At 46.3% G+C, this 70,798-nt stretch overlaps 2 protein-coding genes and 1 pseudogene across 2 annotated transcripts; 1 reads left to right on the top strand and 2 right to left on the bottom strand.

Moving 5' to 3' along the window:
- Positions 1-481: 481 nt before the first annotated feature.
- UBE2A (ubiquitin conjugating enzyme E2 A) lies at positions 482-9,814 on the bottom strand. Its single transcript, XM_032391430.1, has 6 exons — positions 9,563-9,814; positions 9,330-9,410; positions 8,905-8,930; positions 3,417-3,506; positions 2,338-2,426; positions 482-2,049 (listed from the first exon to the last, which is right to left on the bottom strand). The coding sequence occupies exons 1-6, from the start codon at positions 9,604-9,606 to the stop codon at positions 1,921-1,923; spliced, it is 459 nt and encodes a 152-aa protein (XP_032247321.1). The 5' UTR covers positions 9,607-9,814; the 3' UTR covers positions 482-1,920.
- A 10,214-nt stretch (positions 9,815-20,028) lies between these two features.
- Positions 20,029-40,226, top strand: CUNHXorf56 (chromosome unknown CXorf56 homolog). Its single transcript, XM_032391442.1, has 7 exons — positions 20,029-20,252; positions 22,944-23,061; positions 34,401-34,442; positions 36,664-36,802; positions 37,361-37,450; positions 38,248-38,340; positions 39,491-40,226. The coding sequence occupies exons 1-7, from the start codon at positions 20,129-20,131 to the stop codon at positions 39,551-39,553; spliced, it is 669 nt and encodes a 222-aa protein (XP_032247333.1). The 5' UTR covers positions 20,029-20,128; the 3' UTR covers positions 39,554-40,226.
- Positions 40,045-40,158, bottom strand: LOC116623926 (annotated as a pseudogene).
- Positions 40,227-70,798: the final 30,572 nt, after the last annotated feature.

A 70,798-nucleotide genomic window follows, 5' to 3' on the forward strand; every position in this document is an offset into this window, starting at 1 on the left:
CGTTCCTTTAAGTGCCATGTCTTAAAGATGAGTGTAGCACATACACCATAAAGACTTACTTTTAAAGATTTATACGAGAGAGCGCGCGCACAGAGGGAGAGGGAGAAGCAGGCTTCCCGCTGAGCAGAGAGCCCCATGTGGGGCTCGATCCCAGGACCCCAAGATCATGACCTGAGCTCCCCCAGGCACCCCATATAAAGACTTAGCTTAATTTCATTTAGCCCCTACCCCAGACGAGAGGCGAGCGTTTCTACAAAGTCACTGTTCTTGGCTCTTTAAAATGAGACCGGTTGCTCCCCAGAAGAAAGCAGTTTTGTTTAAATAAGATTGAGGCTACCTGGACTCCCACCAAACTTCACTCGGGAGTTAAAATACCATTTAATAATGGTTTGGTACTATTTGTTTTGAAGCTAGGGCTTCTCGGTTTCCGGAGGCCCTGGTAAATACCCCCCTCCCCAGCACAATTTCATTCGCTTGATTGACCATACTATGTGCTGAAGGAACTTTGTTTTATTTAACAGTTTTACATTCTTGTTAAAACGTTAAAAAAAGAACAAAGCATTAACACTTATGACAAGAAAGAAGGTCCTCTCCAACAGTATCTACTTCTCTTTTTCCTCTCCCAGCGTGTGTATTTTTCTTTTACCATGTTTATTTCAAGGGGGAAAGTGAGTAGATATGAGATTCCAATAAGTTAATACTAAAAGTTCATAGTGAGCTAAAATATAATTATACCTTGACTACAAAATTTTAAGGTTATTTTTATTTACAAGTTTTGAAAAATGTACATTTTTTTACATGGGTTACTTGTGCAAAGTTAGATTTAGAAGAGTGACAAATACACAAAAGGTGACGATGGAACATCAGACGAAACATGTACAAGCCTTGTCCCACACTGCTACTTAAAGGTACTGTCCTATCTAAAGTATAAAGAGCCAACGAGAGATCACAAACGTGACTTCGAGGTTCTTACAATACTGAAAGGGAAGACGAAACTAAAGCATGCAGCATTAACTCAGGATTTGAGTGGAAAATAGTTTGCCACAGATATGCGCCCTTCCTTGGGTTAACTAAAACTCTAAAAAAATGATGGGGGATTATAAATTTATCTAGGGTGGCACTGCTCCCTTAAAAAGATTAAAGGATCTCCCACCTTCCCTAGCTTAAAAACGAATGATTGTTTCTATTCCTCTGCTCCCACACCTCTTTAAACAGCAAAAACCCAGAAGACTTCAGTATTCTGAAACTTAGCATGGGTGAGCCCAGTGAGTATCTTGCAAGGAGAGGATGTGTCAGTTACAATTATCACTGCATTCCTTTGGCCGAGTCCTTTAACTTTTTCCTTCGTACCAGTAAAAACCGTCTTGTAATTCATTTTGGTTGGATGTTAGTATGATAGCATTTTTAGCCTCCGCTGCTCTTTCAGAATGGATGCTTATATGGATTTGTTCCCCTGTTTTCCATAGGCCATATTCCAAACATTCACTTCTAAATCCAACACAAGTGAAGGACCAGCCAGGATGAAACACTGTAGCAATCCTTTGTTAAAAATAACATCCTGGTCATCAAGCTATGCATAAGCACCACTTGTATAACGATTCACTTTAAAAGCTTAGTGTAAAGTACGGTAACACAATACTGCCCTAAAACTGGAGCTGAGACACAACAGAAAAGGGATGAAGCATTAGTAATGTTCGCACGTAACCCAGGTACAGTACATTTGATCTCGTAGAGGGTGTTTGCTGAGGTTCAAGGAGAGGGTAGAAGGGGTAGGAAAAGCTCGGCAAGGGAAGATGGAAACAGCACGACAGCTATTTTGCTTTTAATAAAGTAATGTAATGACATTGAGGAACAGGAAGGTGACAAACACATCAATATATATTTTCCTTATGACCAGCCTCTTCTTTTGCTGCACCCGGGTCAACAGTCACGCCAGCTCTGTTCTACTATCGCAGAAACACGTTTTTCATATTCCCGCTTGTTCTCCTGGTACAGCTGAGCAGCCTGGCTGTTTGCTGGACTATTGGGATTGGGTTCATCCAATAGGGACTACAGAGACAATTTGTAAAAGGTCAGTTCCTCAATGCAAAAAAAAAAAAATATATATATATATATTCAAAACACTCAACTGAATTGCCCTCAGTAATGGCTAAAGTGGATCTCTTAGCATACTAACCTAGAGTAATATTAATCTGCTAGTAGCTAGGCAAATACGTTTTCTGGGGGCTTGGGTCTTAATGACCTGCCCGTTACCTTAAGTTGGGACTTCCAGAAACAATCCAAGTGCTAACAGAAACATATCAAAGGCCACAGTTGGTCACATTAAGGAAAATTCACCTGTATGGATGTTAAAATGGAAGACACATCATAGGTTGGACTCCAGCGGTTCTGAAGTATGTCCAGACATATGCTACCGTCTGCATAGACTAAGAGCACAGAAGTAGGCATGTTAAACGGAATAAAACCATTCAGATTTTTAACATCACAGTCAAGACAAACATAGTCAAGAATACTTTGCCTGTGAGGTTTAACAAGATTCCTAAACTGCTTCTCAGTTACCTTCCTAAGAAGAATTCTAATCATTGCTAGTGAAATAGTCAAAGAATGTCAAATATAATTGGCATAAAACTAGAAGAAACTTAGTGCACTTTCTTCTGAAAAGACTGCCCTATTAACCAGGAAATCATACGCGTTTTCCAATTGGGTCCCTAGGCATCCAGACACGTGGGAAGTTTATTCCACTACATTTGCAAACTCTATCTCCTATCCGAAGTAACAAAAGATAGCTCGGAGTTCACAAGGTCTCATTTCAGCATGAAGATAAAAATATCTGATATCCCGGAAAATACTTTATTAACCTAAATAAAAAAGCAAGCTGTTCTAGGCTTACTACTAGCCAAAAAAGCAGAATGTAAGTTAGAATCACTGGGCTGCTTTTCCAATACACCGTAGCCCTCAGCCACAGAATCTCATATTCAGCAGGTCTGGAGTGGTGCCAAGGCATCTCTATTTTTAAAGTGTTCCATGGTAATTTTCTTCTGCATCTAAAGTTGAAAACTATTGTTCTAAATAAATAGTTCTAAATGTCGTGAAAATAGTCACAACACAAGACTACCCCAATCCGACATTAACAGGAAACGTCAAGAGCGTCCTTATTTCTGTATAATAAGTAAATGATAAAGATCATCAAAACCAGGAGGCTTGCAGACTCCAAGCCAAAGCAGAGTACCTTCACTGCTTCAGTTCTAGGGCTAGAGATCAAGACAGCAACAGACCATCATGAACAAGTTGTTTTCAGGAAACGGCAAGATGCCTAAACAAATACTCAGGTACTACGGACAAATACACAGGAAACGTGGAACACCTCCCATAATTAGCAGTGTAGTTTAAAATATTGCATTAAAAGTGATACTTGCCATTTGGATGAAACATCTTAGAGACAAATCTAACCGTAGGTGGTTTATTTGGATATTCTTCAGTGAATTCTATTGTAAGCTTAAATGTTCCTGTAGTTAGAAAAGAAAGGTTTAAGAAACAGATTTATCACTTTGTTCAGTAGTACTTTCTTTTTAATGCTACATGACACTTTTTCCAGTACTAAATGAAATAATGCAAAGATAGAGGGTAGAGAGGAAAGAAAGGCCAGGTGAGAGACAAGGTAAGTCATGATCTCTAGGAACTGCTCTAAAAATAGATACTGTAAGAACCACCACCCAACGGGGATTTTTTTGTTTTGCCATCATTCTCCCCCAAACTTAAATACAGTCGTCTTAAGCTCAAAAGTACTGCCTGCAGGATAACTTTAGCCACTGTCCATTTTGAAGATATCCTTAAAATGACAAGAAACTAGAGCCAAAGTTTGGCGCTCTTGCCTCAGAAGACTGAGAGACCTCAAAGGCCTATTTTAACTAGCCGCCATCCTAAACTCTCCAGTGGTTTTGACATGGGCTACAGAGAACGAGAGTACAAAGCCTCCAAAGTCAATGCTAGAAATACAAATCTATAACCAAATTATCTTTAAAAATGGAAGGGAATAAGTATAAAAGTGTTCACCAGCCCCTTTTCGTACAATAGCGACTCTATAATGAAAACACAATTGAATGTAAGCCAGAAAAAACTTTATAGTCTCTCTCACAAATCCTGAAGTATGACTCACAAGGTACTACACTATAAAATCAACTCCATTATTCACACTAATGGAGGGAATTAATGGCAGAAATAATTTAAAAATCACATTAGATTGCATTCATGTCTCCAGCAAATTTATCTTTCTAATGATGTTTGTTTCATTCAATTCTAATGAAATGAATTTATTTTCCTTGAATATGTGTCAACTCAGGTAGCAGGAGGCCCTGACATATACTAGGTTATAGACTTATTTATAAGGAATGAACAAACTGGATCTCATTCAAGAATTGTAAGATGTTCTGATTTGGGGAGATTGTTTCCTTCAAAGTATTTTTAAAATTGGGTTTAATAAATCCAAGAAAACAATTGGGCAACTGTTTATTCCTGACTGAAATCTCTTCAAGTAAACTTAAGCAATCACTGTCCGGCATAAGGTGGCGGATGTTCCACTATTACTCTGGTCCTTTTAAAAAATTTATTCTAATACTATAGACCACACTTCAGGTCGAGTACAACTTGATACTGGTTTCTTCAGAGTCGGCAATTTCCTCCATCAATAGGTTTATCACCACTTAAGAAAAAAAAGACTACATTCTATTGCTAGATCCATTACATAACAATACCAAAGTTTGTTTCCTACCAGCAAACTCACAGGAAACAATTTGCTAAGAGTTGCCCTTAGTATGATGAACGTATGTTCCAAAGTTTCGGAATACTTTATTCCCCAAACTACTGTTACTCCCTAAACTGTGTGAAAGCCAGATTTGAAGATACTGTATATTATAACTAAGGGCAAAAAGTGAAATATTTTGGAATGGACAAACACGCTACAGTCTATCAGAACCTACTTCACCTTATTACCACCTGGTCATGAATCTTCCTATTTGTGAGGAAGAAATATTGGTTCTTCCTTTTCAGTGCCACTGATATTATAATACACAGGAAAAAGCGGGAATGAGTGTTAGAGAGTTCAAAACTTTGAGCTTCCTTATGCATCTCAAGTATAAACACATTTGGCTCAAAGTTGAAATCTGATTAAATTAGAGGTAAGAGATTTATCATCACGGAATTGCTCTAAAAGTGGGCGGATTTAATAGCACACAGGTACTAGGGCCCAGGTACTTTAAATTAAGACCATCATTAAATATGATATCCAAAAGTGGTAAAGCAACACATAAGACAGGCGTTAAGTGGAAACAGTAGAGCACAGTGGGGAAGAGCACAGCCTTGCAGTCAGACCTGGGCTCAGTTCCTTGCTTTGCTACTTACTAGGAGCCACTCGACTTGACTAAACCTCAAGTTCCTCATCTGTAAAATGGAGTTAGTAATAGTACCCACCACATTACATTGTTGTGAGGTTTAAATGAGGGAAATGTGCACAGTGACACAAAGTACGTGCTCTATAAATATGGTAGCTGTAATAATTCTAAAGTTTCACACTCCTAGACCCAGCTGAAGGAGGCAAAACCCAAATATCCCAACTTGACTATCAGTAAGAAATACACAATTAATGAATTTAAATATTAAATACTACTTTCTTTCTGACCTACACCAAACACTCACAGCTGAATTCAAGTTGAGTATGTAGGTTGGTGGCTCTCGAAACCCTTGACTTGAACTTTCTGCCTAATACTCGGCCAGAAGTTCAACACTAGATACCAAGTAAGTTAATCAAGTCTTTTCAAACAGCTCATTTACTATCTTGGGAAGTGAAACAACCTGCTTATGTCTACTTGACTATAAATTAGGACTTACCCCAAATCGTATTTCAAATACGTATTTAAAAGGGGATAGTTCATACTTTTAGCCACATTATACTACTGGAACCTTTTTAATACAACCCTCAATGCAATTTCTGAGATCCAAAACAAACGTTAAGGAAATTTAAAATCCTAGAATATTATGCAATTGAGACTAGAGCTTATCCTCTGGATATTCAGAAGGTTAGGCTTTAAAATAATGGAAGACTTAAGCCTCACTATTGTACACAATCTGTACTGCTTTTGCTCATCTTCCTGAGGAGGCCAAAACATTGTAAAGAAAGTATCAATCCATCTATACAGGGGAAACTTTGTGTTCGATGGCAGAGGCGTGGCAATAAGGAGTGATATGGTTAGACTAGAGAGTGTATGTTCGCTGAAGACATTCACAAAAAAACACCTGCGTGTTTTCTGCCATTTGGCCACCAGCTTGTGACCCCGGAGGAGAAAACAAAGTACATGCACCTAAAAAAAATTTTTTTGATGACCAGAGATTCTGATTTTTAAGATAATACCCAAATACTCCTCATCATAGGATGTATTTACCTTAAGAACACCCTCAGTGGATTTTGAGTGATTAATTTTTAAAAGACTTAAAACCAAATTCTTACAAAAAGCAAATACTAGTATCTTACTGTGTATTAACAATTTTTAGATGATGTGATGGAGAATACTTTATTCCATAGTCTTTGTATTCAGCATCCATGCCAAGATATTTTGATGAGGAAGCATTGCCCCCCAGTGTTTTGTTTGGTAGTGTAAGTTCTTGAGAACATTTTCCTCTTACTTTAAGTGTGTGAAGTTAAGTCAAAATACCTTCAAGAGTTCCTTTTCTTAAGTCTTCATCTCTTTAACTGGGGTCTGGCTGTTCCAGAAATGTCCACCACAAATGATTTACAAGGAAACAGCAAAAGTAGTTTTGGGGTTGTTGATTTATATAATACATTGGAAACAGCAAAATCAATTGTGCCACTTGTCCCTAATGAGGCTTTCCTAGTAAATTCCCTAATTGAAAATAAAGGGTATTAAAAAATGGTCAAAATATTTTTTTGTAGCCACAGCCCATGTTCTAGACACCTGAGGAAGCATCCATGGATAGCAGACTGCTCAAGAGAATGAATCAGAAAAGGGTATTGTTATTTAGCTGGAGTAGTTCCTTTCAGTAATGCCAGTATGGAGATACACATCATCAAAAACAGAACCGGTGATGTCAACGGGGAAGATCCAGGTAGATAATGGATTCCTTAAGTACCTTCTCAATGCATACCACTTAAAACGAGTGAAGCACCCTTGAAATATTTAAGTAGCCAATCCTCCAGCAAAGTGATGTACTATTAATAAAGCTGTGCCCAGCATAAAGCCGTCTGAGTAAAGTCAGGAGGAAGAAAAGAAGCCAATGAAAATAAAGCCTGCCAGGGCTAAAGCAAACACAGTTAATCTGCACACAATGCTTAGGTATAAAGAACGAGCATCAATCTAGCAGAGGAAAATTAAGTCGAGCTAGCTCTTGCTATGGATCAGTTCAAACGATTTACTGCACCAAAGGAGTATGCCTTTAGAATCACTCTCTTGCTGTCATTTCTTTTTATTGGAGCACTGAAGGGCAGTGACATTTACCCAGGGGGTGGAGGCAGGGAGGAAGCTAAAAGTATTCAGGTGACTGTCCACAGTCTCCTAGGGAAATCTGAGTATTTGAGACAAATCCGAGAGCTGGCTGATACTGCCCTTCCTCACCACATCTTGCAGACTGGTAGAATCAGAGAGCAATCGGACTCGGCAATAGAAGTATATACTTAGTAGTTTGCAGAAGTGTTTTTGTTCCCACCTTCAAACTGAGCTCTGTGTATGAGTGTGTGCATGTGTGTGTGTGTGTATCAAACGCTAAATGAGTAAAGGAAGATGGTCACTGAAAAAAGTAACAAAGCTCCTTTGCTTTTTTAACTACCTCAAATATTAAAGATGTCGATCAGTAGTTCAAATACTTTTAATTGTGTCTGAAATGTATTAAGCTTTCCAAGAACGACTACACACGCATGCACACAACTGAATGTACATAAAACCGTATCGATGTCAAGTTCCTGGCTGTGATACCGTAGTACAGTCATTCAAGACATTACCAAAGGGCTGGGGGAATGCGTGAAAGGTATACAAGGTCTCTCTGTATTAGTATTATTAATTACAACCGCACATGAATCTGTAATGATCTCAAAATAGAAAGTTTAAAGAAAAACTTAAAAAGCAAGTAACGTGTTTTTAAAAGTCAAGCCTAAATCCATTAAAAATCCTGTACCTATAGGTACACAGAGTACCTTCAAGTAGGCTGGACACTTCTCAAGAGAGTACATTAAGGCTCCCCTCAATTCTGAAGCTGCTTTGAGAATACTGACCATAAAGTCTTGATAAAAGCCCACTGAAAACTCATTCAAAAATAAGAAACAAGGTTATATTCAAACTGGCCATTAAAGGTGCCATTAAAGACCATCTTAGAGCCGTGAGGCTGACAGGTATTCAACGCCAGATTGTAGAAACCAGATAGTTCTGTGCAAGGAACTCTCACACCCATCCAACACCCAACAAACACATATTAAGCACCTGCTGAACACAGTTCCTGCCCTTGTGGTAGAATTCCCAACTAGGTGGTCTCTGGGGTCTCTGAGTCTATCAGCAAGTGGTTGGGTTGATACTAAGTCAGTATCTAGACAGGCTGCTGAACTGAGCAGGATCACAGCCCAGACCTCAAAAATCCTTAACATCAGTGCTATGAGGCTCCTTCTAAAAAGTGACTGCCTTACCCAGATTTTTTTTTCTTAAAGAAGCAAGCAAGAAAAAAGGTGCAGTTCTAGTCCAGCGGACAATGGCCAGAACAACCTGCCACGTATGGGAGTTCACTCAAGCCTTTAGCAGGCAGAGGCTAGGGAGAAGCGGGTTCTTAAGTAGGAGGCACTTCCAGGACGACTGGGAACCCTTTCCCCCAGATGATCAGGCTCCTGAAAGGTGGGTAAAGAAACTCTCTTACCGTCCTCAAACGGGGTCCCTTCGGGCCTGCAACACAGAGAACAAACAGTCAGTTCCCGCTTCAGGGGCTCCCTTCCCCCTTAAGACACTGCTATCCCCAGCTCTGCCAACTCTCCCGCTGGGAAACCACCGCTTCCTGGGTCAGAAAGCCACTACAAATGGATGTTCGGGGCTCGGAAAGCCGGCGCAGGCCGCCGCGCCTAACCGCCACCACTCCCCGCTCCGCCCCCCTCAGAACCCCAAACGGTTCCCCGGGCAGCGGGAACTGAGCTAATCGAGGCACAGGCTCCGGGGAGGCGCCTAGGCCCAGCCGGACCCAAACATTCCCCCTCTCCCTCTCCGTCCTCGCCGGGGGCCGGTCCCCGACGGCAGGCTGGGCCGGCCCGAGTCCCCCACCTCTCGCCACCTCCCGGAACGCAGACTCACCCGAAAATGACCGCGTTCCAAACCATTATGTTGTTCTCGGACGGAGCCCCGCTGACTCCGGCCGGAGGATCCTCCTGCAACCTTCAGGGAAACAGACAGGGGCTCCGCAATCCGGCACTCGCGTCCGCTCCGGGCCGCCCCCCACCCCCCCGCACCGCACCCGGCCCGCCTCGGGACCCGCCCTGTGCCCCGCCTGGCAGCCCCCCGGCCTCGGCGCTCCTCCGTCGCTTTACCTCTTGAAGTCCCTCATGAGGCGCCGCCGAGCCGGGGTGGACATATCTCTAGCGGGGTCAGGGGTGGGGCATACACCGAGGTCTCGGGTCCCGGCGGAGGCTGAGGAGGCCGAGGAGGCCGAGGAGGCTGAAGGAGCCGAAGCGGCCGCCGAGGAAGCGCCCAGAGGAACGGCACTGCCCCTCCGAAGTCGAGGGTCGGTCTGGCGCCGGCTAAGCACCACCCCGGAGTAGATGGGGGCTGAACCAACCTGGAAGGAGAGGGGGGGGGGGAACACCGAACGCCGGACAGGCCGTACCAAGACGGGGGGGGGGGGGGTGGCCGGGAAAGTTGCTTAGGTCATTAAACCCCAGCGGGAGGCGGGGAGCGCCGGGCTGGTGCGGGAGTGAGAGGCATGCAGCCGGCCGAGCGGAAGCCTGGAATTCACTAGGAATTAGTGGCGGAATGGGGTCCGTCTCCACCTGCCCAGGCTCGGACGAACCCTGGGAAGCTTTTTTCTGTTTTTTCTTTCTTTCTTTTTTTTTTTTTTGAGATCAGATCACTTACGACAGTGCGCACTGTGGCTGGGGGCGGCGGGGGGGGGGAGAGAAGAAGGATGGAAGTCCCTAAGTAGAAGGGAGGAGACAGTGGGTGGAGGCAAATCTGGTTCTCGGAAAGCGGGAACTCCAGGGACCCGGGAGGCTGGGGAGGAGGGTGTGTGACTGGTTCAAATCACTGAAAATCAAAAGAATAAATCGGCTTCGGCTATGACAGGGAGCTGTGGGTCCCTCGTCTATGAGATGAACGTGCGGGATTCCGGTCCCAATGTTTAGGCCAATGATCACCCCCAAGCAGGATAAAATGGTGGTGTGTGTCCTGGGGGAGGGAATGAGAGCTTAAGGCAAGCACAATGAGGTTTTAGCTCTGGGCACTCACAATTTGGCTCTGGAACCACATTTCCCCTTGGCAGTTCAACAAGCCAAGTGGCTACTATATATTCGGAAGAGTCCAAGGTGTGAGAATATCCGACTGCGGAGAATTGCAAGGGCAGAGAGTCTGAAGTAAAAGTAACGGTAAGACGCACGTGAAAAAGCTGCAGGTTGCAGAGAAGAGTCACAGTTAGTATGTGGACCTGCAAAAGCAATAACAGTTTTAAAGAATAATTTGTAAAGGTCAACCTCAAATAACTTAGAAGGTAGGCAAAACACTCATTTTAAGAATTTTTGAAAATATGAGAAAGGTAAGTTTGGGTTAAGTCATGGAGAGTTTTGAACGTCAAGCTAATGGATTCCTTGGAAGGTGGCTGTGCATAATTAGAGTCGGGCTAGTCAGAGATGTGGGTCCCAGGAGAGCAGCTAGGAGACACTTGAAGTAGTCTAGGTGAGAAATACTGAACCAGGCAGTGACAACAAAAACGGAGGGGATGGGATGAATGGAGAGGACTCAGCAACAGATTGAACTTGGAGGCAAGAGAGAGGAAGGAGTCAACAATGACTGGAGTTCTAAGCCCCAAGATACCTGGGGCTTTGAAGGTGCCACGGACAGAACTCGGGAACAGAGCGGGGAGGGGGGCAGTTTGGGGACTTACTGAGTGCAATGACTTACTGAGTGCATGGGACTGGTGAGAAATCCGAGCAGAGATGTCCGTAAGATATCAGATGTGCAGAAATTTGTTTCTAAGGTGGGAGGTGGGAGACACTTGATGATGGTCGTGATTCTAGCTGCTGTTTAAATACAGGTACTTTCATGGGAAAGGATTTATATCTCCCATTGACACCAAGATATCAGGAGCTAAGGCAAGTCTCCCTAATAGCATCTCACTGTGACTGTGGTGGGCAGGGGGTACAAAAATAAGTTGAAAAATCTCCTTTTCCTCTCATCTAGTAACTGGCAGTCTACTAATACACATGTAAGCTACAAAAGCAAGTGCATTTGTTTTCAATTGCTACTTAACAAATCACCACAAGCTGTTGGCCAAGTTCAATGCCTTGCAGTTGTAAGGACTGAGGCCCCCATTTGCTCACTGGCTGCCAGCCAGGGGCCATTCGCAGCTCTTAGAGGTCACTCACATTCCTTGCCACGTGGCCTGCTCCATTTTCAAGCCAGCACCTGAGAACTTCTCTCCCATGAAATCCCCCTCACACTTGGAATCTTTCTTCAGGAAGAGCCCAGTTCACTTTAAGGGCTTATCTAATTAGGTCAGGCCCACCCTGGGTTACCCCCCACCCCCAATATCATCTGATCTGGGACCTTAATCACATCTGCAAAATTCCCTCACAGCAGAACCTAGATTAGCGTTTGAATAACTGGGAGAAGGTGTGTGTACATCCATGGCCAGGGATCTTTGAACTCTGCCTGCCAGAGCAGCGCCAAGAAACATAGCAGAAGCGTGTGAATCTACAAATGCGGAGGGACCGCGCAGCGGGGGAAACCCTCAGTCTGGTGGGGGTTAGAACGAGCTTCCTGGAATGGGTCTGTTTCAGTTTTGTTTCAACAGAAGTGACAACAGGAAGAGACTTCCCCGGGAGAGAAGTCAAGCAGTTTCTATGAGCGCAACAGCATGAAGGAACACGTGGAGCTCAAGAAGGTTCTGGGGATACTGGACAGACTAGCAGGGCTAATGGGGGATGATGAGACCCCTGCTTGGAAAAGTGAGGGGGACAGAAGTTGGTTAGATGCCCTCAAACACAAGGATGAGGGCTTTAGGCTTGATAGGGGGCTTTTAGAGGTTTTCCAGGTCTATTTTGCATAGGTGCTGAGAAGCTGCCTATACCGTACTGGAGAGCAGGGAAGGGGCTGGGAGGGGAGGCTCCTGCTGCTGGATAGAAATGTCTGAAACTCACTGAAGGCCAGAGATGTAGCTGGGTTTGTTGTGGGCTTGTTTATTTTCTGAAATTCCTTTGCCCTAGCTCATGAGTAGCTCTCTGTCTAATCAAGAAAGCTCGGGGACACGAACCACAGCAGTTTGGGAAGCCCCGTGGCACCAGGGGATGGGGAGGGCAGGCCCTGACTGCACGGTGGAATCCCACTGCAGAAATACTGTGCCCCCACATTCCTCACCAGAAACAGCGTTGTCATAACAAGCAGCAACACGGAAGATCGTTCTCTAGCACAGATGATTATCGGGCTAGAACATGCTAACTATAGCATAGTTGGCCAAGCATTCCTTCCATCCCCTTTTCACCTTGACATCTTTTTTTTTAAAGATTTTATTTATTTATTTATTTGACAGAGAGAGCACAAGTAGGCAGAGCAGGCAGGCAGAGGGAGAGGGAGAAGCAGACTTCCCACTGAGCAGAGAGCCGAATGCGGGGCTCGATCCCAGGACCCCAGGATCATGACCTGAGCTGAAGGCAGACGCTTAACCGCCTGAGCCACCCAGGCACCCCTCACCCTGACATCTTGAAGAAATACCCTCTTCACAGCCAAGCACCACTCTCCTTCCCAAAAGCAGGGGTCCAGAATAGAAGTTCTTTTCACTGGAAAGAAAAGTGTGTTAGCAATGCAGCTGCTGGGAAGATAAAAAGTTCCAAACCATCCCCAGGCAAGGACTTGAGAATTTTCCTAAAAGGGAGGACCGTGAGGTACGGGAATATATAACTAGGGAAACTGTGGGACTTTGTTCATGAGGCTTTCAAAATGCAGACTGGATTGTGATTTTCCTGAACTATTTTGGGTCGGGGAGAGAGAGACTGAATAAACTGTCATTTCCTGCCTTATGAGGCTGTGAGTTTGTATTTCTGTTAGCTAGAGAAGGCAAGGAATTTTATTTTCCTATGGTTCCCACTTCTATCACTAACATTTAGTACAAATGGCAACCAAGAAGCAACAGAATATAAAACCACAGGGTCTTTCCTGACTCCAATAGCCTCCGAAGACAAGTCAAGGAAATTGCTTATAGGAAACAACAGTTGTCACAATGTGTATTCTTGGCAGTAACAGTAGGAGTATGCTGTCCATCTCTAGACCCTAGGACATAAGGAGAGAGAGGGAGAGAGAGGGGAGAGGGAGAGAGCGGAGAGAGAAATAGTGAAGTCTAGAGAAACGGGGACATTAGGGCCATGAACATAGACTTTCACTACCTGCTAAGTTGCAGAGTCAAAAACAAAGGCGTGGCGTGGTAGGCTGAATCATGCACCTCTACCCCAGGACCTTCTCATCCTCATCTCTGGAATCTGTGGATACGTTACCTTATATGGCAAAAGGGACTTTGCTGATGTAGTTAAATTAAGAATCTCGAGATGGGGAGATTATCCAGGATAAACCAGTGGGCCTGATGTAATCACATGAGTCCTCGTAAGAGGGAAGAAAGTCTGAAGTCAGAGAGAAGGTCATGTGACCATGGAAGCAGAGATTGGAGCAATACAGCCACCGGCCAAGGAGCCAAGGGATGCCGGTAGCTTCTAGACGCTGCATGAGGCAAAAATGGGTTTTCCCCTGGAGCTTCTAGGAGCAACCAGCCCTGCTGACATCTTGACTTTCAGCCAGTGAGATTGATTTTGGACTTCGGATCTCCAGAACCGTAAGATAATACGTTTTCGTTTTCTTAAGCCAGTAAGTCTGTGGTCTGGTCGTGCGTTACAGCCGCAACAGAAAACGAACACATATGGTTTCAACGTTGGGTATAGGAATTCAATCAAACTGGCCACATCCACCAGCAAGCTACAACCAAATCCAGCCCACCATCTTTTCCCCTAGGGCCTGTGAGCCCAAAGTGATTTTCTGTATTTTTAAATGGTTGCAGAAATCAAAAGGAGAATATTTAATATTTCAGGACCCGTGAGGATAATACGAAATTCATATTTTCCACGCCCATAAATAAAGTTTCACTGGGACACAGCCATGCTATTTCTTTTTTTTTTTTTAAGATTTTGTTTATTTATTTGACAGAGAGAGACACAGCGAGAGAGGGAACTCAAGCAGGGGCAGAGGGAGAGCGAGAGGGAGAAGCAGGCTTCCCGCTGAACAGGGAGCCCGATGCGGGGCTCGATCCCGGGACCCTGAGATCATGACCTGAGCCGAAGGCAGACGCTTAACCAACTGAGCCACCCAGGCGCCCCCAGCCATGCTATTTCAATCATGTATTGTCTGTGGCCATTTTTGTTGGTGGGTGTACCATACATCGCAGTGACGCGGTTATAACTCGACCGCATTTTGAATGCCACGTGTATCCCCAGATTATGGCATTTCATTTTTTTTTATTAGATGTGCATACCTATCATGTAAAAAAAAAAAAAGAAAACGAAAGCGGTTTCAAATGTCATGCTTTTAAGGCACAGTGAACGTAGATTACTTGGTTATCACACTAGATGTCAAAGCACTGCGTTTATTACACAATGATCCTGTAGTGTTGCTAAAAGAATACAGTATGCAACATCACCAAAATAAGCACTCATTGCAATGTTCCTGACTCCCAGGAAAGCAGTGGTTAGAAAAACTAGAAAGTTTAAAATGGAATATCTTATCATAGCAAAATTCGTCACAAAAATTAAAAAAAAAAAATGAAAATGAGGCTGCAGCCACAATAATTTTCTGAGTGGCTCATTTGTTAGCCAAGGAAGGAAAGCCATTTACTGATGATGAGTTAATTAAATCGTGTTTGATTGCCGAAGCCAAAGAAATGTGTCCAGGGAAAATAAACTTTCCAAAGACTATTAGCCTTTCAGGGAGAATAGTGGCTCAAAGAGTTGAGGACGTTGGAAGAGACACCAACAGTCATTAAAAAAAACAGGGCAGGGGCACGTGGGTGGCGCAGTCGGTTGAGCTGACTGACTCTCAGTTTCAGCTCAGGCCCTGATCTCAGGATGGTGAGATCGAGGCCCGCGTCTGGCTCTGTGCTCAGCGCAGAGTCTACTTAAGTTTCTCTCTGCCCCTCCCTCCCTTCTCAAATAAATAAATAAATCTTTAAAAAAAAAAAAAAACAGGGAAAATGATTTCAAGTGAATTTCCGTGGCTCTCAATGAGGTGACAGATGTTACCAATACTGCTCAGTTGTTGTACTTTACTCAAAGAGCCAATGCTGAGTTGGCCTGTGTGGAATAACTCAGATGAGAATATTTTCTTTTTTTTTTTTAAAGATTTTATTTATTTGGGGCGCCTGGGTGGCCCAGTCCGTTAAGTGTCTGTCTTCGGCTCAGGTCATGATCTCAGCGTCCTGGGATTGAGCTCCACGTCTGGCTCCCTGCTCAGCGGGAAGTCTGCTTCTTCCTCTCCCTCTGCACCTCCTCCCGCTCATGCTCTCTCTCTCTCTCTCTCCCCTTCTCAAATACATAAATAAAATCTTCTAACCCTAACCCTTATTTATTTATTTGAGAGGGGAGAGAAAGAGAGAGAGAGAAATTGAGAGAGAGCACATGAGTAGGGGGAGAAGCTGACTCCCCACTGACTAGGGAGCCTGAGGTAGGACTCGATCCTAGGATTCTGGGATCATGACCTGAGCCGAAGGCAGACGCTCAACGGACCGAACCACCCAGGTGCCCCAGATGAGAATATTCTCAAAGAAGTCAAGAAAATACTAATTCAGTGCAACCTGAAGTAGACTCTGCTAAGATGTGTTACAAATACGTATGGAGCAGAACAAAGCTTAGTTGGACAATTGTACAAAGCTTGTGAGAATGTGAGTTGTTTAAATCCTCTGGTTATTCATTGTATTATTAATCTGCAGGTATTTTGCAGGAACATATTTGAGTCTATCTTGTGTATTTCAACTATTAGTGTCAACACTTCATTTACTCATGGACTAAACCGCTGTCAGTTACTTAAATTTTTGTCAGAAATAGAAGCTGAAGATTTTGACTTGCCCAACCAACAGCAGTTCAATAGCTTAGCAGTGGCAAAGTTTTTCTGAGTTAAAAAAATTTTTTTTTGAGCTTAGGGCTGAGATTGAAAGTTTTCTGAATGAGAAGAACCACCTGCAACCACTATTATTGAACGCTGGATGGTTTTTTAAATTAACTTTTGCTGTAGACTTAACGTTACTTAATGCATTTAAACTAAAATTACAAGGCAAAACACTGCTTATATGTGAAACTTACATTTCAGTAAAGTCATTTCAATGACAACTAACATTGTTTGAATTGCAAGTAATGTCATTACTTTAATCTCTTCCTGTGCTGTCAAAAATGAAAACAAAAATCAAGATTTGCATTCCCACACCAATTTGCAATGAATATCTTTTCTGGGCTCAAATTACAATTCCAGTGGTGTTTTTTGGAACTTAATGCAAAATGCAAAAGAAATTTCTATATTTAAAAATCAATTTCACTGGGGGTGCCTGGGTGGTTCAGTCAGTTAAGCGTCTGCTTTCGGCTCAGGTCATGATCCCGGGGTCCTGGGATCGAGCCCCAGAATCGGGCTCCCTGCTAGACTGGGAGCCCGCTTCTCTCTCTCTTCCACTCCCACTCCCCCTGCTTGTGCTCCCCCCACTCTCCCTCTCTGTCAAATAAATGAATAAAATCTTTTAAACAAATCAGTTTCACTGTGCATTGCAGGAGCTTCCACCTAAATTTTAATTGGAAGTGATTATTCTGTATGCAATGACATGCTAAAAGGCAAATACCAAGAGAAGAATCTAACTGAATTTCAAAAATGCCTTCTAAAAGATAAATATGCTCAATTAAAATCAGGTATTTGGTATCAGTGTTTGGCAGTACTTAGCCGTGTTAAAATTTTTTTTCAAAGATGAAATATGTAAAATCTCATTACAGGTAAGTATTAACAGATGATATTTGCAACTGATTTATTTCATGAAGACCTTTATTAACAGGTGCTGGTGGCATAGCCAGTTAAGCGTCTGACTCTTAGTTTCGGTTCAGGTCATGATCTCAGTGTCATGACATCAAGCCCTGTGCTGGGTTCCGCGCTCAGCACAGAGCCTGCTTAAGACTCTCTCTCCCTCTCCCTCTGCCCCTCCCACCTCTCTAAAAATAAATAAATAAATCTTCTAAAAGAGACTTTTATTAACAGGTGCTTTCATTTGGTTGACTCTTGAAAAAAGTTGTAAACTTGTATTACAAATGAAAAATGAGGTTCTTGAAAATTTCAGTTTGACCAGATATGAAGCAATTTAAAAACCTGTAAAGGTGTATTGAGATTGCAAATGATTCTGATGGTAGAGAACACTCACTTTGAACCCTAATTAAGTGAAATATTGTCCCCCTCCATAAAAGAATGCTATTCTTCTCATTAGCAGACCTGTATTACAAAAATATAATTACTATTATATTTTGAATTTCATCAATAAAACACTTGTGGAAATTTGTTTTCTCTCGTTATATAGGTCTACATAATTTTCTTGATTTTGCTTCTCGGCCCTCAAAGCCTAAAATATTTACTCTCTAGCCCTTTACAGAAAAAGTTTACTCACCCCTGCACCAGAGTAAGACACATGAGGGGGTGAGATTATTTATAGTTGATCATTACACAACTAGTATATAGTGCGGTGCCTAATACACAGTAGAAGATCAATAAATACTGAATAACATGAAATCATAGAGATGACATTTGAGTAAGATCTAAGGAACAAACACTGTGATTCCTTAAGATTTGAACTGATTTTTTAAAATCTGATTATATTTGACACACGATATTACATTAGTTTCAAGCGTACAACATAGTGATTCAACTACTCTATATATTATGCTATGCTCACCACAAGTGTAGCTCCCATCCTTTATCACGAAATACTAACACAATGCCATTGACTATATTCCTTATGCTGTACCTTTTATTTCCACGACTCCTTCATTCCGTAACTGGAAGTCTGTATCTCCTACTCCCCTTCACCCATTTTGCCCATTCTTCCACCCCCTTCCATCTGGCAACTGTTTGTTCTCTGTATTTAGAAGTCTGATTCTGCTTTTTCTTTGTTTTGTATTTTCAATTCCACATATAAGTGAAATCATATGGTATTTGTCTTTCTTTGTCTGACTTATTTCACTTAGCATCATATCCTCCAGGTCCATGCATGCTGTTGCAAATGACAAGATCTCCTTTTTTATGCTTGAGTCATATTCCATTGTATATATATACACCACATTTCTTGTATATTTTATTTAATTCATGTTCATTTGAGGTCTAGCAGATGGCTTTAAATTCCCCTTGGTTTACATCCTGTGTGTCTTGAACACTACACTTCCTGCAGCCAAACTGTCAATTTCTAGACACAAGCTCCTACGGCCTTCACTAAGTTCTCTGTTAAAAATCCACTATTTTGGTGTCTTCATTTGGATTTTTGAAGTTAGCCAATGTAAACTGTCTCAGTGTCCTTATTCTGGATTGCTCCAGGCTCTTGTCCTCCACAAAGAGGGTCCTGGCAGAGTTTCAGTATGTTCAGTTTCAGTATCTTCCAAAGAAAATACATAAATAACCAGTCAGCACGTGAAAAGGTGCTCAACATTAGCCACCAGGGAAAGGAAAATCAAAACCACAGTGAGATATCACTTCACACCCACCAAGATGGTTATGATCAAAAAGACAGACAAAAATAATTATTGGTGGAGGATTTGAAGAAATCAGACCACCTCCTCCATATATAGTCTGATGGGGATGTAAAATGGTAAAATTGCTTTGGAAAACACTCTTGGCAGTTCCTCAAAAGGTGAAACATAGAGTCACCATATAACCCAACAATTCCACTCCTAAGTATACAACGAAGAGAACTAAAAACATATGTTCTCACAAAAACTTGTACACTGATGTTCACAGTAGCATTAATCATTATATCCAAAAAGTGGGAAAAACCCAAATGTCCACTAACTCATGAATAAACAGAATGTGGGATAGCCATAAACAGGGTATTCAGCCATGAAAAAGAATGAAGTTCCTTTTTACGGATTCATTCCTATTTTTACCCGTTCACGCTAAAACATGGATGAACCTTGAAAACATTACGCAGAGAAGCCAGACACCAACAGCCACACGCTGTTTAATTCCTTTCATATGAAATGTCCAGAAGAGGCAAATCCCTAGGGACAGAAAGTAGATTCGTGGTTGCCAGGTGCTGGGAAGAAGAGGGGAGTGACTGCTAATTATATGGGACGATGAAAATGTTCTGGAATTAGATAGTGGTGATGGTTGCACAACTTTGTGAATATACTAAAAACCACCACATAATACACTTTTTAAGGGTGAATTTTATGTCATATGAATTATATCTCAAGTTAAAAAAGATACCTCTACTTCATTAGGTACTCATCCTGAATACAGCCATTAAAATCAAAATCCTATTTAGAGGCACACCTAAAACCTGTATTATGCCTATAATGTGTAAATATAGTTCTTTGTTATATCTGGTTTTATTGTATCTGCATATACATACCTGTACAGAAATATACATGAATAATTTAAATAGTGTCAAGAGTGTCCCAAGTAAAGCAGTTGCACCTAACTCAGGCCGAGGCAAAGGAGGTTCTGAAGGCTCAGGACGCCCCCGCGCATCCGGGCCTAATGGACCGGCCCGGAAGTCCACAGGAACGCTACTGACACGTGACCAGCGTTGCGGCTGGGAAAAGGCTCGACGCCGGTCTGTGACGTCATTTCTACGCGACCCTTAGTTTTGGCAGAGCGTTTTCGGGCTGCTCCTACGAACGATGCCTAAAGTAGTGTCGCGGTCGGTAGTCTGCTCCGACACCCGGGATCGGGAGGAGTATGACGACGGCGAGAAGCCCCTCCACGTCTACTACTGTTTGTGTGGCCAGATGGTCCTGGTGCTGGGTAAGTAGTCGGGAACCAGAGGGCGTCTGCAAGAGGCGAAACTTCGGGTTCTCGAGGGCGGATTTTCTCTGGATGTGATCTTTGGGAACCGGAGGGCGTCTGCGAGAAGCGAAACTTCGGGTTCTCGAGGGCAGATTTTCTCTGGCTGTGATCTGGGAGGCGCGTCTCTTTGAAGATTGGTGGGCTTTCCTGCTCCATGCTGGTGCTTCCCTGCCCCACTCCAGGGCAGCTTTTCTGTTTAACCTTGAGTGTATTCCCTCAAAACTAAATTCCTCTTTCAGAAAAAATAAACTGTTTATCTCCCTTTCTTCCCACTCCGCCTCTAGAAACTTTGTAACTTTTTTGCTGCGTACTAGGATGCTGTCATAGCTCTTAAACGAGAATAAAACGTTCCCTTGATCCTACGTTCTCTTTCAGCTGTAACCCCATTTCTTTGCTTCCTTTTTAGCAGAACTTCTAAAAAGAGTTGCTTATATTGCCTGTCGCTGCATCCTCACTTCACATTGCCTGTTGACCTCACTTCGGGCAGACTTCTCTTCCCACCTCACCCGTCAAGGTCAATAACTGAACCTGTTAGTAGTCCCCGTGGTCGGTTATCAATGCTCATTTTAGTCCTCATCTGTGTCATTTGACAAAGATGATGATTCCATCCTTCTTAAAACAGTTTTTTTTTTCATTTGCTTCCAAGACTCCACAATGTCCCGATTTTCCTCCTACCTTGATTTTGCCCCTCCTCAGTGTCTAGCTCCTTCTCTGACTCCGATTTTTAGGCACTGCAAGCCCCTAGGGCTCAGTCCTCTCACCTATTCTCAATTTGTACTCACTCCCTAAGTGACCACAGCCATTCCCAAGCTTTAGATACCATTTGCATGCTGATGCCTCCCAAATGTTCATCTTTAACCTACACTTCTCTTCACACTCCAGCTGCTTATTCCCTGTCTCCACTTGGATGTCTGATGGGTCTCTCAAAAACAGTCATGTTCAAATCGACTTCATGATCCCGTACTTCCTGCTCGCCACTGTTCCACCCTAGTGCAGAGTCAGTGGTAGCACTGGTCACCCAGAATCTCAGAATCAGGCTTGACTTTTCTTTCCCGTACCTTACACCCATCCAGTCCATCAACACATCCTGCCAGTACTTAAAAATCTTTCCAGAATCTGACTACTTCTTACCACTTCCATTTCTGCCACTCTAGTCCAAGCCACCATCATCCCTCACCTGGAATTACCACAGCCTCTTACTCTCCACTCCTTGTCTCCAGTGGTCTGTTCTCTGCACAGCAACCAGAGTCCTGTTCCAAACTGGTGTTTTCCTGTAAAACTGAGAGTAAAACCAAAGTCTGTACCTAGACCCTGCATGTTCAGATCCTCAGCTACCTCTTGGACTTCGTCTCCTAACACTCTTCCCTTGGCTCACTGCGCTCCAGCTACAGTAGCCTTCTTGATTTTTCTTCATCATGTCAAAATGTTTTGCCCCCAGGGCCTTTGGGGTTGCTGTTTTTTCCTGCCTCGAACCCTCTTCCCTTGGTGCTTTCTTATTTCATCCAGGTCTCTGCTGAAATATCCCATCCTTAGAAAACTCTTCCCTGACTATCTAAAATGGCACCCTTATTACACTTTGTCCTCTTACCCTGCCTGATTTTTCTTGGTAGCACTTGTCACTATCTGAGATCACTGTCCATCCTCTTAATATCCTGCTAATTTTTTTTATTAGCACTTATCATTATCCAAGGTCATGTTATATAACTGTTATTTTTAAATTTTCTGCCTCTTCCACTAGAATGTAAACTTCATCAGGGCAGGGACTCTGCTCTGTCCTTTGCTGAATCCCCAGCACTGTGTTTGAACTGCGCCTGGTACATAGAGAGCCCTCAAATCTTTGTTGTATAAATGAGTTCGCTTTTAATCACCTAGAGTTGAGTCTGAATTCTTGTTCTCCCTCTTAGTAAATGTGTGGCAAGTCTCTTGCCTTTTGTAAGCCTCAGTTCCCTCATTTCTAAACTAGGAATACAAAATGTCTACTCCAGCAGGTCATTGTGAAGATTAATGAACATGCAGACTGCCTGGTGCTCTCTAACTCCCCCGCCCCTTCCTCCATTAATCTCAAATCACTGTGATCACTTGACTTCTCTGTGACCCTTTAGGTACTTCATTTGCATTATATCAATTTCCGTCTGCTTTTTAACTGCACCTCATTTATTTCCTGTATGTTTTCATTGTTTTCAGACTGACACTCCTCGCCACATGTAGCATAGCAGTGACCCTCTCTCTCTTTTTCTAAGCGCTTAACCACTTTTCCCAATGCCCTCCTCATCGGCGTTTCAGGACGCTTGATTGTCTCGTCTGATTCTCATGCATTAGAACACAAACCAAGTGTACTGTGATCACAGAAACACAGCAAACTTGCCATGCTGGGAGGGACTTTTGAGATATTGTCATCTACTTATCCTTCAAATAAGGAAAGAAAAAAAACAAAAGGAAGTAACTTGCCAAAGATCGCCACGATGGTAACAGAGCTCCAGATCTTCTCACACCACGTCATTTTCAGTTGGGAAATTCAATAATAGGCTTCCGTAAGCCTTAGTAATTATAGTAAAACATTATAGTGCTAAGGGCCCCACTGAACACTTGTGATTGCCCCAGGGTATTTTTCAGTGGCTCTAGTGACCGAATCTTACTCCATTTCTTCAGACTGTCAGTTAGAGAAATTGCCCATGAGGCCCCGGGATCGGTCCCGTGTGATTGATGCTGCCAAACACGCCCACAAGTTTTGTAACACGGAAGACGAGGAGACCATGTATCTTCGGAGGTAAGAGGTTGATGCTAGGATTTCCTTCTTGTGTTTCGGTCTGGTTCTGAGGAATATGAGTACCCCATCTAGTGCTAAACAGGTTGTTCTTATGGGCCCAACACTTTGACGTTTGTGTTAGCTCTCTAACTTCTGTTAATGCAGCAGTACCTTTGCTGTGCTTTGTTGAAATGCTGCTGAGATGTGATAATGTGCTATTTGATAGCTGTAATTTGGTTTTTTTGCAAGTAGAATGAGTTCATTCAACCTGTGATGTCTTGGAGTGTGCCATGTGCCAGGCACCAAGCTGGGGACTGGCTCTGTGGAGATGAATAAGGTACTGCCCTTCCCATTGCAGAGCCCACAGCTCAGTGGGGGAACGGGCCACCTGTTGTGATAGGATAAAATGCCTAAAGCTGTGAGCCAAAAGCTATGGGAAAACGGATGGGAGCGGGTCATTCTCCTGAAAGGTGGTCAGGAAAGGCACCAAAAGATGATGGCAATTGTGTTTGGCCTCGAACTAGGATTTCACCAAGGAGATGAGGGGGCTGAGGAGCATCCCGGTGGAGGGAATATGGAAGCATTGAAAGGAGCACTTATGGTGTGCTTGGGAACTTGGAATGGTCCTTGGTGACTGTAGCCCAGGTGACTTACAGGAAGGGGTTCGTGCATCCTGAGGTGGGGACAGAGTAAAATGCTGAAGTAGGCAAGTTTGGACCTTACCTGCCGGCAAGCGCCATCTCTCTCTTTTAAGCAGGGGAGTGACATGGTTGGATCTGTTTGAGATTTGGGAGTCCTTGGTTGAGATAAGGAATTGAAACCTGGGAAGGGCTAACATTGCATGGAATGTGGAGCAAGAAGAGAGAGGACTGAAGATATAATCCTGGGGAACATTGACATTTAAAAAGCAGACAAAATAATTGGAACCTGGCGATGTGGAAAACGGGAGGCGAGAGTATCAGGAAGTGCGTATGTCTGGGGAGGGTGGTTATCAACAGGTGCCTGAGGCCACAGAGAGGTCAGTTGTAGGGAATTAAAAAGTCCAGGTGTTCCTTCCCCCGCATTTCATTTCCTGAGCTCCCGCTCTGTGCCAGGTCCTGTCCAGAAGCCTGTGATATGCCAGTGTATTTATTTGCTAGGGCTGCTGTCACAAAGTACCGCAAACTAGGTGGCTCAAAGCAACAGAAATTGTCTCCCATTTCTGGACGCTAGAAGTCTGAAATGAAGCTGTTGGCAGAGCCATGGTCTCTCTGAAGGTTTTAGGGGAGGATCCTTCCTTGGCCCTTCCTAGCTTCTGGTGGTTGCCAGCAATCCTTGGCATTTTTTATTTTATTTTATTTTTAAAGATTTTATTTATTTATTTGACAGAGACACAGCGAGAGAGGGAACACAAGCAGGGGGAGTGGGAGAGGGAGAAGCAGGCTTCCCGCTGAGCAGGAGCCCGATGCGGGGCTCGATCCCAGGATCCTGGGACCATGACCTGAGCCGAAGGCAGACGCTTAGCCAACTGAGCCACCCAGGCGTGCGATCCTTGGCATTTCTTGGCTTGTAAATGCAACACTTAAGTCTTTGTATCAACACATGGCCTTCTCCCTGTGTCTCGGTCTGTTTTTCTTCTCTTCTTTTTATAGGGACACCAGTCACATTGGATTAAGGGCACATTCTACTCATCTACATGACCTCATTGTAACTAATTATATCTGCAAGGACCCTCTTTCCAAATAAGGTCACATTCTGAGGTTCCTGGAAGGACATGACTTTTTAAGGGATACCATCCAACCCCGTACAACCAGTCAATAAGCAAAGAACCCTGCCTGTATGGAGCTTGTATTCTAGTGTTGAGCTGGGAAAAGCGACAGGCTGACATCTTGCTATGTTAATTTAAGAAACCAAACTGTTGTCAGCCCACAGTAACGAAAAGAAGTACCGCTAGGTGACATTCAATAGCAAATCAGGCTCGAGCACCATTGTGACAGCTGGGCTTCTAGAACTGTGCAGCTGAAGAGGATACAACTCGAGGCCAATAATACAACCAGATTATAAAATTGATGAAATCTACAAAGGAATGCCCTTTGGGAAACATGGGGAAAATACTCCGTTATGGTAAATAGGAAGGTTGACAAGTAAGATGCCCTATCTAAAGCTAACCCGTTGTCTTATGCTTTTTCTCCCTCCATTAACCCTTATTTAGTTTTCTGATTTTGAAAATTGCCAACTGTGCCTGGGTGGCTTAGTCTGTTAAGCGTCTGCCTTCAGCTCAGATCATGATCCTGGGGTCCTGGGATGGAGCCTCACATCAGGATCCCTGCTCAGCGGGGGAGTCTCCTTCTCCCTTTCCCTCTGCCATTCCCCCTGCTTGAGCTTACTCGCTCTCGCTCTCTTTAAGATCACTAAGATATTTATGATGTGTTTATTATATATATATCATAGTTACATATAGTAATTATAATAGTATTACTATATATTGAAACCGATCTAAGAACACAGCAGGCCACAGGCCCCCATGGCACTAAAAGGCAGATGCCTTCACCCAGAGGCCAGAAAACGGAGTGGCTTTAGTCTGAAGTAGAAACCCCGGCATCGAACCAGCCTGTTCCTGGAAGCGAGCCAGCTTTGGGACCTAGCCTTAGAGCCAGGTATTGCCCAGGCTCTTGGCCTCTGGCCAAGTGACTCTTTTGGGCCAGAGAGTTCTCAAGAGTTTACCAACAAGGCAGGGTGAACTTCCCTTCCCACCCCTCCCCCCAGTTGACGTCATTCCTGCTCTAATCATGAGCAGTCTGTCCAGTGGCCTACTCTGGCCTGCTCCCCTGGGGGCATTTCGGCCCGTTCTCACTCCTTAGCCCGCTGTGTGTGAGAGCACCAGGTGCGGAACATGTGCATTCTGCACACCATATGCCCAGGATCCCAGGGGCCTGTGGGGGGCTCAGTCGGTTGAGCGTCTGACTCTTGATCTCAGCTCAGGTCTTGGTATCAGGGCCGTGAGTTTGAGCCCTGTGTTGGGCTACATGCATGGAGCCTACTTTAAAAAAAAAAAGGGGGGGGGCGCCTGGGTGGCTCAGTCGTTAAGCGTCTGCCTTTGGCTCAGGTCATGATCCCAGGGTCCTGGGATCGAGCCCCGCATCGGGCTCTCTGCTCCACGGGAAGCCTGCTTCTCCCTCTCCCACTCCCCCTGCTTGTGTTCCCTCTCTCTCTGCCAAATAAACAAAATCTTAAAAAAAAAAAAAAAGAGTACATATGCCCTGGAGCCCATCACGGTCCACCTCCAAGCCTTTCATTCTAAAGTGCCTCTCTTTTGACACTGTTGTTCCCCAGGCCCCCTTTCCCATCCAGCAGCCCCAGTGTTGCAAATCCAGTGCTTTTCTGTCTCTCTGTTGACCCTGCCTCCCTTGATGCTCTCCTTCCTTGAGTTCTGTGAAGCTGCTCTGGAGATTCTCGTACTTCTTTGGCTTTCTCAGTCTTCTGGATTCTTCTGCTGCCTGCCCCTTAAATGTTGGTATTCCCCTGGGCTCTGACCTGGATCTTACCCCCTCTCTCTTTATACTCTCCTTGGACGTTCTCACAACTTTTCATGGCGTCAGTTACACTTCCGTGCTGGTGACTCACAAAATCTAGATCTGCCCACCTTTCTCTCCTGTACCCAGAACTGCATATCTAACTGCCTGCTCTACCTCTTCACTTGATGTTCTGTCTCAGATCCAACATGACCAAGGCCAAACTCCTCATTTCTCTAGTAAGGAAATACTGCAGATGGGCTGACCCAGCACCACCAGACACTCCTCTTTTATACCTGCCTGTATACTGGCATCTGCAAAGTTAGGGGGTATAGTCCAGTGCCCCCCCCCCCCAAGACCCGTAAGATTCTGAATGTGACTTCACTTTTGCCAAGTAAAAGGGATAGAAGTTTTTGGATGAGGCTTCCAAGGGAAGGCCTTTTTACTCTTCTAGTCTTATTCCTTCCTGCTTTTTGGGAAAACGGACGTGATAATTGGAGGACTGGCAGCCATCCTGGGACCGGGAAGGAAAGGCCACAAGAATTACAGAGCTTTTGCCATCACTGTCCTTGGGTCCCGGTCACGGCCATGAACCACGTTTTTTTTTTTTTTTTTTTTTTTTTTAAGAGGGGGAGAGACAGTGGGGGGCAGGGGTAGAGGGAGAGAGAGAGTCCCAAGCAGGCTCCATGCCCAGCATGGAGCCCGATGTGGGGCTTGATCTCATGATGCTGAGATCATGACCTGAGCCAAAATCAAGAGTCAGACGCTTAACCGACTGAGCCACCCAGGCGCCCCTCTTCTGGATGTCTTTTACAGGAGAACAAACCATGGTGCTGAAGCCACTGCAGACAGGTCTCTAACTATCAGCCAAATACAGTTCCTTCCTTCTCCTCCTCCTCCTACAATGACACCCCCATTCATGCAGTGGCCCAAGCCGGAATCTGCGAGCCAGTCCTCCCTTTGTCTCATCCATCCCCAACCCCACCATCCCCTGCACACACCAGTCGAGTCACTCACCATGTCCTGTTGACTCTGCCTTCCAGTCTCTCTTGTAGTTGCCTCCTGTTTAGCCCTGCTGCAGTGCCATCTTTCCAGTACCCACCATCGCTTGCTTGGGCTGTTGAAGCAGCCTCTTATCTGGTCTTTTTGCCTTTCATTTTGTTCTCCTCCAGTCTGTTGTCTACTGTCTGAGTGATCTCAAATGCACATTACATAAGTCTCCTGCCTCAAATCTTTCAGTGACTCTTTGTCACCTATAGCAGTGTTTTTCAAACATTTTTAGACAATGAATCCTTTCTTCAAATGAAGTGCTTGTCCAGAAGTATAAATAAGCAGGAAGCTGTTGTGACTGGGGAAGAGTTGAGCCCAACCCATTAAGGACTCCTCCCCTCCCCTTATCTAGTTTCATTTAGGGGTCATGGTTGAGTACAGTTTTAGAAATCATGGTTAGCAGGGTAAAATCGAAGCCTGAAGGCTCTCTGTGATCCTTGTCTCCTGGTACTCCTTGATTTTTTTTTTCTTTTTCTTTTTTTAAGTAAGCTCTGCGCCCATTGTGGGGCTTGAACTTATGACCCTGAGATCAAGAGTCGCATGCTCTACCAACTGAGCCAGCCAGGTGCCCCTTGATTTTTTTTTTTTTTAAATAACATTTATCGGGGCACCTGGGTGGCTAAGTCGTTAAGCGTCTGCCTTCGGCTCAGGTCATGATCCCAGGGTCCTGGGATCGAGCCCCGCATTGGGCTCCCTCCTCTGCGGGAGGCCTGCTTCTCTCTCTCCCACTCCCCCGCTTGTGTTCCTGCTCTCGCTATCTCTGTCTCTGTCAAATGAATAAATAAAATCTTAAAAAAAAAAAAAAACTTAAAAAAAGAAAAGCCCTAATGCCTCAGCTCCACCCTCAGAGATTTAGTATTTTGAATTGAGGGGTAAGTCATATATCATAAAACTCACCATTTTACAGTGTACAATTCAGTGGTTTTAGTATATTCACAAGGTTGTGCAACTATCATCACCAATTCCAGAGCATTTCATCACCCCCCAAAACTAACCTTGTACCTAATAATAGTCACTCCTCATTTCCTTCTCCCCCAGCCCCTGGCAACCATTAATCTACTTTCTGTCCCTATGGATTTGCCTATTCTAGATACCTCATTAAAAAGGAACCATAAATATTATAGCTTTTTGTGTCTACTGTCTTTCATTTAGCATGTTTTCAAGGTTCATCCTTGATGTAGAATGACTCAGTACTTTATTCTTTTTTGTGGCTGAATGACATTCCATTGTATGGACATACCACATGTTGTTTATCTGTTCATCAGTTGATGGGCATTTGGGCTCTTTCCTTTTTTTTTTTTTTTTTTTACTATTAACGGGTAATGTTGTAAATGTGTGAACGTGTGTACAAGATTTTGTGTGAATGTGTTTTTGGTTCTCATGGGTGTATACTAATGAATTGCTGGGTCATATGGTAATTCTATGTTTAACCTTTTGAAGAACTGTTACAGTATTTTCAAAAGCGGTTGCATTCTCATCAGTAATGTATGAGAGTTCTAATATCTCACCAATATTTGTTATTGTCTGTCTCTTTGATTATAGCTATCCTAGTATGCATGAAATAGTATCTCATTGTGGTTTTGATTTGCATTTCCCTGCTGGCTAATGATGTTGAGCATCTTCTCATGTACCTTTTGGCTATTTGCATATCTTCTTTGGAGAAATGTCTATTCAAATTCTTTGCCCATTTTTTAATTGGTGTATTTGTCTTTTAATTGCTGAGTCATAGGAATTCATATATTATGGATACTAATCCCCTAACCAGATATATGATTTGCAAATGTTTTCTCCCATTCTGTGGATTGCCTTTTCACTCTCTTGATGGTATTCTTAGAAGCATAAAAGTTTTTAATTTAATCAAGTCCAGTTATTTTTTTCTTTGCTTGTGCTGTAGGAGTCTTATCTAAGAAACCATTGCCTAATTCAAGGTCTTGAAGATTTATGTCTACATTTTCTTCTAAGAGTTTTATAGTTTTAGTTCTTAGGTTTAAGCCTTTCATCCATTTTGAGTTAAATTTTTTTTGAGTTAATTTTTTTAGATGGTGTGAGGTAAGGATCTAATCAATTTATCCTTGTCCATGTGGATATCCAGTACCATTTATTGAAAGTCTGTTCTTTCTCCTTTGAATGGTCTGGTACACTTGTCAAAAATCAATTAACCATGTATGTATGGGTTTATTGGGACTCTCAGTTTCATTCCATTGATCTATCTTTATGCCAGTACCACCCTGTCTTGATTACTGTAGCTTTTGTGGTTTTTGAAATCAGCAAATGTGAGTCCTCCAACTTTGTTCTTTTTCAAGATTGTTTTGGCTGTTCTAGATTCCTTGCAATTCCGTGTGAATTTTAGGATCAGCTTGTCAATTTCTGCAAAAAGCCAGCTTGGATTTTGATAGGGATTGTGTTGAAGCTGTAGATTCATTTAAAGAGTATCACCATCTTAATAATGTTAAGTCTTCAGTCCACGAACATGGGATGTTGTTCCATTTACTTAGGTGTTCTTTAATTTCTTTCGGTAATGTTTTAATAGTTTTCATTGCACAAGTCTTGCACTTATTTTGTTAACTTTTTCCTAAGTATTTTATTATTTTTGATGCTATTGTAACTGGAATTGTTTTCTTAACTTTATTTTTTATTGTTCTTTTTTTTTTTAAAAGATTTTATTTATTTATTTGACAGAGAGAGACAGTGAGAGAGGGAACACAAGGAAGGGGAGTGGGAGAGGGAGAAGCAGGCTTCCTGCGGAGCAGGGAGCCCGATGTGGGGCTCGATCCCAGGACCCTGGGATCATGACCTGAGCCAAAGGCAGACGCTTAACGACTGAGCCACCCAGGCGCCCCTTTATTGTTCATTTTTAGTATATAGGACTACCATTAATTTTTATATATTGATCATGTAACCTGCAACCTTGCTAAACTTATTAGCTCTAATTGTGTGTATGTTTGTGTGTTCTTTAGGGTTTCTATATGTAAGATCATGTCATCTACAAATAGAGATGGTTTTACTTTTTCCCTTCCAATCTGGATGCCTTTTATTTCTTTTTCTTGTCTACTTGCGCTTCCTAGAACTCCTCGTACAATGTTGAATAGAAGGGTTGAGGGTGAGTATCCTTGTCTTGTTCCTGATCCTAGGAAAAAAGCTTTCAGTCTTTCACCATTAAGTATGATATTAGTTTATGTAACTGTTAGTGCCTGTGGGTTTTTCATAGATGCCCTTTATCAGGTGGAGAAAGTTCCCTTCTATTCCTGGAATATTAAAAGTGTTTTGAATTTTGTCAAATGCTTTTCTTTTGTGTCTATTGAGATGTTGAGATGATCATGTGTTTTTTTTTCTCTTTTGTTCTATTACTGTGGTGTCTTGCTTTGGTTAATTTTTTATGTGTTGCACCAATCTTGCATTCCTGGGATAAATTCCACTTGGTCATGTATAATCTTTTTTAAATGCTGCTGGATTCAGATCGTTAGTATTTTTTGTTTTTCGAGGAGTTTTGCCTGTGTATTCTTAAGCAATACTGATCTCTAGTTTGTTGTCGTCGTGCCTCTGTCTGGTTTTGGTATCAGGGTAATACTGGCTCCGTACAATGAGCTGGGAAGTGTTTCCTCCTCTTTTGAAAAGTTTGTGAAGCGTTGGTATTAATTCTTCTTTGAACTTTTAGTATAATTCACCAGTGAAGCCACTCGTCCTGGGCTTTTCTTTGTGCAGAGTTTTTTGATTACTAATTAAATCTCTTTACGTGGAATAGTCTATTCAGATTTTCTGTTTCTTTTCCAGTGAGTTTTGGCAGTTTCTGTTCTATTCTAGGAGTTTGCCCATTTCATCTCGATTATCTAATTTGTTGCCATATGGTCATTCATAGTATAATCTTACAGATCTTTTTTCTGTCTGTCAGACCAGTAGTACTCTTGATTTTTTTTAAAGTCCTACTAACATTAGACTATGTAATTCCCTGAATATGCTGTGCTGTTTTGGCTCTGCACATAGTATTCCCACTGCTTGAAATACCACTTTCTATCAGGACTGTTGGCTTTCAATCACCTGCTCATGAAGCTTTACATAACTGCCTCGGACAGACTTGGTGCTCCCACCTCTGCGTTCCCAGTACACATTTCTCCATTTAAGAACTTACCTCCGTGATGGTAATTTTCCTCACTAAACCAAATTCCTAAAAGAATTCTTTCAACCAATGTTTATTGCATGTCTGTTTTGTTTCCAGTACTTTGCTCGGCTCTGGGGATAGAGTGGTCAGACAGGCATGGTCTCCGTTAATCTCTGATCTCATGGACCTTACAGTCTAGTGGGATGACAGAAAAATAAAGTCATTATGATTAGGGGAAGTCCTGTGAATGAAACAAAGGGCTCATACAGAGAATCTCATGAAAACCTCTTTGAAAAGGTGGCTGAGACCCTGAAAATGAGAAGGGGAAAGCAGTGAGAAGAGCATTCCAGGGAGAGAGAAGCGTGTGTGTGAAAGGTCTGAGGTGGGAAAGCGCTTGTTTGTTCAGAGAACAGAAGCCTGGTGTGGCTAGTTCATAGTGAGGGAGGGCATCTGTGAGAGAGACGGGGGCCCAATTTTGTGCTCAGCTGGTGCCTGGGAGGCCTACATGGTAAGGAGGCTGGATTTTATTCTAGGTGTCTTAGGAAGCCACTCCTGCCTCTGTTTAAAGAATGATTTGGAGCGAAACAGTAGTGGAAGCAGATTCTAGAATAGCAGTTAAAGTTTGTATGTTAGGTATGAATTTAGAATGGAGAAGGCCTAACTGAATACACACATGCGCGCACGCATGCACACATGCTGTTGATTTGACTGCACAAAAATCTAAAATTTCCACATTGCCGGGGGGGCAGTCAAAGACAGATGTCAAACTGGGGAAGAAATATTTACGAGGCCCGTCAACATTTGCAAGTCTCCTTAATAGACAATAAAAAGACAACTCAACAGGCAAAAGATATGAACCGACAGTTCACCCAAAAAGAGAAAACACAAATGCCTATAAAATATGGAAAAGATGCCTGACTTCACTCTTTAAAAAAGGAAATGCAAATTGTGAGAGCACAGTTTTCACGTGCCAGATTGGCAGTCGTGCAATTTAATAACATTCGGTGTTGGTGAGACTGGAGAGAAACAGGAACTCTCACTTTGGCGGTGGGAACATAAATTGGTTCAACTTCCCTAGAGAGTAATTTGGCAGTATTTATCAGAATTTAAAGTGGATACGCGGGGCGCCTGGGTGGCTCAGTCAGTTGAGCGTCTGCCTTCGGCTCAGGTCACGATCCCAGGGTCCTGGGATCGAGTCCCACGTCAGGCTCCCTGCTCGGCGGGAGGCCTGCTTCTCCCTCTTCCGCTCCCCCTGCTTGTGTTCCCTCTCTCGCTGTCTCTCTCTCCGTCAAATAAATAAATAAATAAAATCTTTAAAAAAAAAATAAAGTGGATACACTTCTAGGAATTTATCCAACAGGTAAAAGACATTTCGGTTCATCCACACAAAGGAATACAATGCAGCCCTTATGAAGAATGGGACACCTCTTTGTCAATTGGTAAGGAAGGGTCACATATATATTTTCTAACCAGGACACATTTTTAAGCAAACAAAGAGGGGCGCCTGGCTGGCTCAGTCGTTAAGCGTCTGCCTTCAGCTCAGGTCATGATCCCGGGGTCCTGGGATCGAGCCCCGCATCGGGCTCCCTGCTCCGCGGGAAGCCTGTTTCTCCCTCTCGTGCTCCCCCTGCTTGTGTTCCCTCTCTCACTGTGTCTCTCTCTGTCAAATAAATAAGATCTTTAAAAAAAAAAAAAAAAGCAAACAAGTAGAGAACAGTGTAAGGTATGCTGCATTTGTCTAAAAAGGAAAAGAAATAAAATATATTTTATTTATATATCAATAAGGATTCTTTGCTTATATCATCAGTTATCTCTGGGAGGAACAGAAGAAACCAGAAACAATATTTGCCCCCCGGGGAAGAGAACTGGGTGGGTGAAGGGTGGGTGGGGAGGATATTTGCTTTTCTTTGTACTCATATGTATACCATGTATGCATATTGCCTATTAAAAATGGAAACAAACAAGGGGAGGGGAAGTGAGGAGACCAGTCCAGAAGCTATGACAGTCGGCCAAGGAAGAGATACTGGTGGCCTGGGCTAAGATGGTGGCCGGAAGGTGGAGCAGAGCAGACAGGTTCAGGATCTTTTTTTGGAGATGATGAATCCATAGGATTTGCTGATGGACTAGGTGTGGGAAATAAGGGAAAGAGAAGAATCAAGGATGAGTCCCCGGGTTTCCGTTAAGCATCTGGGTGGGTGGCAGAGTTGCTTACCTAAGGCAGTCTTGTGGGCTCTTGAGCGTGGCGGCCTCGGCTTGAATTCAGCCTATTCTGCTTCCGGACTCTGACCTGGGGCAAATCATGTGCTTGGTTTGTGCTTGGGGGCCTTCATCTGTCAAATGGGAATGGTAATAGGAACTACCTCACAGCGTCGCTCTAAGGCGCAAGTGACTTACTCTGTGTGATCTTGAGCACGGTGTACACGTGGTTGCTAGTATTAGCGCTGCTGTTGTTGTTACCCGTGAGCCTGGCCGCTGCTATGACTATAGCTTCTGCCCCTCCCCCCCCAGGTCAGGGGGACGCCTGACCCGTCCTCGGGGCTCAGGAAACGTGTGTGGGAGGCGGGGATGTCTTAAGATTAATACACGTTCAGCTAGCCGGTTCATCTAGGAAATGAAAACTTTCGAAAGGCCCTTTTTTAGCATTTGAAGAAATGAGGTAGTGAGGCGGGTAGGTTATGAGATTTGTTCATCTCTTTTTTTTTCTAATTCCGTTTTCTGCACAGGCCTGAAGGCATTGAACGGCAGTACAGGAAGAAGTGTGCCAAGTAGGTATCTAACAGCGCGGCTTTCTCCAAGCAGAAGAAAGGAGAGGCAATAACGTGTTTGGAAAAGAATTAGGCGGATACAATTCTCTGTTGTATCTTTATCCTTACGATCCCAGCTGCCTTCGAACTGCAGCTACACAAATACCAATATGCTCCTCGGACAGACTAGTCAAAGTCACATCTCTGACCAGCTGGTCACAGAAATGTTCTGGTTTTTTTCTTTTTTTAACATAGTATCATTTTTTCAATAGACATGTAATTTATATATGACAAAATTTGCCCTTTTTTTCCTTAAGTAATCCCTGTGCCCACTGTCGGGCTTGAACTCGCAACCCCAAGACTGTCACACGCTCTCCTGACGGAGCCAGCCAGGCGCCCCCCATATTTGCCTGTGTTAAGCATACAATTTGAGAAGTCCCGACAGAAGCCTGCGGTCCTCTACCACCACCCCTGCCACGATGCAGGCCATTCCCCGGCTCCCCGGGTGCCCTTTGCTGTCAGTCCCCTTCTTCACCCTCCACCGCCCCCCCTCCCCCCCCCGCCCACTGCAGCCACTGATCTGCCTTCTGAAGCTACGGTTTCATCTTTTCTAAAAATGTTATTGCCTTTCCTAAAAGTGTTACCTAAATTCTGCAACGTGTGTTCTGCTACGTACAGTACGTATCTTTGACGTTTGCTTTCTTGCACTCAGCACAGTGCTTCTGGGTTTCAGCCAAGCTGTCACATTGATCACTAGTCTGTTCCTGTCTGTGGCTGAGTAGTATCCATGGCACCGGTGTTGCTCTTCACCCGCAGAAGGGCATTTGGGTTGCTAAGGGTTTTGACTACTCTGAATAAAGCTGTTATGAACATTCTAGTATAAATCTTGGTGGGGACATGCGTTTTCTCTTGGAGTGGAATTGCTGGGTCATATGGTAAATGGAACATAGCATAATGTAATCCAGACTTATTTATAAAGCCTATTGTAGGCCCACAGACCCAAGAACTTTAGAAACTGTTCTTTAAAGCTATGTATACATGTCCAGCTTTAGGCCGTTAATAGTGAGAATACTAAACTACAGTAAGGTTCATCTTGTTGATGGCACGACAGTTACATCTCGGCTCTCAGAAGACTCATGATGGAAGAATCAAGGCACGGAAATGCCTGAGAAGGCATTTTAGTTCCCAGCCACATTAGAGTTGTTAACTTTGTTTCATGTCTTTTTTTTTTTTTTTTTTTAAGATTTGGTTTTTAAGTGATGTCTGCACCCAGCGTGGGGCTCAGAGTCACAACCCCAGGATCAAGAGTCACACACTCCACCGACTGAGCCAGCCAGGTGCCCCCCATTTTATCATGTCTTATGAGTCTACTTCATGTAGCTGAAAAAGTACAGTAAAACTGCCCGACCAAAGAAAGTACGACGATTACTCCACAGAGTAGTTTGCTAACCACTGCAGTGGAGCCTTCATACTCCCTCTCGACACCGCAAAAACCCAAACAAAACCAGACAAAACCCCATGCTAGGTACCCAGACTTCTTGGAAGAGTGGCAGCAGTTTTCTCCCCCTAAAGATATATCTATTTATGTGAGAGGGGGAGGGGAACCCCAGCAGACTCCATGCTGAGTGCAGAGCCTGACGCGGGGCCCAGTCCCACGACCCTGAGATCCTGACCTGAGCTGAAACCAAGAGTTGGATGCACCACCCAGGCACCCCAGCAGTTTTTTTAAAAATACGTATTTTTAGGAAACTTTTATTATTTTAAAATTTTTATTTATTAAGTAATCTTTCCACCCAACATGGGGCTTGAACTCACAACCCCGTGACCCGGAGTCGCATGCTCTCCCAACTGAGCCAGCCAGGTGCCCCAGAATGGCAGCAGCTTTAACTGGAAAGCAAACAGTGGCAGGGGCCAGCCTTTCCCAAGCTTGTCCAATGATAAGAATCACTTGGGATACTGAGGAAAGTGACAGGTTCCCAGGCCTCAGCTCCCCAATTTGCTGAATCACGATCTTTGGAAGGAGGGACCTGGGAATCCAAGCAGCAGTTGTAACAAATTCTTACTTGTTTAAAGTGATTCCTCAGTGATTCTTACGAAGTAGTTTTGGGAAACACTGGAAGGAGTGAATCCTTAGTTTACGCCACAAACAAAACTGTTCCCCAGCGTCTGAGCGCGCTTTGGGAGTCAGTGTTTCGGGGATTTGGCTTGTGAGCTTCCCAGAGATTGGCTCTGCTCTTTGCAGGTGTGGCCTGCCACTCTTCTATCAGTCCCAGCCTAAGAATGCCCCCGTGACCTTCATTGTGGACGGAGCAGTGGTCAAGTTCGGCCAGGGCTTTGGCAAAACGAACATCTATACTCAGAAACAAGAGCCTCCTAAGAAGGTAATTATTGAAGGAGACTGACTGGTTTATATAGCTACGAATCTACGGATCACCCTCCATCTTTAAATAAGATTATAATGAGAAAGTGCCCTTTATGCATGCATTCTTTATTAAGAGGACGCCATCTTTATGGGTAAGCCGATGTTACATGTAACATCCAGTATGCGTTCTTTTTTCTTTCCTACGGCTGTCCCAGGAGTAAAGCTAGAAATTGTATGGTTTTGATTCACATTGATTTCCTTTGAAATGTCTTCTTTTTTCAGTGTGGACAGTTAAAACGAAAGGAAGGAGGCTCATTTTTGAATATACTTTTAAAAGCCTTGACGGCAAATGTTAGAAAAATAGAATCCAAATAGAAAAAAAAAAAAAAAAAACCCACCCCATTGGTACTTTTAGATAGGCCAGCCTGTCCCAAAGAGGTGTGTCCTCCCCTCCAACCGCCTCCCCCTGCAACCAGTCATGTGTGCGCGCCCGCGGGTGGACACACACAGGAGCGCATGCGCAGCTCACAGAGGCTCTTGCAGTGAACGAGACTGATTCCTCCTCCTCTGACTCCAGGTCATGATGACCAAACGGACGAAAGACATGGGCAAGTTCAGCTCCGTCACGGTGTCGACCATTGATGAGGAGGAAGAGGAGATCGAGGCTGTGAGTGCTTCTGCTCTCAAGGGAACTGGATTGGGGGGTGGGCCCGGAAGGAACGGGGACTCTAAAACCAGCCCATTCGAGTAGCGGAGTAATTAGAAATGTTGCTCCCAGGGGCGCCTGGGTGGCTCAGTCGTTGAGCGTCTGCCTTTGGCTCAGGTCACGATCCCAGGGTCCTGGGATCAATCCTGCATCGGGCTCCCTGCTCAATGGGGAGTCTGCTTCTCCCTCTCCCACTCCCCCTGCTTGTGTTCCCTCTCCCGCTGTGTCTCTGTCAAATGAATAAATAAAATCTTTAAAAAAAAGAAAGAAAGAAAGAAATGTTGCTCCCAGGCGTTAGTCTGCTAGTAAGAAACTAGAGGAGCCTGGGCCGGTTCCTGTCTCCCTGGATCCCGAGGACATCCATAAAATGAGAACCGGGGAGTTGGACTGGATCAGTGGTGTTTTCCTAATGTGTTTTGAGATGCTTTCGTGGGGCAAATCCCTCATCCCTCTTGAGTGTAAAGCCTATTGGACTCCACGGTTTCGGGTCCCGTCCAGTCCGGCTCGAGTGGTTTATGAGGCTCTCCTAACCTTTATGGTCCTTCAGTATAATGAGGTTTACAGGGAGATGCTATTGGTTATTTTTCAAATGGTTTCGGCCGAAACCTGAGCTCTCCTGGATTATTGAAGAGCTGATGAGTTTAAAGGGAACAGAGTCCATTTCCGGAATAATTGTGAGATCTGAGTAGCATGAATTGCCACCTGCGGTCTCTGACTCTGGTACTGCCGGCTTACGGGTGCTGCTTTTCTTCCCCCAGAGAGAAGTCGCCGACTCGTACGCGCAGAACGCCAAAGTGATCGAAAAGCAGCTGGAGCGCAAGGGCATGAGCAAAAGGCGGCTGCAGGAGCTGGTGAGTGGCCCAGGGCGGCAGGCATTTCTCGGTCTGAGAGAGCCTCCCACGCTCAGGGAACTCCTGCAGGAAGTCCGGGGGGCACCGGTGTAGCTGGCGGCCAGCTGTCTCACCCTGGCCTGTAACGGTCGGCATACCCTGTCTAGTGACCACGGGCTCCAGGCCCGAAGTTAGAGGACTTGTCGGCTCGCCCTGACCAGAACGGTACCTGCACCTGCTACCTGGGGCCCGAGGTCAGGAGGTGAAGGTCGGGGTCTGTGGACGCGCTCCCGGGGTGCGAGGGCGGGCAGCAGGGCCTACATCGGCAGCGCCGGGACGGGGGCCGCCCCCACTTTCTGTGTCGGCCACGGGCTCCTCGTAGCGCGCGCACCCTTCCCGTTCGATGGCGCCTGCAAGCTGGGTCTTCTGGGTCCTGATGCGCTTCCGCTAGCTCTTTACCATCGGACGTCACTGCGTTGCTGCCCCATGAGGGGCTGTGCCGGCCCTTCTGATGACCAGAGAGGCTTCTTCGCTGACAAAGGTGGTGGGTCTCGGGAGCGGCATGGTTGAGAGCCGTGCCTGTCACATTTGCCGAGGGGAAGCACCGGGGCTTGCTTCTTTTTTTAAGTCTCCTATTTGTCAAGAACAGATTTGTAATTTATAAAATGCCACAGAAATGCATTTGCCTCGAGTGCTCTTACTAAATTATTTTATTTTGTTATTACTCTGGCAAATGACTGTGTAAGTTTCCGAATGCTAACTCGGTTTTACGTGTATCTTGCACGAACCAGCAACCAACAGTTCGTGGACCGTACGACCTGAAGTAACACCGTTCTAGAACAGTGTTTCTCTTCCTGTTCTGCCAGGTATAGGCCAGTGGTATACCACAGTATTCATTCCCTTGGCCCTTTGGGGGGCCTGGGGCTGGAGGAGCCCCGCGCTGATCACCTTCGACTGCAGCCTTTTACCACGCAGACACCATCGTTGTCTGTACCGTAATATCAGGAGGGGTGGAAAGCGGTTGCCAGAGATTCATAACGACCTGCCAACCACTATTCTAGTTTCTGTACTAAATGAACACCAAAGGATAGTGTTTGGGCAGTAAGAAGAAGGAAGGAAAGTCAGAATTTCTATGGCACGTCTCAGGGCATATACTTTTCTTCCTTTCCAGGCTGAACTGGAAGCCAAGAAAGCAAAGATGAAGGGGACCTTGATTGACAACCAGTTCAAGTGATCAGGACCCTTCTCTCAACCCAGACCGGAGGCAGGCGTTTAGAGGAGGAGGAAAAAGAACCGTTTCTTGACTCCATGGACAGGTGGCCACGTTTTTGCCCCAACAGAAGGCTTTCCATTGCTTCCCATTGATTCCTCCTACTTTTGGTGAGGTCTTTGAGTCCATCTGACCTGCTTTCTAGAGATGGGCTTTCTAAATCTTTCTGTATATAGGTCTTCTGTACTATTTTTTGTCCATTTGATGTAAACTTCTTCAGCTGTGTGGGAACTCTGTGAACACATCAGTGCTCGAGTGTCTCTTGTTTCTAAAGTAGCTGTTCTTATTTCCTCTTCAAAGTTAATAAAATGTTTATAGATTTTTGAAAAAAGTAGTATGATGTGTCATAGAAAAAGTGGCATGGATTATATTTAAAGTTACAGCAACTCTGATTCTTTTAAGTGACTCTATTCTTAGATGGGCAGGAATTGGCTAGGGTTTGAATCTCTCTACTGTCAGAAAAAGAATCCATGAAAAGCCAGAATCTACATAAAGCTTCCTTTAACTTCACGTTCAGAGAAACTTCCCTGGTAACAAACTACAGAAATGATCCCTGAAAGTATAGTCTTGCTTCCTTTACTTCAAATGGTAAAGTTATAGGTGAGTCCTTATCGGACTTTGTACTTAAAGAAGGAACAGCCAGATTAGAGTAAGGGGGGGGTGGGTAGGGTAGCCCCGATCTAAAGGAAAACGGGCTCGCATTAAGCAACCCAAGGTAACTAGCGTCCATTAGGCAGCTACGAAGAGTACTGCTTCCGTATGTGGGTAGGGGAGGGAGACCTAGAGTAAGAAATGATACTGAGACAAAACAAAAGTATCTGTTGGCTAGCTTGTATTTCACATTTGCTATTTGTAGAGGAGTGTTGTCTATTTAAATATTAAGGGGTGCCGGGGTGGCTCGGTCAGTTAAGCATCTGCCTTCGGCTCAGTCATGATCCTGAGGATCGAGCCCCGCGTTGGGCTCCCTGCTCAGCGGGGAGTCTGCCTCTCCCTCTCCATCTGCCCCTCCCCGACTCATGCTCTCTCTCATTTTCTCTCACGCTCTCTCTCTCTCAAATAAATAAGTAAAATCTTTAAAAATAAAAAAAATATTTCATGTCACGCTATCTCAGTGATAGCAGTATGGAGTGTCACATGCCTGTTTTGATCTCTTCACCTGTATTACAAGCTGTCGGGGCCAGAAGGGGCCTTGAACCTCCTTGTACTCTCTACGGTGGGTTGCACTGAGCAGTCGCCCAAGACATGTATGTGAGGCGCTGTTGGGAAATAATAGGGCATTTTTCTTTGCTTTTTTCCTGCCTTCCTTCTTTGGAAGGCAAAGTAGCTTGGAGTAGGGGGGTAGATGTGAGCTAGCAAGAACTGGGAGAAAGAGGGGTGGCCGGGGTCCTGGGAAAGCACGGGTGTGGCTGTGCTACCATCTTCCCAAGTTATTCTCCTGCGTCCAGTGAGGTCTTTGCAACGGAGTCTTCCTCTCCCCACCTCACTTCCTGTCCTTGTTCTGAAAGGTACTTCAGCAGCATGTGGATGGCCAACCATAATCTCCTCACAATTCCTTGACCTCCCCTCCAAACAGTGACCTTTACCTTTATGCCACTTTAGCCACAAATTCCCATGACTGCAGCCTGGCTGCCATGTGCACAACCTCTGAGATCCAAGATTCTAGAGCGATCCAGACTTCTGTGATCACAGTCTCCTAACATTGCTGCTCTCATGCTCTTACTTCCACTAAACCTGTTCTGTTTTTAGATGTGAAGGATGGTTATTTTATCAGTACTTATAATCAAAAATAGCAGTAGTTTACCGATGAGGATAATACTCTTTAATGGGTACTTACTAAGTGTCACATGCCATGGAAAGCACTTTACGGGGTATTATCCAAATCTAAACAAGACGACAGTCCTATGAGATAGGTCTAACTGTTCTCATTCTCATTTCACAAACGAGTATCTGAGGCTCCGAGAGCATAAGTTTCCCAAGATCCCATAGCCAAGAAGTGATAAAGCCAAAAATCTGACTATAGAACTAGGCTGAATTGCTTCTCCTGTAGGATTTTTTTTTTAATCTAATATTGAGAACAGATAGCAATTTCATGATGAGAAGCCAAGTAAAATGCGCTGTCGAGACACTTACATAAAGGACTCCCTGTAGCAGACGTGTCGTCACCTTTCCACATATTTTCTGAAATATGTGTCCTTAGATACTATCCCTGAACCATTTTAACATCTGGTTCAAATTACACATTTTGCTTCGTCTTTAAGACTGCAAATCATGGGGCGCCTGGGTGGCTCAGATGGTTAAGCGTCTGCCTTTGGCTCAGGTCATGATCCCAGGGTCCTGGGATCGCGTCCCGCATCAGGCTCCCTGCTCGATGCAGAGCCTGCTTCTCCCTCTCCCTCTGCCACTCCCTCTGCTTGTGCTCTTCTGTCTGTCTCTCTGTCAAATAAATAAATAAATAAAATCTTAAAAAAAAAAAAAAAGACTGCAAATCATGATGTCATTAGCACCAAATAAACATGTGCTCTTTAATGTTTGCTTCTTTCATATTGAAATACTTACTAAAATGATATGCCATGGTTTCTCTATTCTCTTTATTTTCTTGTAGGATTTTAGCAGCAAATACGGTGTTTTAATGTTAGTACTAAGAGGGGCGCCTGGGTGGCTCAGTCGTTAAGTGTCTGCCTTCGGCTCAGGTCATGATCCCACGGTCCTGGGATCGAGCCCCACATCGGGCTCCCTGCTCAGCCAGGAGCCTGCTTCTCCCTCTCCCTCTGCCTCTCTCCCTGCTTATGCTCTCTCTCTCTCTATCTGTGTGTCTCAAATGAATAAATGAAATCTTTAAAAAAAAAATGTTAGTACTAAGAGCCATATTGAAATTTTGGAGACTCTTACTCTGTTTTCTTTTGTGTTTGTGCAGATTGTCAACTGTAATAAAATAGTAAAATGTTATAAAATGTTTCCACTAATAATTAGTGACATTTGGAAGTGTAATTCTGCTGCATAAGAGAAATTGAAAATCTTTTTTAAAAACTAGCTTGTCTCCACCATTTTGTGATCCTTATCACTGTGGACCACCTCCTTTTCTTAAGGCAAAAGCTTCCCTTTTTAATTTCCTTGATGTTTTATTCTGCTGCTGCTTTACCTCTCTGACTACTCTGTTTTTTGTAAGATTTTTAAAAAGATTTTATTTATTTATTTGTCAGAGAGAGAGCACAAGCAGGGGGAGTGGCAGGCACAGGGAGAAACAGGCTCCCCGCTGAGCAAGGAGCCCGATGTGGGACTCGATCCCAGGACCCTGAGATCATGACCTAAGCCGAAGGCAGACGCCCAACCAACTCAGCCACCCAGGTGTCCCCAACTACTCCATTTTTTTACTCAGTTATAACAAAGCACAGTCCATTACACTTGAGCTTTTAGTATCTGATACTCCTCCAGGAAAACAAAAACCATCACTTATGATGAACTAAACCTGCTTCTACACTTCACAGAACCTCGATCCTCCTGTTTTCTCCCAGTATTGCCATTCTGTCACTACCCATCATCTTTCTGACCCAGCCTGATCCTATGGTTGGGGATCTGAAGTCCTCTCACCTTCAACCCTTCTGACCTTGAGTTTGTTTGTTCTTTTTTTTTTTTTAAAGATTTTATTTGTTTATTTGACAGAGCGAGAGAGGGAACACAAGTAGTGGGAGTGGGAGAGGGAGAGGGCTTGATCCCAGGACCCTGGGATCATGACCTGAGCCGAAGGCAGACGCTTAATGACTGAGCCACCCAGGCGCCCCATTTGTTCTTTTTTTTTAAAGTGGGCTCTATATGCCCAACGTGGGGCTTGAACTCACAACCCTGAGATCAAGAGTCACACACTGTACTGACTGAGCCAGCCAGGTGCCTCTGACCTTGGGTTTTTTTACCTTAAAGTCTTTGAATCCTTTTAGATGTACAGAAAAGTTCCAGAGATAGTCCAGAGAGCTCCTGTATACTCTTCACTCAGGTTCCCTAATATTAACATCTTATATAATGCTTTGGGCTGAACATGTCCTCTCCAAAATTCTTATGTTGAAGCCCTAACCCCCAGTGTGATGGGATTTGGAGATGAGCCTTTGGGAAGTAATTAGGTTTAGATGAGGTCATGAGATGGGACCCTCATGATGGGATTAGTACCCTTAGAAGAAAAGACCAGAGAGCTCTCTCTCTTTCTACCTGCCTCTCTCTCTACCACATGAAGACATGGCAAGAAGGCGGCCATCTGCAAGCCAGGAAAAGAGCTCTCACTAGGAACTGAATCAGCTGACACCTGGACCTTGGACTTCCCAGTCTCCAGAACTGTGAGAAATAAATGTCTGTTGTTTACACCACCATACGTCTATGGTATTTGGTTATAGCAGCCCAAGCAGACTAATATATATAAAACCATAGTACAGTGCCCAAAACTTAAGAAGTTAACATTGGTGCAATAATCTTAAGCCACACACTTTATTTGGATTTCACCAGCTGTTCCACTATGTCCTCTTTCTGTTCGAGGACCCCATTCACGATCGCACACTGCATTTAGCTGCCATGTCTCTTTAGTCTCCTCTGATCCATGACAGTTTCTCAGTGGTATCTTGTGCTTTTGAATTTGCATCTCCCTAATGACAGCTGATGTCTTTGCAACCCTGCTTTCAAATCTTTGGGCAAATACCCAGAAGTGGGATTTCTGGATCATATGGTAATTCTATGTTTAATTTTTTAAAAAGATTTTATTTACTTATTTGAGAAAGAGAATAAGTGGGAGGGAAGGGCAGAGGCAGAGAGAGAAGCAGACCCCCAGACTCCCCCGATGCGGGGCTCAATCCCAGGACCCTGGGATCATGACCTGAGCCGAAGGCAGATGCTTAACTGACTGAGCCACCCAGGCGCCCCACAATTATTGATGTTGAGTAACTTTTCATATGATTCTTGGCCATTTGTATAATATCTTTGGAGAAAGGTCTAGTCATTTTAATTGGATTATTTGATTTGTTGTCTTAAACATATTTTTATTAGCTAATTTTCCATCCATATGTCTTTTTTTTTTTTTTAAGATTTTATATATTTATTTGAGAGAGAGAGAGCACAAGAGGGGGTAGGGTCAGAGGGAGAAGCAGACTCCCCGCCAAGCAGGGAGCCCGATGGTGGGACTCGATTCCGGGACTCCAGGATCACGACCTGAGCCGAAGGCAGTCGTTTAACCAACTGAGCCACCCAGGTGCCCCGTATGTCTTCTTTGAAGAAGCATCTCTTCAGATCTTTTGCCCATTTTTAAATTGGGTTTGTTTTTTTATTGTTGGGTTTTAAGAGCTCTTTGTATAGTCTAGATACAAATCTTTTATCAGACATGTGATTTGCAATATCTCCCAGGGTGGTAGTTGTCTTTTTATTTTCTTAATAGTATAGTAGTTTTCATGACCCAGGATCATGCAGATTTTCTTCTGTAAGTTTTATATGTTACATTTAGGTCTGTGATCCATTTTGAATTAATTTTTTTAAAAAGATTTATTTTTATTTTAGAGAAAGCGAGAGCGAGCCAGGAGAGGGAGAGAATCTCAAGCAGACTTCCCGCTGAGCACGGAGCCTGATGCGGGGCTTGGTCTCATGACCCTGAGATCATGACCTGAGCTGAAATAAAAAATTAGACGCTCAACCAACTGAGCCACCCAGGCGCCCCCATTTTGAATTCATTTTTGTATAAGGTGTGATGCATGTGTAGAGGTTCTTTTTTTTTAAGATTTTATTTATTTATTTGACAGAGACACAAGTGAGAGAGGGAACACAAGCAGGGGGAGTGGGAGAGGGAGAAGCAGGCTTCCTGCTGAGCAGGGAGCCCGACGCAGGCTCGATCCCAGGACCCCGGGATCATGGCCCAAGCCGAAGGCAGACGCTTAACGACTGAGCCACCCAGGCACCCCATTTTTTTTTTTTTTTTTGCATATAGACATCCAGTTGTTGCAGCACCATCTGCTGAAAAGACTTTCCTTTCTCTGTTCAGTTGCCTTTGTACCTTTGTCAAAAGTCAATTAACTATATTTTTGGACTTTCTCTTTTGTCTGTTGTCTATGCTTGCGCTAATACCACACTGGCTTGCCTTGGTTCTTATAGCTTTGTAGTGAGTCTTGAAATTGGGTAGGATGACTTGTCCAGCTTTGCTCTTTTTAAAAATCGCTTTGGTTATTCTAGTTCCTTTGCCTTTCCATATACATCTTAGAATCAGCTTGTTGGTATCTCTGAAATTCTTCCTGGAATTTTGATTGGAATTGTGTAAAAACTAAAGATCAAGTTGGAGAGAATGGACATCTTAATAATAGTGCATTTTCTAACCCATGAACACAGTTATCTCTCCATTTATTTAGATCTTTGATTTCCATCATCAGTGTTTTGTAGTTTTTCTTGTACAGATCTGGCAAATATTTTGTTTAAATTTATATCTAAATACTTGGGGTTTTTTCTGGTGCTATTGTAAACCTTACCTCTTTTTTTTTATTGTTTTAATTTTAATTTATCTTTTAATCTCTACACCCAACATGGGGCTCAAACTCACAACCCCGAGACCCAGAGTCACGTGCTCTATCAACTGAGCCAGCCAGGTGCCTCAAGCCTTACTTCCTTTTAAACAAGGAAAATAATCTCCGAGTGGATCTGCAAACTCCCTGAGACCTATTCTGATACAAACTCTGGCTGAAATTCCATTTATCTCCTGACCCCCTGCTCTGAGCCCCCAGTCTGACTTATCGTGTGGTTGTGTTCTGGCTCTCCTTCTCTAGCTGACAGGAACTGTGGTCAGTAGGTGCCGGACCTTTTGGGGAAGGCCGTAAGGAAAATTCATAATATGTATTTGTGGCAGTGTCCAGGGGACACATTATTGTCTCTTGGCTCAGAGGTCTCGAGGTAAGCCGGTATGGAGTTACAGCAGGTCTGGGAAGTGGGTGAGAGGCAATGACAGTGATTAGAGTCTGGTGTGCAGAGGCCAGGCCTACAGTTCTTTAAAAAAAATTTACACCAATTTATACAGTAGCGCTCTTCTGCCCAAATATTCTAAGCCACTGCCAACAATTCCTAATTATCAAGCATTCTGATCAATACTCTGGACTTGCTTTCTGTTACAGCAACCGTGCTTCATTGGAAACATAAATAGATAAATCTTACCTCCTTTTTTTTTTTTTTTTAAAGATTTTATTTATTCACTTGACAGAGACACAGCGAGAGAGGGAACACAAGCAGGGAGAGTGGGAGAGAGAGAAGCAGGCTTCCCGCCGAGCAGGGAGCCCGATGCGGGGCTCGATCCCAGGACCCTGGGACCATGACCTGAGCCGCAGGCAGACGCTTAACAACTGAGCCACCCAGGCGCCCCTTACCTCCTTTTAATATTATACCATCTGCCCTGCAAACTCCCAGTTTAGCAGCAGCCCCACAATCTGCTTTCTCTGACCTCTTGCCCAAATAGATGAGTGTCCAGATCCTGTAAGTGGGTGGAGTCCGACATCATGAATATCTGGTTTCATATCAGATGGGGTCCCGCCACAGCTAGCCGATCCTCCCGTGTGTTTGCGTCAGCAGCCCTCCCGTTTTCCTCTGGAACAATTCAGAGCCTTCAGTGCTTTCCCCCAACCTCTCTGCCTGCAAGCCCCCCCTCTCTCGCAGCAGACATTTTTCTTCCCAAAGCATCGAGGACGTAGTGGCATCCTTAGTTGCATCCATTCCCGACCTTCTCTTCTTCCAGTCCCGGAGGAAGAGGTAGCCCGCTTCCTGCTCAAGGCTACTCTGGTACCTTCCTCAATCAACTACTTTATACTGAGTAGCTGTTATGGTGCTAGATTTCGCATGAGGAGTTTGGGACAGAGTGGAGAACAAAGGAGCTCACGTTCGGGGGCAGGGGTACCAGACAAGTAAACACGAAATGGATCAGTTAAAATAGCGTGATGTGACAGAGAATGACCGGTGACCAGGGATGGACTCTGAGGAGGGGCCGTTAATTCTCTCAGACCTGAAGGATGAGAAAGATTTCAGCCAGCTAAGGATGGGAGGGGACAGCAACCCAGATGAGGGCAATAGGAAATACGAGGGCCCTGCGGAGTGGTGAGCTGAGCATGTTGGAGGAACAGAAAGAAGGCCAGTAGGACTAGATTGTACTGAGTGAGAGAACGAGCATGCAGCAAGAGGTGCGGTCACAGGAGCGAGCAGGAGCCCGGCCATATACAGCCTTGCAGGCCCAAACAAGGAGTTTGGACCTTAAAGGCACAGTGGGGAAATTATTGGAGACTTTTAGGCAGAAGAGTAACGTGATTTATGCTTTAAAATGAATCTAGCTGCCACACAGAAAATGGTTTGTCATTGGGAGGCCGGAATGGAAGCAGGGAGACCAATCAGACGACAGTCGTAGCCCAGACGAGCGATGAGAGCGGTTGGGCCAGGATAGGAAAGGAAGAGTTGGAGAAAGTGAATGGAGATGTGTTTGGGGGGGGTTGTTATCAGGACGAGCTGATGGATTGGACATGGGAAGTGAGGGGAAGAGGGAAATCAAGGACAACTTCTTGATTTGTGGCTAGAATAACTAGGTGAATCGAAGTGCCATTTACTGAGATGGAGAGGGATAGCTTTTGCGGGGGAAAGCCAAACACTGTTTGGACGGATGTGTTATGTTTGAAATGCCTACTGGCTATCAAAGTGGAGACATCAAGTAGGCAGTTGGCTATGTAGTCTGGAGCTCAACTGGGGAGGTCTAGCTAGAGAGAGAAATTTGGGAGGTTTTGGTAGATAGATGTTATTCAAAGCCACGAGCCAGGATGAGAGTCCCAAAGACGTAAGTGTAAATGGCAAAGAGCATGGATGCAAGGACTGAATCCTGGGGCACTCTCAACATTTAATGGGATCTTGATGAGGAGATGAGGAGAAATCAGCCAAGAAGACTGAATAGAAATAGTAAGTTTAGGCTTACTATTACTTAGGCTAGTAAGGTTGGAGGGAAGCAGAGGGAACCATCCTGAAAGCTAAGAGAAGTGGATTTTTTTTTTTTTAAGATTTTATTTATTTATTTGACAGAGACACAGCGAGAGAGGGAACACAAGCAGGGGGAGTGGGAGAGGGAGAAGCAGGCTTCCCGCCAAGCAGGGAGCCCGATGCGGGCCTCGATCCCTGGGATCATGACCTGAGCTGAAGGCAGCGTTTGACGACTGAGCCACCCAGGCGCTCCTAAGTAGTGGATGTTTTCTTTCAGCCAGGGGCCAGTTAGAAAACAGAAACCACACAGAATTTTAAACAGAAAGAACTTAACATGAGGAATTGGTTACTCAGGTGAGAGCTGTTCTTTTCAGGAAGTGCTGAGAAGCGAAGGTGGAGATGGTGAATTAACCCAGAAATTAAGCAACGGCAGGAAGCTGCTTCACCTCTAGAGCTTCTAGCTGCTTCACCTCCACAGGAGGTAAAAGTAGAAGGTGGTGGTACTCAAGTCCAGGATCAGGGACCACCCAGCAGAAGCAGAAGCAGGCCGGCCCAGCAGGACCTTGGTCTGTGGAGGGAGGGCCTATCTAGGGGGAGCCATGGAAGAGAGGCAGTCACTGTTACAGACGACCCTCCACACAGAGGGAAGGAAGGGGCTGGCTTCTCCCCTCCTGCTCGCCAGTCTTCAGCCAGGAATTCCCATTGGCCAAGCCCGACCGGATGTCAGAGGGGAAGGGCACCTGGGAAATGTAGTTGTCTGTTCTACACAACAGAGCAGAAGGGGGGTGGCTCTGAGAGCAAATAGGCAAATGGCCAGCACATGTAAATAAGATGAGGACTTGGAAATGAGTACTGCATTTAGTGGAGGTCATTGGTGACCTTGACAAGAGCAATTCAATAGAGTGGTGTGAGCAAAAAAGCCTGACAGGAGTGAGTTCAAGAGAGAACGGGAGGAGAGGAATTGGAGGCAGTGAATACAGATGACTTTTTTTTTTTTTTTTTTTTTTGGAGTTTTGCTGTAAAAGGAAAGGGGAAATGTGGGTGGAGTGGGTAGTAAGATTGACAGTAGGTATTTTCAAGATGGAAGAAATAACAGCATACTTGAATGCTGGTGAGGAAAAAGCCAAGAGAGAAGTAGAAATTGATCATGCCGGAGAGAGAATTACTGGAGTAATCTACCTGAGTAGACAAGAGGGGATAGGAGCCAGGGCAAAAGGGATACAATCATACGATTTGTAGAAAATCAGTCCTAGTATCTTCATCACTCAACTTTGGAAAACCACCTTAAAAGTCATGTGCTCTAACCTCCCATGTGCCGGAATTCTCCGGGCAGCCCCCCAGACACATTGGTCCATGTCTCAGTGCTTGAGAGTCTCCAGTCTTACCATTTCCCAAAGCAGCCATTTCCATTTTAAGGCAGATATAATTGTTAGAAAAACTTTCCTTTTCAAAACAATCAGATGCAGGGCACCTGGGTGGCTCAGTCGGTGAAGCATCTGCCTTCAGCTCAGGTCATGATCCAGAGTCCCCGGATCAAGCCCCGCCTTGGGCTCCATGCTCAGCGGGAAGCCTGCTTCTCCCTCTGCCTGCCACTCCCCCTGCTTGTGCTCTCTTTCTCTGTCTCTGACAAATAAATAAATATTTAAAAAAAAACCAATCAGATGCAATTAATGCCTTGTTGTGGATTGGGTTATGCTTTGGATAGTCATTTCAGGGTCAATTGGAAAAATATAAGTATGTGGGATTAGATGAGATGAAAATTTATTAAAATTGTGAAGACTATTGGCTGAAAAAAGCAGTTTACAGAACAGTATATGGAGTGATCTTACTTGGTTTATTATATATCTGTTCATGTGTATATACACATACACGGGGAGGGGGAAGATCTGGAAGGATATGCGTTAAGATACTAACAGCGGTGATCTCTGGGTAATGAAAATGTGTCATTGAGTTCTAGCAGAACTTCAATGAATAGACAGTTCTTAAACTGTTTTAGAGACTAGAAAAAGGTCATTTCCCCCAATTCTTTATATGAAAATAGGATAACTGATACCAAACCTAACAATGATAGCAGGAAAACGAAATGTGTGGACCAATCTCACCTAAAAATATACATATAAAAAATCCTGAATATAGATGTTTTAAAGTTCTAAATAAGATACTAACAAGTAAAATTTAGATGATATCCTAGAGGCATTTTCATTAATGTTAGGAATGAGACCAGGATGCCTGCCATCATTGCTATTACTCAATACTATTCTGGATGTTCTACCTTACTGAATAAAATAAGAAAATTGAGAGGAATAAATATTTTAAAGGAAGTGACAAAATGATCATTGTTTTAATTAGGTTTTTTTTGGATATTAGGAACAGATACTCAAGTTATCTTAAATAATTGGGATTTACTGTAAGGATACACACGGGAGTAAGGGACTAGGAATAGAAGAAAAATTCTTAATTATGATCAAAGGTATCTACAAAAAATTATACAGGAAGTATCATACTTAAAAGCTTGCCTCCTGAAATTGGAAGTGAGACAAGGATTCCCTCTGTTACTATTGTATTGGAAAGCCTAGCCAGTGCAATAAAAGAAGAAAAAGAAACAAAAAGATTAAAGATTAGAAAGGAAGAAATAATGCTGTCATCATTTATAGAAGACACAACTGTGTACAAAGAATATCCAAAAGAATTGAAGGATAAACATTTGAATTGATAAATGAATTTAGATAGGTTGCTGAACATGTGGTCAATATGGAAAACTAATTGTATTTGTCTATATAAGCAACAAGCATTTGGAAACTTAATAAATACTAAGTCATTATAATAACATAAAAAATACCTAGGGATAAATCTAGGAAAACATGGGTAAGGCCTTTACATAGAAAAATATGGAAGAGTATCGAGAAAAATTAAAACCCAAATGAATGGAGTGATATTCATGGGTTGGAAGACTCGATAGCTTTAAGGCATCAGTTCTCAGCAGAGTGATTTATAGATTCAATGAGACCCCATTCAAATATCCCAACATTTGTATGTGTGTGTGTGTTTGGGGGCGGGGGGAGCTTGACAAGGTAATTTAAATTCTTGGGACGTCTGGGTGGCTCAGTCGGTTGAGCATCTGCCTTCGGCTCGGGTCATGATCCCGGGGTCCTAGGATTGAGCCCCGCATCCAGACTCCCTGCTCAGTAGGGAGCCTGCCTCTCCCTCTGCCTGCTGCTCCCCCTGCTTGTGTGCTCTCTCTATTTGACAAATAAATAAAATCTTTAAAAAAATAAATTCTATGGAAAAGGTCCAAGAATAGCCAAGGCACTCTTGAAGAACTAGGTGGGAAGATAGTTCTACTAGATATTATCTTATTATATAGCAGAAGTAATTAAAACAATATGATGTTGGCCCAGTGATAGGCAAATAGACCAATAGAACAGAATAGGGAATCCAGAAACAGACCCACACAGATATAACCGCTATATAACAAAGGTGCCATTGCTCTTCAGTGGGAAAAGGATTTTTTTTTTTCCAATAAACTTTGCTAGGACAATTATCTAGCCATATGGCAAAAAGAAAACTTGACCACTACCTCATATTATCCATAAATATCAATTCCAGATAAATCATAGATCTAAATGAGCAATTTTGAGCAAGGTTAAATAAAAAAAAACTTCTAGAAAATGGGGTGCCTGGCTGGCTCAGTTGGTAGAGAATGCAACTCTTGATGGCAGGGTCATGTGTTCAAGCCCCACACTGGGTGTAGAGTTTACTTAAAAAAAAACAAAAAAACTTCTAGGGGCGCCTGGGTGGCTCAGTCGTTAAGCGGCTGCCTTTCGCTCGGGTCATGATCTTGGGGTCCTGGGATCGAGCCCTCCATCGGGCTCCCTGCTCCGCGGGAAGCCTGCTTCTCCCTCTCGCTCTGCTTGCCACTCCCCTGCTTGTGCGCCTGCGCTCTCTCTGTCAAATAGAATCTTTAAACAAAACAAATAAAACTTCTAAAAAAAAGTCTAGGAAATAATATAGCAAAATATTTTCATTATTTTTGGGAAATGAAAGACTTTTCAATCAAAACACAAAAAGCACTAACCATAAAAGATGTATGCATTTGGCTACATTAAAATTAAGAGCTTCCGTTCATAAAAAACAAAAACAAAAAAACCACCATTAAGAGAGTGTAATAGCAAACCACAGAGCGGGCGAAGATATTTCTAATACAGGAAAGTATAAAGCTCATGTCCAAAATCTCTAGAGAACTACAAATCATCTTCTAGACAACAGAGGGTTTGACTTTGGGACTGAGACACAGACATCCCACAAGGAGGGCAAGGCCACTTACTCTTTTTGCCTCTGAAGGTAGAGCCAGAGAGAGGGAGGGAAGTGGGAAAGTAGGACTCTGAAAGAGAATTTGCTGTCTAAAGACCCTCACTGAAAGGGTTTTTTTTCTCTCAGAAGGACCAGAGGGAACAGGTGGGCCCAGCCCATCATGGCCTCCATCGCAGGCTCAAAGAGGACGAGTGAGCGGAGTACTCTCTGGAGGTGGAAGGGTAGACTGTAAACTCTAAAGGTCGTCTTTTTTTTTTTGGTAAAGAGTCTCATGCTCTACCGACTGAGCCAGCCAGGCGCCCCGAAAGGTCAGGTCTTAATCTCAGCTTGCTCCTGCCGGCTCAGCCCCAGCCTCAGACCGAGAGGGAGGATGAGCTTCCAGGAAGCCCCTGCCTGTCCTCCCGGGTGGCTGGGGGTCGGGGGTGGAGGAGCGAATCCAGTCATGCCTTTGGAATGGAGCTCTGGAGAGAGCGAGTTATTAATAGAGTTTCCTGTGGGGCCTCCCACCCTCCCCCAGGGAGTCCCAGCACGATTTGGAGGGCTTCCAAGCTGGGGAACCACTTTGGTTCCCCCTGCTCGTAGGCACCACGCACAATCGCCAGTACTCGTTCATTCATTCTCACCGCCAGCTCCTACTACGAGATGGCCCTGCACTCACTCCCCTCCAGCCCCTGCGGTCCCGTCAGGGGCTCTCACACACGCCTGGCACATTCCCCGCCTGAGGCCTTCGCCTTTGCCCTTCCCCCGCCTGGAACGCTCTTCCCTCCAGGTATCTGCTTCCGACCCCCTGCAAGCTGCAGGCCGCCGCTCTGGAGCCTGGGCCGCCCCCCTCCACACCCCCCACCCCCGGCCACTCTGGAGCACGGCCACAGCCTCCCCGCCCTGGTGGGGACACGCATGCCATCGGGCCGGGGTCACCTGTGGCCCGCTAGGCGTGCGCCCCTCCGGGGCAGAGACCGCGTGTGCGTGTGCGCCGCTCCCGGCTCCCTGGCCCGTCGCGGGCGCGGCCCCTGGTCCCGCTCTCCGCCGAGCTCCGTGGTGCCGAGCCGGGACGGCCGGAGTTGGAAGCCCGCTCTGCCTCTTACTCGCTGTGTAAGTTCAGGCACATCGCCTGACCGCCCCCCCCCACCCGGGCTTCAGGGCTCCCCATCTGTCGAGCGGAGGCGACGGTAGTACCCACCTCCCCTGGCGCTGGGAGCACTGAGCGGGTTCGCATTTGTCAAGTGCGTAGCATGGGTGCCGGGCGACCTGTTGCTTCGTGCACGAGCCGCAGACGGGGTCTGTCCTGAGCTCGGAACTGTCCTGAACGGGGTCTGTCCTGAACTCTGTCCTGAGCTCGGAGGGGAATCTCGCACGGCTCTGCCGCACAGCCAGCTCTTGGAGCTCTGGAACGGCTCACATCTACTGCCCTTCTGGGAGGGGAAGCCACACCGCAGCACCCACCCTACAGGCCCTCAAGCGAGTCTCCCTCTGCGGGCCCCCTTGTATCCTTTCTCGACTTCCATTTCCAGTTCTGACCTGTGGCAGGGCCCGGGGCGCCCTTGGCCTCACCTGTTTTCACCGGCTCTGCCCGGGAGCTCGATTTCCCTCCCTCTCGGCTTCCGCAGTCCGACCCCAGTGCCCCGATCTCGTTGTGGAACAGCTTAGAGCTTTCTTCTCTTCTCTGGCCCGCGGCTGGGCCAGCCCACCAGAAACCTCACGGGGTCGGGGGGGTGGGGGGCGGGGAGAGGAGGTCGCGAGTGCCGGGTTACAAAGCCCGAGCATTCTGAACCCCAGCTGTGAGGGTAGCCCCCAAGCCGGGACCTCAGCTCTCCCAGAGGAAGCTAGGGGCACGATGAGCCAAGCTGGGTCTGGGACAAGCTGCTTCCTGGGAGTGGACTAGCCTACAACAGAGGTCCTTAAACTGGGTTCCACAGGGTTCAGGTTGAGCTTCAGAGAGTCCCTGCACTCCTTGAAATTAAATATGTTTTGTGTGCATGCGAGAGATGGGCATTTTTCTGTGAAGGGGAGTCACTGATTTCACCAGAGGGGCCCATGAAGAGAGAATGGTTAGGGACGCCTGGGTGGCTTAGTCGGTTAAGCGTCTGCCTTCAGCTCAGGTCATGATCCCAGGGTCCTGAGATCGAGCCCGGAGTTGGGCTCCCTGCTCTCCCTCTTCTGGGAGTCTGCTTCTCCCTCTCCTCGCTGCTCATGCTCTCTCTCTCTCAAATAAATAAATAAAATCTTACAAAAAAAAAAGAAGGGCACCTGGGTGGCTCAGTTGGTTAAGCGTCTGCCTTTGACTCAGATCATGATCCTGGAGTCCTGGGATGGAGTCCTGCATCGGGCTCCTTGCTCAGCAGGGAGCCTGTTTCTTCCTCTCCCTCTGCCTCTCTCCCCTGCTCGTTCTCTCTCTCAAATAAAAAAATAAAATCTTGAAAGAAAGAAAGAATGGTTAGGAATCACCGGTCTGTGGGAGGAATCTACTCAAACTGTGGGAGGCATAATAGTCTATGGGAAACGCACAACCTTACCTTCAGCTTGCCTGTGACCTTGGGCAAATCACTTTACGTCTTTGCATCCATGTCCTCATCTATAAAGTGGGGAACACAGCAGTGCCTACTTTATAGGGTTCTCGAGGGGAAAAGACAAGGCAAAACCCCTAGTAGATGGTCTGGAACATGGTAAGGTAGGTACTGTCATTAGAGATTCAGAAGATCACCTGTGGGATGTGTGTGTGCATGTGTTTGTGTGTGCATGTGTGTGAGTGTGTGGGCGCGCGTGCGTGTGTTTCCAGGGTTAGGAGGTATGGGATGGCGAACAAGAGTTGGCACTCCCAGAACTCACACCTAGTGGTCTGGCAGGCTGGCGGCAAGAGCTAGAAGATGGTATCTACTAGGAGGGATCTGCCCCTAGAAGCTGTAGGTAGCCCCATCTCTCCCCTAAGGCCAGGCTTGGCAGCAGGACTGACTCCCCTTGTATCTAGAATGATTTAGGGCACACCAAGGTGATCCCTCCTAAATAGCTCCCCTCCCGGTCTGCCACTCTCTCTGTCCTAATGTTCCTGCAATCAGAGTCACTCATCGCCCTATCGACAAAGCCTTTGTTAAAATGCATGCTCGGCGGCAAACCTGTGTGGGGACACAGGGTGAGGCCCCTCATCAAGGCTGACTTTGTTCTTGAATTGGATATTTCATTTCGTCCTAGGAACCCTATTGCTACGGCCGGTTAGAAAAGTCGTTGCTACTCACTCAGAGTTGCTCAGGGGCGGCAAGCTGTCTTCCTGAGTGAGGCACAGTTGGTGGCCTGGCCCGCCCTGTAAGCTGAGGGGGGCTCTCATTCTGCGCCACCCCCCCGCCATGCGGGGACCCTTTCTTCTCAGAACAGACCGCACTGTTTCTGAACGGTCATCTATGTCATTCCTGTATGGATTCAGAAAGCCCATGTAATTAAGCAGCATACTTCTCTTTTGTCACTCTAGTACCTGATGAGCCTCCGGTTCTATGTCGGGTCACCACCGTCGTGGGTTTTCCTTTGTAGCTTTATAATTAGTTTTCCTTTGTCATTTTCTACATATTGTATTTGCCTACTAATTAGATTTAGTCCTGACGCCTGTAATTTTCATTCATCTGCTCAGAGACAAGTGTTTATTCATTGTCCGTTCAGAAATAGTTTTCTGAGTGGTTTTTATAACATGCAATATCCACATAATTTTATTTGCCTATTAGCTAGATTGTTGGCATTAACATAAGTAATGATTGTCGTAACAAAAATAATGGTTATCTACCCAAATCCTGGGATCTGAGTCCCGTTTAGGAAGTAGCGTAGGTAGGCTGGCTTGGCCAGAAGAGCATGTGACTCTTGATCTCGGGGGCTGTCCGTTGGAGCCCCATGTTAGGTGTAGATTACAACAAAAAAATAAACCCTTTTAAAAAAGGAAGTAGTTGAGGTAAAAAGTTGGGGAATTTAGCAACACAGTTCTTCTCTAAATAATACGCACGTTTCCTGGTACAAACTAATCCACGGGAGAGAGGGCGGATCCATGTGGCCAAAGATGAGGGACCTTGAAATCTGAACACTATTTGGGCGTGCCTAAATGATTCGTCCTCTAGTTTTCACTAAGATCCCAACACCACTTGGCAATCCTGTCGTTTGTCCCTGAGCAGCTCCTCTTCAGTGTCACCGGCTGGCCCACAGATTCAACTCAAATGCAGCAGCGCCCCCTTCCTCTCTGTCGTCGGCACTGGGTGTGCTCCTGGGACCCCCTTGAGGACTGGACTCAGTGGTGCTTGTGGTACATGGCCGTCAGCTCTCAGACCCCTTTGGGGATTGCCTCAGCTGAAGAAAGCTGCTCTGCCCGAGGGCAGGCCCCCTTCCCAGGGCAGCCTGCACCCCATGAATGACTGAGTATAAAGGCCCAATCCCCTGGTCCCCACTCCTAGCTTCAGAGCTTCCCATAGGGCTGCCTGAGGCTTTGGGGAACCGACCTTGCAGCTCAACATCTCCTTCCTCCCATCCTGCTCCCATTCCTTCCCTTCCATGGGTGGTGGAAGTGCTCCTAAGAGCACTCCCTAATAAACCTGCTGATCTTGATCTCAGAATTGGCTTCTTGGGGCGCCTGGGTGGCTCAGTCGTGAAGCGTCTGCCTTCAGCTCGGGTCATGATCCCAGGGTCCTGGGATTGAGCCCCGCTTCGGGCTCCCTGCTCAGCGGGGAGCCTGCTTCTCCCTCTCCCTCTGCCCCCCCCACTTGTGATCTCTCCCTCAAGTAAATAAATAAAATCTTAAAATAGAAAGAATTGGCTTTTCAGCAAACCCGACCTGCCACACTCTCTTCTCCTACCCCCACCCCCTCCTCCTGCCCAAGGCTGAGACCCACCTCCCCGGTGTGCTGGGGTCCAGTCCCCCTCACCTCCCCTTGGGCCCTGCTCCATCACTCACTCATTTCCTCTCTCTTTCCCGAAGCTTCAACCTCCCCACCCCCTCCATCTCTTGCCCTCGGCATGGAAACCTGAACAACTATCTTCAACAAAAACCTCCTTTGACACAGAGCCCCCTTCGAGCTTCTGTTCTTTCTTCCCCTTCGCAGTGTAAGCTTCTGGAACTGGCCCGCTGCCGTCTGGCTTCGGCCCTGTCTCATTTGACTTCTCTGGGGCATCTGGCTCTGATGGCCACTCTCTCCTCTCTTCATTTCCAGGACACGTGGCTCTCTCCCATTTTCTTTACGTTCCTTGAATGGTGTGATGTCCAGAGCTCCACCCTTAGTCCTCTTCTCTCCTTATTCTGAAAGTCATTCATGACCATGGCTTCAACCACCCCCATAGGTCGAAGGTGTCCAAATTCCTATCTCCAGGCCAAGTTATGAGACATTCCCCCCTTGACGTCCCACAAGTACCTCAACGCCATGGCGCTCGTCTCCACCCCTGCCCCAGCCTGCGTCCTCCCTGTGTTCCAATCTCAGTGAATGGGACCACCGCGTACCCAGTGACTCGAGCCGGAAAACTGCCACTGTTCTCGGCATGACCCCTCTCCCCTGTCACCTTCTCCACAACAATCATGGTCTGTTGATTCTGCTCATTCGAAGGTTCTCGAATCCCTCTTTCCCGCCCTCACTGACAATGTCCTAGTTCGAGCTTTGGATCCGTATAACTCAAATGAATGACTGCAACAAGCCTCCTCAGCAGCCTCTCTGCCTTGACACTCGCCCTTGCCTCTGCCACCAGAGAAGTGTTCCTTCGAAGGCATTGGGATCGTGGGGCTCCCCTGTTCAAAATGCCTCAGCGGCCCCTTGTGGCCTTTAGAATGAAGTAAAAACTCCTGTAATTGGCACCTCTCTCATCTGGCTACCGCCTGCCTGGCTTCCTCACCCCCCTACCCCGACCCCATCTAGTGGTTTATATTCTCGAACAACTGGACTACTTGAAGTGCTTTGAACATGCTTCATTCTCCCATGTCTCAAAGCCTCCTTTGTGCATGTCCTTCTCTCTGGAAAGCTGCCTCATTACTCCCCGGGCTCCTCTTCCCTCCTCCAGGCCCCATCTATGCTGCAAGTGTCCTTGCAAACTTCCCAGGCTCTCCGAGGCTGTCTCTGGCCCCTGGGTTTTCCCTCCTCTTTGCAGACATCCATTAGACTTAGGGCACCTTCTTCACTGCCTCTCCTTCCAGGTCTTTCTTTCCACCGGACTGAGTTCCTTGAAGCCAACAGTTCCATCCCGCAGTCCCAGTACCGGGCACGGGGTTTGGCCACTGGTCGCCACTTATTAAGGGCTTGGGGGGTGGATGAGTCAATGAGGCACGGAGGGCTAGCAGGAGGAGGAAAGAGAACGAGAAGCTTGGGAGGAGACCGAAGGCAGGTGCCCCCTCTCAGGATTTTGCTTGCCCCGAGCTCTGCGGCTGGCTGGGATGGCCTCACCTTCCTGCATTAGGAGGGGAGCGCAAGCGAGCCGGCCACGCTGTGGCCACAGCCTGGCAGAGAAGAGCCTTGCCCGTGGCTCAGCGACCACTCCCCCCCGAGTCTCGGCGAGCAGGGCCTCCCACCCCAGGAAAGAGGGGAAAGAGAATGTCAGCAAGGCTCGCCGCCGCTTCGGCCACCGCTTCTGTCTCTGGCGCGGACAGCTCAGGATTGCAGCATTGTCCGCGCCCTTGGCCTTGGGGCTAGCTGGGCCGCGAGCCCGGGGCAGCTCTGGTCCACAGAAGCCTCTTCCTTTCTCTCCCAGTGTGCTAGCCAAGTATTTTCTGGATGTGCTGTGACATGAAAAGGGTTGATTCATATCGTCGAATGATCTCTGATCACTCTGGCCAGGCACCAAGAATTTCTTGAGTGTGCACTGGGGGCCTTTGGCGTCTTGAATTTACATTTCCCCCCAGTTGAAGCTTTTCCTCGTCTTAAAATATGGTGGGGGTCTTTTTTTTTTTTTTAAATCCCCATTTGACAGGGAAAGAAGCCAAGGTCCAGAGACCTACCTGCTCCGGCACTGTCAGAGACGAGTCAAACCTGGTAAGCCTGGTAAACCGGCTGCCGAAGGACAGGAAGACGAGGGAGCCCGGCTCCCGGGAGGCAAGCGGCCGCGGGGCTGGCGCTGGAAGGCTGTCTGGCCACAGCGCATTCACACTCTGCCCACAAGGGGTCAGCAGGTGCCGTGGCCGCGGAGTGCCGAATGCGAGGCGTCCCTCCTGTGGGAAGGCGGCGCCCCCGTCCCCGATCGCCGCCGACCTGGTTCCTGGCTGCGCGGCAGGAGCCTGGAAGGAAATCCTTCCACCACCAGAGCTTCTAGGAGGTGCCTCTCCCCGGCCGGTTGGGACCGGCCAGTGGTCTGCTTATCCCGGGAAGGCTGTGGAAGCTCCCAGGGGCGGCGCCTTATTACCCGGCCAGGCCTCTGGATGCGACAAGCCACTTGTGGACGGCGCGGCCGGCATAGACGCTCCCCCCCCAAGGGCTGTAGCCGCCTCCGCAGGAATAACTGGAACCCAGAATATCACAGGGCTGTGTCTGCTAGGCCAGAACCGCCCCCCGGGAGGGAGGGAGAGACCTGAAGAACCATAGATACAGAGCGTCTCCAGGATTCGGAGTCAGACAGACCTGGGTTTGAATCCCGACTCTTCCTCTTATTTTTTTTTTTTTTTAATATTTTTATTTATTTATTTGACAGAGAGAGACACAGCGAGAGAGGGAACACAAGCAGGGAGAGTGGGAGAGGGAGAAGCAGGCTTCCCGCGGACCAGGAAGCCCGATGCGGGGCTCGATCCCAGGACCCTGGGATCATGACCTGAGCCGAAGGCAGACGCTTAACCGACTGAGCCACCCAGGCGCCCGACTCTTCCTCTTATTAACCATGACCTTGGGCAAGTTATTTAACTTCCCTGTGCCTCAGTCTCCTAATTGGTAGAACAGGGAATAAAAGCACCTGCCCTTCAGGGCTGTTCTGAGGACTTCTTCACTCATTCATTTGAGCCTAACCTAGACTAGCTACTGGGTTCAGGGGGTATGACCAGGCTTGGCTTCCATGCCTGGCACATAGCCAGTGTCCACTCATGGTAACTTCCCTTTGAAGGTCGGGCCATGAATTTGGGCTCAAAACAGCAAGCAGGTGGAGGCATTCTGAGCAGAAGAGAAGCAGGAGGAAAACACCATTGGGGAAGGCTCCACTCCTACCTGCAGTGTGGTGGCAGGATTGAAAAATGCCGGCCTTACCCTTTCCACAGCATCAGGACATAGGGCCAGAGCGAGGGGCCTAGGACTTACACTCCCCGGGGAGCTGAGCCCACACTGCAGTTGGGGACAGGAAGTGGCGAGAGCGGGGGCGGAGCCGAGAAGCAGCTTCCTGTCTGCTCGCCGGAAGCCCGGAGCCCGAAGCCCGGAAGCCGCTGGGCTTCATCTGGCAGATCACCTTGCCCGCTTTTGGGCGGTGGTTTCAGGATATGGGAGAAGGTGTGGGCATGCCTCTGTGGCTGCAGGGACTTGGGCCAGAGCATTTGAAGGACATGAGAACACAAGAGTATGAATATGCCACGCTGTGGGTGAGGCCCGATTCCTCGGACTTGGACAAGGACATCATGGGACGCAAAAACCCAAATGCCCTTGAGTCCTTTAGTAAACTGTCAGCTGTGAATTTATCCAAGCCTTTCGGATGTTGCAGTACTATTTTTTTCAGTCGGCCTCATCAACTGGAACGTTTTCCGCACACTTTTGCTTCCTCCTACAGAGAAATTCTTTTCTGAAAAACACACCCCTCCCCAGTGTCAGGCGATGTGGTCTTCTGGTGCATCGGAATCCCCCCCCAGATGGCAGGCGTATGTACCAGCAGCAGCCCCCAGTGCCAGCAAAGCTGGTGAAGGAGATCTAGAGTAGCCCCTCGAGATCATTCTCTACATTAGCCAACTGAGGATCAGAGAGGTAAAGTGACTTGACAAAGGTCTCACAGCCACTAAGTGGTAGGTAGAACTAGAAATTTCCATAGGTTCCTAGTCGGGAGACTGGTCTATGTTTGTTTTTTTCCCCGGGCCAAATGGCTTCCCATCTGGGACATACTTTTCTGGACTTCCCTTATTGCTTCTACTCTCCTTCCCCGCCCTAATTTTCTTTCATTCTGTCCTTATTGGTACAGTCGGCAGCTAGACCAAAGTGGCTTGTCAGGTGGTGGAGGCCCCAAGCTAGCTTAGGCTAGCTTCTGCAGAGCCAGGGGCCAGGAAGCAAAGCAGTGGACCTTCCTGTCAGGCGCCCACGTGACATGCGAGAGCCGGAGTCCTTTCAGGGCCCGACTGAGGGTGAAGCAAGGAACCTGTGGAGAGGGGAATTTCTAGGCTCAGGACTACAGGCCTAGGTTTCCAGTCAGGGCCATCTCTGGGTAATACTGTGAGGAAGTTAGATCTAAGTGAGTTGGTATAGAAGAACCATTCATTTTTTTTAAAGATTTTTTTTTAAGTAATCTCCACCCAACATGGGGCTTGAACTCACAACCCTGAGATCAAGAGTCACATGCTCTACTGACTGAGTCAGCCAGGCATTCATTTTTTTTCAGGAAGGCGTGACTGAGCACCTTCTCCAAGCCAGGCACTGAGCTGGTGTCCAGGATATCACTGTGAATGAGAAGGGCAAAGTCCTTCCCTACCTTTGTAGACTTGGTAGCCTCGTGAGATCCCAAAAAGGTTTTTATTTGTTGGCTTTAAAAACACACACACACATATGATTTTTAGTCATGTGTCCATCCTCTACCAAGTTTTGGTTAGGGTTGGAGTACCTCTCAGACCTTTGAAACTTGTGTTTCTGGTGCCAAAGTAGTTCTGAACCCTGGGCTTAACCAGTGGAGTGTTGGTAAATGTTTAACAATTAGCTCTCTGGGGGGAAGTGTATGCATGTACATATGTACATAAGTTAATTCTAAATTTTACTGATATAAAGTATGTGTGCCTCACAAATTACGTATAAAATGCACAAAATATCATTAATAAGGTAATTAATTTTGTAAATGTATTCAACTAGTTTATTATCAGCACATTATTAGTATTAATAACATTGTTGGTATTAATTAATAATTTTAATGTTAATTGTTAATCAGTAGCTAACTGATTCTCACAGATGGCTTTTGTGGATTTTTGCCAGACTCTCGTATCTGTAACCAACTTGTGGTTGCCGTTGCTAAACAAATGTAGTTCTGACATGAAGGTGAGTTGATCTTTGCATTTATGTGTGAAACAACAAAGACATATGTTGGAACTTCATTCATTCCTCGATGATGTGAGTGACTTCTTCCTTTAATAGGATAATGGTTTTCAGACACTGGAAGATTATTTCTTCGTTATCTGGTATTATTTCACAATGTGACAGCTACCGACATGGCTCACAGTTGAGTTTAATCTGCATTATTAACATTTTCCCTCTCACTTTCTTAGGTCTAGAAAATCAACAACAGAAAAAGCAAAGCCTGATTAAGAGCATTTACTGATCTCTGAGTCGCAAGCACTCAGCCCGTGGCCCATGGCAAGTCACCAGCTTCGCTGCGAGGTTGTTGCCCACCATCCCACGGTATTTCAGCCACACGGACGTGGCAGATAATCACCTAAGTGCACAGATCACTGTGAAATAGAGTAAAATGATGAAGTGATGAGTTCGGGGGTATTTCTTACCTAATTAAAGAAAAAATTTTTTAAAGATTTTATTTATTTATTTGACAGAGAGAGACACAGCGAGAGAGGGAACACAAGCAGGGGGAGAGGGAGAGGGAGAAGCAGGCTTCCCGCGGAGCAGGGAGCCCGATGCGGGGCTCGATCCCAGGACCCTGGGATCATGACCTGAGCCCAAGGCAGACGCTTAACGACTGAGCCACCCAGGTGGCTTACCTAATTTTTAATAGAATTTATTTCAGTATAACTTTCACAGCCAACTCACATTTGTGACAACATAGCATTAGAAAGAGCCGGCTCCAGCACACCCCTGGGCCTGACTATATTTCCAGGCCCTGAATGACCCTCAGCCCCACTCCCACGCCCCTTTGTCATTGATTCGGGACCTCCCAGCCCACCGCCATGGATGGGGAGCTCCTAGATCCCAGAGCTAACCCTAGTGGCCACTTTGAATGAGGGCCCTGGGGACAGGGTGACACCAGTGGCTTCTCCATGACTGGGTGGCCTCTTTCTGCCTGAGGAGCAAAAGCAGAGGTGGAAGAGAGTCAGGGACACTCGCAGTGACTCTGGAAGGCAGGCACATCTGGCAAGCACTCACGGCTAAGAGAGAAAGGAAGGATGAAGGGGTGAGGGCAGGAGAGAGCTCGGGCTCAGCCCTCTGTCCACTTGGCTCTACTCCTGGGCTGTAATTTCTTGTTGAAGGCTTTCCAGAAAGGCTGGTGACCTTGGAGACTATAGGTTAGTGGAGGGGGGAGCCGAGACAAACCCCTCCCTCCTGCCTCTGGGATGTTAGCCAGAGCCCTGGACGCTACTCCCGAGGGCCGTCCGATGTTTGCTCTTGGAGTCTACCTTTGGGGCCCGTTTCCTTTCCAGCAGGAGAGGGGTGGCAGTGACTTTGGGTCTTCGGTTGGGCCTCTTGCTGACTGGCTGCGTCTGTTTTGGAATCCGACTGGTGGGAAGTCTGCCCAGCATTCTGGGCCATCCTCTGCATGCAGGCCACAGACGAACCCTGTTTCCTTTCAGGCCACATGGCCTGGTCTCTGCTCTCCAGGTCACCGCCAGGCAACTTAGCAGGTCCAACTGCTTGGATACGGTTGGGCCATGCTGCGCTCTGGATGCCACCGCATGAATGAGCGTTCTCTGTTTGCACTTAGGCTGGTGGCTCTCCGAGGGCCCTGTCCCCAGCACCCCCCCCCCCCGCCCCCACTCAGTACAAAGAGCAGTCCTCAGTGACGGAATGCAGCAATGAGAAAGCCTGGCAAACAGTCAAGATTTCTTCCTGGTGAAACCGAATCACAGTGTGGAGCCCCGTGTGGAAGCGCTCATTTTGGAACCTTGTCCAAGGAGTGTCCTCTATTATTGCTAACACTTGGCGGGGGGGCAGGGCAAACTCCCCACTCCCCACCCCCACGCAGACACGGGTTTTTACCAGTTAGCTGTTCGGTAACCAGGAAGTCCGGATGCCAGTGGTTTTCCTTCCACCCTAAGAGAACAGTCACCTTTACCCCTCAGCCCTCCGTCTGCGCCGCTCCCCCCCCCACCCCCCACGCGCCTCCGCTCCCGGGGCTGCTGGCCCAAGTGCTGACCGGGAGCGATTGCTCTTGGCATCAAGCCTGAGGACAGGCTGTGCGGCGGAGAGGCCGGGGCGGCCCTCCCTCTACGACAGGGGGTGGGAAGTGACCAGGGTGAGGACGCAGACAATAAGGGCTCAGTACCCTCTGAAGCGGGAGGGATCCCTGGGGACAGATGTACCAGCGGTCGGCTCCCTGCCAAGCCCCAGCGCCCCACCCAACCCACACCCCAGCATCCACATGCATCCACCGGCAACCGCCTTCGGACAACACCATTCACGGGGGTTCGAGCGAGAGGGCAGGCCTTACGAGGAGGTCCACAGAGAGGCCCGGCACTGCAGTGCCGGGAGTGAGATGTCTCTGAGCCCACTGTTACTGCCGGCCTTCTAATAAGGCCGGAGGCCAATCATGTCCTTCTAATAAGGCCGGATGCCTGTCTCCGGGGAGCACAGCGCCCCTTCTCCCAACATGTCCTGGGCTGAATGACCCTTGGAGTGTACCAGGTTGAAGTTCTGGTGTCTGTGTCCGTGTGTGTGTGTGTTAAAATATTAAAACTGTGTTTCCAGACCAGACTTTGCTCCCGTGTTCAAGAGCCCCAATCCAAGTGTCACTTGGATGTCCCACAGGCAACTGCAATTTCACATACCCTATGCTTCTCGTCCTCTCCTTCCCCCTCAAACCCACAGTTGGTCCTGTCCCACGATCCCTTTCCCAAGTAATCGCGCTGCCACTCACCTACGTGGCCAACCGGGAAACCTGGGCACTCCCTCACCCCACATCCCCCTATTTCCCTCGGCCACCAAGTCGAGCCTGTTCTCTCCTGCACACTTGTGCCTCATCCAGCTGGCCCTGCACACCCTGCCAAGACTTTAGGTCAGGTCACCAACTTCTCAAAGCGCAGTGACAGCCTCTTGATGTGCTTTCTTGCCTCCAGTCCTCCCGTCATCCCTGCTCCAGCCCCCACACCATCCCCAGCCCTGTCCCTAAACCAGCCCCGAATGATGTGCCCCAGGCAGCGGGGAGAAGGCCCACCGGCCCAAACGCATCTTTCTCTCCAACTTGTAGTGCCCGAAGTGCCTCTTATTTCGGTAAGTTCTGGGGACACATACTGACGTATTAGCTAGCTCACTCTGGAGCAGAACCCAGCCTCTCTGACTTTTCCTACTGGCATCGAATTTTCCTGGGCAGAAAGGAAGGAATGTGAGATGAAAAGTAAGTTTTGACACCAATGAGGAAGGCAGGGGAAGGCCCAGAGTAGGGTAATGCGCAGGTCCGCGGGGCCAGAGGGGATTCCCAGGTTTCGAGAAAGGTGGCTTCCTGGAAAGGGCTGGGCTGGGTCCCGAAGAGACCATCTAGCAGAAAGTGTGCCAGGAAGAAGGCATTGCCCTGGGGAAGGAACCGGCCAGCTCCAGCAGTGACTGGGTGGAAACTTCCCTCCCCCGGTCTCTCAGGGGTGGAGCCATCTAAGACTTCCCAGAGGGAGAGGGCTCTGATCTCCCAGGAGGTGGGCTGGGCTTCCTTCCAGAAGGGAGGCCGAAACCCGGGGGCGGGGCTGTAGAAGTAGCCCCCACTCTCCCCTCTGAGACCTCTGACTCGAAGAGGTGACAGAGCCCCACGTTTCCCCCCCCAAACAGAACATGGGCTCAGAAGATTACCCAATGCCTCTCTCTGCTCAGCCTGCAATGGGCCCGTCTTTCCTCTGCGGTGGTTCTTCCTCTGAGACCAACCCCTTTCCCTGAACTCGTGGGGAATCCACCTTTTACCTGTCACAGCCCCGAAGCCCTGTAACGCACGGGAGGAGGTGACGAGGCTCCCAAATCTGTAATCTACCCAAAGCTACAAATTACAAAACAAAACATGAGTCAACATTATGATGCAAGGTCTTTTTTTTTTTTTTTTCCTACAGATACGCGTTGTATAGACCTCATTGTCCTCAGGATTAGAGTCCAGATTCCAATCATAATTTGCAAGTCTCTTCAAGATCTGGCCGCTGCTAAATGAGATGTCGGTCAGAGGGTACAAACTTGCATTTATGACTAAGTTCCAGAGATCTAAGGTACAGCGTGGTGATTATAGTTAATCAGACTGTATTATATACTTGAAAGTTGCTAGGAAGTTAGATCTTAAATGTTCTCAGCACAAAGAAGAAATGGTTTGTGACGTGATGGAAGTGTTCACTAACTCTGATGGGCATCATTTTGCAATATATAAATGCAGCGAACCATCACGCTGTACACCTTAAACTCACGCAGTGTTCTCTGTGAAATATAGCTCAGTGAAGCTGCGAAAACAAAGCTCTGGCTTCAGTTTTTACCTCTCAGCGCTCCCCCCAACCCCCATTCCTTTGGACCTGACACCTGGTCATCATTTTTTAACTTGTTATTTGGAAAGAATTTCTAATTTAGAAAGCATTGGAAGAATAAAAATAGCACAAGGATCACTTGTATAGCCTTTACCCAGATAAGCCTATAGTTAACATTTTATCCCATTGCCTTTATCGTTTGGGTTCTCTCTCCACACTCACGCACGCACACGTTATATATATACATTATATATACACACATACATATACCCACATTACATGTATACATCCTGTATGCCATTTGATACATGCACGTGCACATTTTTTTCTGAGCCATGCGAGGGTATGTTGTATATATCATGATCCTTTACTCCTACACTTCAGTGAATTTCCTAAACAGAGAGACATCCTCTTCTGCTTCTTCCTCTCCCTCCCCCTCTGCCCCTCCCCTCTGAGCACTCTCTCTCCTTCTCTCTCTTTTTTTTTTTAAGATTTTATTTATTTTATTTGAGGGGGGGGCAGAGGGAGAAAGAGAAGCGCTCGATCTCATGACCCTAAGATCATGACCTGAGCCGAAACCAAGAGTCAGATGCTCAACTGACTGAGCCAGCCCGGCGCCCCTGGTGTCACAATATTTTAATCTACGGTCCATATCGCAGTTTTGTCAGGTGACACACTGATGCCCTTTAGAACATTTCTTCCCTTCCAGTACAGGAGCTGATCTAGCATCAGGTGTTGCATGGAGTTTTTCTTTCTATTTAGCCTGTGTTAATCTGGAACACCCCACAGCATCTTTGGGTCTCTTATGACCTTGTTGTTTTTGGACAGATCACTTCCGCCTCCTGCCAATATAAATATTCGCGTTTTTCTTTCCTGCTAACATTTCTCAGCAGGATGCTCCTCATGCTGTGCTTGCCTGGTGTTTCCTCATGATTCGATTGGGGATCTGCCTCTCTGCTGTGTAGGGTCATATGGTGTCCGATCTGGGGGCGCTCAGCCTATATCTGTCTCTCATTGGTGATGCTAATTTTGATCACCAGTTCAAGGTGGCGCCCGAGGTATCTACCCCATAGCTACTTTTTTTTCTCCCTTGCATATAACAGTCTGTGGGGAGACACTTTAAAACCATCAAATATCCTGCTTTTCATTAAAATATCCACTGGGGGGCGCCTGGGGGGCTCAGTCCGATAAGTGTGGGACTCGTGATTTCGGCTCAGGTTCTGATCTCAGGGTGGTGAGATGGAGCCCGCCTGGGGCTCTGTGCTGGGCATAGAACCTGCTTAAGGTTTTCTCTCTCTGCCCCTCCCCCACAAATAAATGAATAAATAAATAAATAAAAATAAAATCTCCGCTCGGTTTAGCATCCATTGATAATTTTTGTCCGATCCAGTCCTTGCAATGATCGCTGCAAAATGACAAGTTTCCAGGGCACTTGGGTGGCTCGGTTAGTTGAATGTCCGACTCTTGATTTTGGCTCAGACCGTGATCTCAGTGTCCTGGGATTGAGTCCCGCGTCGGGCTCTGCGCTCAGCGTTGAGTCTGCTTGAGATTCTCTCTCGCCCTCTGCCCCTGCCCCTCCTCCTGCTCTCGTGTGCACGCGCGCTCTCTCAAAATAAATAAGTCTTTTAAAAAAATGACAAGTCTCCGACTCCCACGCTCCCTCCATCCACAGTCACCGGTTGGCCCTTGCGTTCTAGCCATTGTGAGCCACTGTCCGTTTGCCACACCTGCCAAGAACTCTTGGCTAACTCTTATTCGTCCCCCAGCCTGGGCTGTCACAAGTGGTGCACAACTCCAGGGGGCGCCATTCACACTGTGGCCATGCCAAGTGGCAGCTGGGGGGGGTCTTGGTTTAGATGAAACTTCCTCCTGGAAGCTCTCCCAGATTCCCCAAGCTCTGTCTGCAGACCCTATCAACACCCTCGTCACACTACATTGTAATTGTCTTCTTCTTTGCCTCCCTCACTGGGCTATAAGCTCCTTAAGGGTACGACTTTTCCTCTCTTATTCTCTGCTGTGCCCCGCCTGGAATATGTATTCAGCAAATGTCAGACCAGTGAACGGGTTTGGTCTCATGTTATAGTTAGTTATATATGTATATATAATATACGTATATATAGCTGGCTTTTCCGGTAGAGGACAAAGTCCTTAAGGACAAGAACCACACCTGATTCATCTCTGCATCCTCTTCCCCTCCCCTCCGTACTTGGCACGGGGCCCGGTTCAGAGCAGGCGCTCAACAAAGGTCTGCTGAGTAAGTCCAGACGTGTACCGGTTGATCAGGGTACACTCCCCACCCCCACCTTTCCGCAGAACTGCACTAAACTCTGTTTGGGTGACACCTGGGAACCAGGGGGTGTGCCCTTCGAACCCGGGCTGTTCCGGCACAGTTGGGCCGAGCCCTGCCTGAGCACAGGAAATGTAAGTGTATGTGGTCAGCGTCACTAGGGCTCCCATTACCGAGGGATGCCAAAACCTGAGTGAGTCTCCAAAGGTGACTGAGGGCTGTCCGGGACCCATCCTTGGGGTTCTGAAGTCTTCCTAGATGACAGTCCCTGGCTTCGCCCATGGAACTTTCCAGGAGCCGCTGGCCCAGCGGACTCTGGAAGTCTTTCTGGGGCTAGGTCACTTGGAAGGCACACTGCTTGGGTCAGGATAAAACAGAAACAGGAGAGGCTTGGAGAGAAGGCCTAGGAGGAGCCGGGCTGATAACCCAGCCCTTTGAAGAGCACAGGGCACCTCTGCCGTCTGGAGCCCAGCCTGCCAATCTGGCAGAATGAACTCCGATGCCCGCCAAGACCTGGACCTGGATTCGGGCTGGTGTCTCGCTCCGCAGCCCCGTGGGGCAGAGGCCCATTGCCATGACAGCACAACCCCCTTGGGGGAGGCTGAGCTGAGCCCAGCTCAGCAGCCAGGGCAACCCCTCCCAGAAGCTCGGGAAGCTCCCGGGAGGGCTCTTCTCAGCCCCCTAGAGATGGAGTGGAGCCCCAAGGGCAGCCTCAGGCAAAGGTCGGTGTCATAGGACTTTAGCTAGGACAGTCCTGATTTGTACAGAGTTTTTGTCTAGATAGACGCTCTTCTCCAGCCTTCCCGCTGTGTCAGAGATGCGCCGTCCACCCCACGGCATTCAGCTTTTTCCCAATAGGAAAAGTACTCACCAACGGGCCCCAGATCCATCAGTGGCAGCCTTGAAACTCACAGCCGGGGACTAAGGGATATGGATCTAACACAGGAGCCACTAACATGAACATTTTCATTTTTATTTCTAAAGCACTTACATAGCATTGACCATGTGCCAGGCGTTGTTTTAAATGCTTTGCAATCTGTTAACTCATTAATTCTCACAACAACCCTTTAAAGTAGGTCCAGTCATCATCCCCATTTGATCGTTGAAGAAACTGAGGCACAGAGAGGTTAAATAACTTGCTTAAGGTCACACAGCTGATAAATGGCAGAGTGACTCCAGCCCAGGTAGTGTG

The sequence above is a fragment of the Phoca vitulina genome, unplaced genomic scaffold (genome assembly GCF_004348235.1).
Source record: "Phoca vitulina isolate PV1807 unplaced genomic scaffold, GSC_HSeal_1.0 scaffold62, whole genome shotgun sequence".
Lineage (NCBI taxonomy): Eukaryota > Metazoa > Chordata > Mammalia > Carnivora > Phocidae > Phoca > Phoca vitulina.

What these genes read in the sequence shown, in the direction of transcription:
- UBE2A (XM_032391430.1), bottom strand. Translation starts at nt 9,606, where the DNA reads ATGTCCACCCCGGCTCGGCGGCGCCTCATGAGGGACTTCAAGAG. An exon ending in AGGGACCCCGTTTGAGGACG is followed by an intron (nt 3,507 to 8,904) that starts GTAAGAGAGTTT and finishes TTCTAACTACAG; the next exon opens with GAACATTTAAGCTTACAATA. An exon ending in TAAGATGTTTCATCCAAATG is followed by an intron (nt 2,427 to 3,416) that starts GCAAGTATCACT and finishes CTGTGCTCTTAG; the next exon opens with TCTATGCAGACGGTAGCATA.
- CUNHXorf56 (XM_032391442.1), top strand. Translation starts at nt 20,129, where the DNA reads ATGCCTAAAGTAGTGTCGCGGTCGGTAGTCTGCTCCGACACCCGGGAT. An exon ending in CCAGATGGTCCTGGTGCTGG is followed by an intron (nt 20,253 to 22,943) that starts GTAAGTAGTCGG and finishes CCATTTCTTCAG; the next exon opens with ACTGTCAGTTAGAGAAATTG. An exon ending in GAGACCATGTATCTTCGGAG is followed by an intron (nt 23,062 to 34,400) that starts GTAAGAGGTTGA and finishes TTTTCTGCACAG; the next exon opens with GCCTGAAGGCATTGAACGGC.